Source organism: Castanea sativa, chromosome 7 (genome assembly GCF_040712315.1).
Source record: "Castanea sativa cultivar Marrone di Chiusa Pesio chromosome 7, ASM4071231v1".
Taxonomy (NCBI): Eukaryota; Viridiplantae; Streptophyta; class Magnoliopsida; order Fagales; family Fagaceae; genus Castanea; species Castanea sativa.
In genome coordinates this window covers 17767430-17839518 of record NC_134019.1, presented here as the reverse complement: position 1 = coordinate 17839518, position 72089 = coordinate 17767430, and the positions used below count along the sequence as shown (strand labels likewise).

Here is a 72089-nt window from a genome sequence, read left to right as displayed (position 1 = left end):
GAGTGAAGAAGAAAAAAAAAAAAAAAACCTGTCATGACTTGCAGAAGAAAGGAGCAAAAAAAGAAAGAAAGAAAAAAGAAGCAGGAACTCCAAAGAAACAAACAAACAAACAAACAAACAAAAAACTGAAGAGTTAGTGAAGAAGGAAAAAAAAAAAAAAAAAGAAGAAGAAGAACAACAAGGAAAGAAAGAAGAACCTAAAGCGTTGAGTGAAGAATGAAAAAAAAAAAAAAAAAAAAAAAGATGATGAAAGGATGAAAGTGGGGGTGGGTGGGGATGTAGGTGAGAAAGGGGGGTACGTGGGAAGCTTAAGAATTTTTTTTTTTTTTTTTTTTTTTTGTGTTACATATAGTTGCGTTTTTTTAAAAACACAACTATAGGTCCCCTTAAAAATATCAAAATTTATTACAAGTCCCACCTTTAAAAAAAAAATTTCGGCTGGAGCTGCGTTTTCAAACGCAGCTCCAAGTCCCACTTTTAAAATAAATTTATTCAGTTGGAGCTGCATTTGAAAACGCAGCCCCAAGTCCCACTTTTGAGCTGTGTTTGGAAATGTAGCCAGAGGGGGGCCTATAGCCGCATTTTTCAAAAACCCAACTATAGATTAATTCTATAGCTGCGTTTCCTAGAAACGCGGCTATAGACGCTTTTTGTGTAAATGCGGCAAAAACAAACGCGGCCATAGCCCGCTTTTTTGTAGTGCCTGTGAGATGATAGATTTTTTTCGAATTGCTTTGGCAACGATGGTAGATGTAGTAAATTAATTTCTTATGAAAAATAGAGTAATGGCAACTGTTACAATAACGAGTTATGACTTGCATGTGCGACTGCATGTTAGAGGTTGCAAGTTGCAACAAATCATTTATAAGTTTGAGTGACATTTAAAATACAGAAATACAAAACTTTTGTACGACATTTTGTGTATTATTCTATATTCTATCAATCACAACTTGTCATGTATTGATTTCACTTTTCTTATAATTTAACTGAAATTTAAAATAGAAAAAAAAATCATATACATAATAAGTTGTGATTGGTAGAATATAAAATGGTAGACAAAAAATAATACAAAGGATTTGTATTCAAAATGCAACACTATTTATGTGAAAAAAAAGGAAAGGACGATCACACTTTCTTGATCTCAACCTCTCCTTATGAAAATAAATAAATTTTCATTTATTTTTGTTAAAATTTATTCTTGAACTATGATATTTAATTCTCTACTTGTAACACAAATGTTTTTTTTAGAATGCAACACAAATTATTTTTTTGCACCGAGGTTAACGCTACATGAAAGTGTAACTAAATATGTAGTAGTACTAAATAGAACAATAATTTAACCAAATCAGACAAATATCAAGAATTTATTGAAGATTTTATACAAATATTTGAAAGTGTAAAAAATACAGTTAAAATCCTTGAGATATAGGCTAATTACAATAAGGTTCAAAACTAACTAAATAGGTCCCTAAACCGAACTTGGTCCTTAAATTGTTACTCATTTTCTCCTCTTTCTCACAACGATTAGAGACCAAGTTGATTAATTTTTTAAGAGTCTTAAACTTAGTTAGTATTAGCCCAAACATTAAGAGTGTTAGCTATATTTTCCCCTATTTAAAAATATTTTATACATCAAATGAGACTTGAAGCGATAGTGCATTAAATCTAGAAAGTCTTCTTTGCTTGGTCTAAACATTTCTAGCTAAAATAACTTCAGCAATCAATTTGTCCACATTTTGGTACGAAGAACCACCAGGTTTGGTAGCATCCTCTGCCTTTCTCTTCCACTTCATTATATTATTCTTCATTTCTCTACCTTTTACACCATCCATTAACTTTCTAACAAGCTTCTCCACTTCATCTCTTTGAACATTATTATCTATCTCCATCCCAATTCCTAACTCAACACAACAATGTCGACAGTTTGTCTGTTGCTCAGCAAAGAAGGGCCAAGAGACAATTGGAACTCCATAACACACACTCTCGAGTGTTGAATTCCACCCACTATGCATTAAAAAACCCCCAATTGATGGATGCTTTAGGATTTCTTCTTGAGGACACCAACTTGCTAACATGCCTCTATCTTTAGTTTTGGTAACAAATTCAAAAGGAACAATAGCTGAATCACCTCCAACAAGATCCGGCCTTATAATCCACAAGAAGGGCTTTTCACTGTTGCTAACCCCCAAGCAAACTCAATGAGTTGCTGAGGTGTCATGATAGTTATACTACCATAATTTTCATACACTACATAGTTTGGCTCTTTTGAATTTAGCCATTCCACACACCCTAGTTCTTCTTTCCATAGATTTGAACCTATTGATTTCAAGTTATCGTCCTTGATTTGATCATCAAGCAACACAAGTGGTCCAATGGTGTATATACAAGGAAGCATGGAGGATAAAGCATCCAACACGTCCTGTTCAAAGGAGTCAAATGTGTTCAAAATGACAGCTGAAGCTCTTAATGTTCTCTCGGATTCACAGATAAGGAAGTTAAGCATGATGTCATTCTCATCCGTGGTTCTAATAAAACTTGGAAGATCCTTAAGACGAATATTTTTCATCCCAGTAATCCAATCTATTTCAGTTTCCAAGTATCCATTTATTAGATAGCTGGCATCTGTAAATCACATGGGATTGACCATTGTTAATATCATACTCCAATTAAAATACTAAGAAATAGCATGCAAATTTTCAAATTTAAAAAGGAAAAAAGAAATCCCTTTATAATTTGATAGATGTAGGATGTAACTGACATAGAGAAAATGTTATTGTTGATCTCCCATCCCATGTACATCTTTTTTTCTTTTTTCTTTTTTTTATGTTTGATTTTAAATTAAACTTAGCATGTACAATAATTGAATGAGATATTAATAATGTAGACGAGAGAGAGATGTGTACACATTGAACACCAATGTCAATATAAGTATATATTATGATACAAATTTAGGAGGTCATCCCTATTTAAATCTTTCAAATTCCTTTTATTTTTATTCATATATAAGATACGTGTTATTTAAAAAAATTCAATAATCATCCAAATCCATGTAAACACATAAAATAAAGCTTAAAAGATACATGTTAGACCTATTAAAGCTTAAAAGAATCTTAAAAATTAAAATGGTAGTGGATATTTCCCACAAAATTATACCTTGAGGGGTATCAAACCTCGTTCAACTAGATGGCGATAATGTATATAGCTCAAGAAGCCACAAGCGCTAGGTGTCCAGAAAAAACACATGGAATTCTGAACTTGTCAGCAGCATCAAGAGTGAAGGACATACAACCATCTGCAACAATACAGGTAACAGGGGGCACATTCGAAGACGAAGTGTCGTTGAGTTTGGTAATGAGGTTGCAAAGTGGGACTAGGCAAGTCTTTGGGAGGGATTCAGCAAGAGAGGGAATGTCTTGGCTGACATCTGCGTCTGAGGGTGGGAGTCCATCGGAAATGGTTTCAAAGTGAAAGCCAGGGAAGCCATCAAGGGAGTTGGGACCTCTAGACCTGAGTAAGCGTTTGTGGTTGTACTCTGTGTTAACAAAAGTCACGTGAAACCCTTTATGGTGGAGGAGTTTTGCTAGCTTGAACATTGGGTTTATGTGACCTTGAAGTGGGATTGGGACGCAAACTACGTGAGGTTTAACACCTGCGCTAATTGAACCCATCTCTCTTTCTTTCTATCTGAAATACACACTGAGGATGGGACAGTTTGTTGTGAAATTTGGGTCAGTCCAGGCCTTTATATAGGACAAACTGCTGAACATAAAAAGTTGGCGTCGGCAAAAATACGATCACTGCCGGAGGGAAAGCTCAGGGAAATTTTTTTATAAACTGTGCACAGGTTGTCTTTACAAAAATGGGAATCTGCTGTTGTTACGTCGTGAGATACGTTTTCGATTGAAATTTGTGATAATATTTTATATAAAGATATCAAGCGAAGATTGAGATTTGACTTGGAGCTGTCAAAATTTCACACGCACACGTCTTATGCTATCTTTGACAGATGGCCAACCATGAAGTTCGCTCATGACGGCGATGGAGAATTGAAAAGTGTGAATGCGACTGAGCCTGCGAAGGTACTTTGAAGCTGCGTATCATCAGGAAGAAGAAAAGAGGCATTCACCTACGTCAAAACTGTGACAAAGTTGACGAAGACAATATTATGGTCTTAGATTTTTGTCAAACGAAAAATATATTGCCTAATTATGCAGGGGTGGGTGATGTAGGTATATCATTTGAGGGAGAAAGTATTTCCTACCGCTGGTCTCATGATACCCATATGCTTCCCATACGCCTATTCAAATAATTCCTTGTATTTTGGGGTCAGTGTTCTGTTGTTATTATTTGAAGTTTGAACCCGTTTTGTGTTGTGGGGTGCCAGAGCCCTGTGAAACTGAGGTGGGCACGTGTTTGTGTAAACTATGATTATTTGGATGTAAGATTGTATCATTTGTATGTGACTACGGAAGCTATTGTGTGAGTGTTTAATTGCGAACGATTTTCATGATAATGTTGTGTATACAGAGAATGAAATGCAAATACTGTATTTTCATCATGATAATGTTGTATTGGTTGGATTTGATGTTGAGAAATTTCTGTTTGTTTGAGTCCCTAGAAATTGTTTAAGAGAATGAAAAAAAAATGAAAGATTTTATTTTTTTTGGTTTTAGTTCCTATTTTAAATATTTTAAAAAAATGATTTTATTTTAATTATTTAAAAATTATAAGCTATTTTATCTGACAAGGAATAGTTAAGTCCAAGTATAACTTTTCAATTGGATCAATTAACAAACCATAAGCTTACATGGTATTTACTAGACACATTAGTAGAAAATTAATGGAAGGGCTAACAATCAAAACAGTACTTTATTTTGTGAAATTCAAATTCTGAAATATTAAGATATAAAATCTAAAAATCTCTAAACTTTAGGATGTGTTATAAATTTTAACCTAACTTTTATGTATATAACTTTTTTTTTCCTATTATTTAGCTCGGGAGAATAATATTCTTTCACATCCATTTATATTCATTATTTCACACACATTCACAATTACACAAGAATGTTCACATTTTAATGCATAAAAATAAATGTAAAAAAAGAGATATGAAATGCTAGATCAGTATGAATCAAACCCTTTGGGTAATGTTGTTAGACAACAAAGCAAAAAAAGAGGAAGTACACACATGACTAAGTGCTTATTTCGTACTTAAAAATGAAATTGAACTTGAGGGACACAAAAACTTTCAAGGAAAAAAGTAATAAGACACCTAACAATGAAAATCAACCATCTCCGTTGATCTCGCCAGACAAATGATAATTGAAAAAATTACAAAATAAAACAATGGTTACAAACTTACTAAGCTGAACTATTTTGTTTGTTTTTGATAGATAAATCTGAACTATTTGGGTTAAAGATAGAGTTATGACAACTATCAGAATAACATGTTAATTATCGACATCACATGCACACATTATTAGAAAATTTTGACATTAAAATGTACTACTGCAATAGTATTTTAACTATTTTCAAAAAAAAAAAAAAAAGGAAAGTTGCGATCACATTCTCTTGTCTCAACTTCTTTAACAGTTCACATATATTTTTTCTGACTTTTATCGAAAGTTTCCGCATGAAGTTCAAAATGTATGTTCTAGGCTTCTAGCATTTGGACAGAGAATCATGACTGGGTTTTCACGTTTTTTGTTAGTACAAGAATTGCCTGCCTGCAAGTGTGAATAAAAATCATGATGTTAGTTTCACACTAATTGCGCTAAAAGAAAATTTTCAGAGACAATCAATCACACCCAATTTCATAGCTCGTTCATTTGTAAGATAGTGAGTAGTCAATATTTTACATTTTGTATGATCCATCATTTACGTTAGAAATTGGGTATGAGAATTGTTGTCCGTAAGCAGACTACCTTTAAAATTGTAGGGAAAAAAAAAAAAAAAAAAGAAGAAGAAGAAGAGGAAGAAGAAGGCAATAATGGTTGCCTCGATGTTGATTTGATGAGGTGGAATGAACATTGTATTGGCTGCAAAATGGCACCAAGGTGATAGCCATCAAATTATTCAATATTCAGTAGATTTGGTGTATTCTAATTTGTAATTTTGGTAAAATTATACAAATAAATTTTATTCATAACATAACTAAGACATCAAGAGTCCTGCTATAATCCATATATAGGTCAATTTTCAAAATATGAATAAAATACAAGATGAAAGATTCACAGGGACAATCTATCGAATTCAGTGGCCGATTTGGCATCACTCTCAACTGTAATCCTATCCAAACTCCATTTTTTTGCCATGTTCAAGGTCCAATAGATTGCTTCTAATTCCATTTGGATAGGGATCTTGGTGTAAGCCTTCTTTGAATAGCAAACACCAATGTCCCTGTCTAATCTCTAGCAACGTCGGCAAGCGCTGAAAAATTGCTACCAACAACAACCTCACATTTGATTATACCTTTTTGTGGCTTAGACCACCGAGCTACATCTTGGAATTCAAAATTGAGGTAATGAACTTGTCTAGGGCTAGCATGTTCTTAGGCAAGTTTGGATATTCCCTTCGATCATCAACTGTAATTGATCTCGATTGTGTTTTCAAACATGTCTTGCTTTCTTAGCTTCCAAATTTGGTCTAAAATCTAAGTTCCTGATAGGGTGAGGTCTTTCTTTTGCACAAATGATAAGTTTAATTATGGTAGAAGGGATATTGGAGCTATGAATAACTTAGCAACGTCTTGAAACTGAATCGGATCAGTCCTCACATTCCAGCAATATCCAAACCAAATCACTCAGCAATGATAAGTTTAATTGTTTATGTTAGGGACATATTTTATGTAATTGATTAATCCTTTGACAAAATGCACTTTACTTGTAATTGGGTAGATCCAAGATGGATTTAAGACTTCAAGAAACATGTTGTTCAAGTCAAGTGTTAAAGCCATGAAGATTTGACCAAGAAACAAGTGAAGAATAGCTGTTTATTAAAACTCAACAGATACCTCAACAGAAACAGTATCTATCGAGATATAAGAACAAAACTCGACAGAAGCTGAATCTGTCGAGATTTGCGAAATCAAAATTTTCAGATCTGATTTTCGGCCCATGCTGAAATATTTGTATAGGGTTTTTTTTCTCACAACCCTAAACATATATAAAGCTTTTTTTAAAGGCCGTCAAAAAAGAGAATGGATGCAAAAAGTAATCTAGTTCATTATTCTCTCTGAATAAGCTACTGTGCCTTTACGCCATAGGGTTTCATAACCAAGGAGCTTCCTAATCTTCATTGTTTATGAACTGAAAAATTTTGCAGCCAACATCTTCAAGTGGGATCCATGCATCATTATTCTCTCTGGTGTTAGTCACGTACTTGGATCCATGCATCATTGGTTAGTCACGTACTGGGATTTGTGCGTTGAACTGGAAGATTTTCACTACAATACAAGTCCAATTGGGTATTGGGATAAGGGTTCAATTGTAGGTTGGTATTTCGGAATAGGTCAAAGGATTTGGTAAGATTCCTTATACTTGTAACTGCTTGTAATTGATAATAGTGGATTTTTGGGAGTGGTGACCTAAAATTCACTCGGTGGGGTTTTGTCTCAATGGTTTTCCCTTTTCGTAAAAAAATCATCCTGTCAAATTTATTTTTCACTACATCTAGATATTTTGGTGATTTGTTTGTGCTAATATGTTATTGCCTGTAATTGAACCTAATTAATTAACTTGGGTAATTAATACATTTGTAAGGGGTCAATTCATTTTAACCCAACAAGTGGTATCAGAGCAGGCACACTCTGATTAGGTTTTAATTTTTGCTGTGTAATCCATTGACCACTGTTTGCCATGGATAGAGAACAGTCTCTTATTATACCTCCTTTATTTGATGGCACTAATTATGCATACTGGAAAGTAAGCATGAGAGCTTTCTTGCAGTTTTTAGATGAGAAGGTCTAGCAAGCTATGGAAATTGGCCAGGTGAAGCCAAAGAAGCACCGGCTGATTGGGATGAGGCCAAGATCAAAGCGGCAAACTTCAACAGTAGAGCATTGAAAGCCCTGTCCAATGAGAAGTTCAAGAAAATTTCCTTAATTGAAATTGTAAAGGAAGCATGGACCATCCTCCAGACAACCTATGAAGGGACTAAGGCTGTCCAGGATTCAAAACTCCAAAGGCTCATGACTAGCTTTGAGGAGATAAAGATGGAGGAGGATGAGAAGTTTGATGAGTTCTATGCCAAGCTGAAGGACAAAGTGAACTCAACATTCAATCTTGGTGATCGTATTCCCAAGCCCAAGATTCTGAAAAATGTGCTCAGATCTCTCCCTGAGAGATTTTATGCCAAGATAACAACGATTGAAGAATTAGAGGACATTGACACCATTCCTTTTATGGAACTTACTAGCAACTTGCAAACCTATTAATTGGGTTTGAACTAGACTTGGGAAAGGAACCAAAAGTAAGAATATGACATTGAAGGCCAAAAGTAATGAGACTTATGAGTCTTTAGAAATGAAGATTCCAAGATGAAGTCCTACATCACTTGGAAATTCAAGAAGTTCATGAAGAATGCCAATGTGAAAGGTTTTGACAAAGACCGTAAGTAATCTAGTTCTTCTCAATTCAGAAGTCAAGACAAAAGGAAAAAGGATACTAAGGATGGCGGTCTATATACTATTCCCTATGGACTGAAGTGCTTCGGATGTCAAGGTTTTGGACACATGAAACAAGAATGTCCAATATATCTCAAGTCGATTGAAAAAAGCAAAGCTCTTGCTGCTACCTTGAGTGATACTAAGCCTGAAACTAAGTCAGATGACATTGATGAAGAGGGAATCTTAAGTGCTTTCACAGCCATAATGGATCCTATTGAAAGGGTCGTAGAAGCAGTGGATGAAGAAGAGGACTTGGTGGAATCCAAGTTCGAGAAGATGGATGAACAGGATGACATCTATACAACCTATGAAAAGTTATACAAGGTATCTAAAAAGCATGAGAAGTTGTATAGGTTGTCTACTAAGAAGCTTAGTGAAGTGGAACTGGAACGAGAGGAGCTATCCATAAAGGTTAATGAAGCAAATCAAACCATTGGAGCACTGAGGTTCGAGAACAACTTCTTGGCTAAAAGAACCAAGAAGCTTGAAGCAAAATTGTTCCAAGTTCAAGCTCAGTTGGAGAGGACTTCCAATGCAAAGCTGGATGAAATGCTGAACCTCCAGAAAGCAACTTCCAACAGAACCTGTTTAAGGTATTTTCTTCTCCTAATATTGGCTCCTCTAGTAAGATTGTTTTTGTTTCACCTACTATTGATAATGATGCTGAAAATAATGAAGCTAAAACTAAAATAGCTTGTGAAAACTTAGACAAGGGAAAATCTATTCTAGGAGCACCCTCTAAGGTTGAAAAGAAAGAGACTAGGAACCGTAGGACTAAGAAAGACAATAATAAAAAGTCTCAACAAAAGAAGCCACATTCTATCATCACTGCAGAGCTTTAGGGCTCACTCGTCCAAATTGCTATCAGCGGTTAGCCACTCAACAGAGCAATAGTGTGTTATCATCTAGTGGCCATGGTCAGATTCCACCATCTTTGGGTCCCCTTGGAGATCTTTTCAAGGATCTCATGTTCCTTTCGAACTTGAACAATTTCAATTCTTTCCCCTCACCCCCAAAACAAAGGTTCAACTCTAGGAAAGGATCTTCCTCCAAAACCAAAGTTTGGAAAGAAAAAGGCTCAAAGTAATTCAGTCACTTTTTCTCTCTCTCCCTTTATGTTCTTGCATAACTTGTTTGTTTTGCTTTCTAGTTGTTTTTGAGTCAGTCTAGTCTTTATGCTTTGTGAGTGTTTGTTTAACATGTTGTTTGTTTGTTTGTTTGTTTTTAGTTTTGTTTTTAGTTTTGTTTTATATAAAAATAAAAATAAAATTGAAAATTCATAAAAAATACAAAAACAGTGTGTGTTTATGTATATTGGTACTTGTGTACCCTAGATGGCAATTGAAACAAAGTTTCTAAACTTTGTATCTCTTGTAGCTTAGATGAGCATTTTTATGCACAACTAAGCAAGTGTGCTTTGTAGCTCGTGTTTGTGATGAGTACGATCAAGTGATCTTTCACTCTTTATACTCTAATCATTCTTTTTGACGGGAAGGACTAGAAAATCTTAAAAGAAAGGCATAAATAAAGATCTCACCACTAAAGACCACCAATCATGTATAACATCTGTACGCTCTAGAATAGCAAAATTGTGATGTTTTGGCTTACATAATTGAGTATTTCTTTTTTCTTTATTTATGCCCATGCATGGTATGTTCAAAACGAAAAAGAAAAAACATATGCAAAGAACATGAAAAGCAAAATGATCAAAATTCTTTTAAAAATGGTTGTAAGTATGTTTCTAGGAGATGTGGGAGTTAGATGATATACCTCAAAGGTGATAGTCCCCATCAAACGGTTATGATTGTGTGTGAAGTGTATTAGATCACCTCATATCTTGAATCTTCATAATATGAGAAACTTGTACACTCTTACTATGTTTTCACACACAACATGCATACTCTTTGCTACTTTTGATACATGTGCAAGTACAATGTGATTTCGTCATCACAAGGAATATATGTATTAATATATGCTCACTAAACTGTCTTAACTTGTTTTTGAAATATAAAATTGGTTAGACTTGTTTAGTGTGCGTGTGTGTTTTTGGATCTATGGATGCTATGCTTTTATGTTGAAAGATGTTTTGAGAGCTAAATATGTGGCTTGGATGTTTGTTTGAGTAGCTTGCTTATTGCATTCATCTCTATGTGTTTTTCCCTTCTTGAAAAACCTTCCTTCTTCAAGCTCAACAGCTTCTCGACACATCTTCAACAGATTCCTTTCTATAAAGCTTTCTTCTTCAGGTCTTAACAGATTCTTGATAGATTCTCTATCCATCGAGATTTCTGGGTTTCTTCTCGATAAAATCTCGACAGCTTCTTTGATCCATCGAGCCAAATTTCTTTGCTCTCTATCAGTTCGATAGAGGTGATTTTTGCCATCGACAGATCCTCGATAGCGCCTCGACAGATTCATTTCTGTCGAGATTTAGTGCGCGACAGATTCTCGACAAATCCTTGATCCATCGAGCTATGTTTTTCTATATATAGATGGGGTGTGATTCGGTTTTCATTTTCTCACTTCTCTCTCGACCCAAAACTCTTTCTCACTCTCAAATCTACTCACCCACATGTTCTTCGGCCTAGATTAAGCTCCAAACACTTGGTAAATGTTCTCATCTTCTCTCTTTTCATGCGTTCATGCATTTAGACCTAGGTTTTGGGGTTTTTCAAAAAAAAAAATTAGGGTTTTTGAGTTTCTCATGAAATTTTTGGGTTGGGCTTTGTGAAAATGTTTTTATATGTTCATGCATTGCATCTTCTATACATTATAACAATGTTTCACGCATTTTAGAATTGTGTTCTTGATTAAACTTGTGACTGTTGTTAAGTTTGGATTGGGTTTTTCCCATGATGTTCTTAATTTTTGCATGTCACATGTTTATGCATTCTTAATGCATACGTTCTTTCTTTTCATTCCTATTCTTAGCACGTGTTGTGTTCTATCTTTTCTTTCTCTCTCTCTCTCTCTCTCTCTCTCTCTCTCGGATAGAACCTTTCTATGGCACCCAAACAGAGAAAATCCACTCTAGCTCAAAACCCTCTTCGTGGTTCCGGGTCATCTTCTTCTGATCCTTCTGTTCCCTCTCATATTCGGCTCCGTGATAAGAAAGTCAAGACGGACTTCTTTGAAAACTTCCAGAACCATGGCGTTCATCCGAAACACCAAGTCATTCTGTCGGATTTCTTTGACACTACGCTACCCAATGTCATTCGGACTCAGGGATAGGAATCTCTCTGTGAGAAACCCATGTGTTGTCCCATCTTGTTTATTCAGGAGTTTTACTCCAACATGCATGGCATCGATACCATTGTGCCACAGTTTTTTTCTACATTCAAAGGTACATATATCGTAGTTACTTTGGATCTTATATCTGAGGTACTACACGTCCTTAGGGTAGCACATCCTAACTATCCTATCTGTGCGCGTCTCTAGATTGTGTTTAGAGAGGACCTCATCCCTCACTTTTGTGAGACTCCTTCTATATGGACTAGTAAACTAAACACCCAATGCTCGGGCTTTGCTAAAGGCCAGAGATTCCTTAACATGGTGATGACTTTCACTCTCACACTATTGTCTCACTATAACTCCATCATTGAGCCTCATGCTCGTTTTCTTCTTTCCTTGATGGAGGATCTTTCTATTGACTTTCCCTCTTATTTCATCACATCTATCATAGATGTCTATCAAGATACCGCTACTCATGATAAGCTCATCTTTCCTTCGACGATTACACGGATCCTTCAGCACTTCTCCATTCCCATTCCTCTCTCTCCTTTCTTCACCATCATGGGTGCCATCAGTGCTGGTTCTATCCGATGGAGTGAGGCCCAACTTCGACCGAAGCAACCACGAGTGAAGATGATCGATCCTGTAGCTTCTGCTGTTCCACCCTCTTCCTCGGCTCCTACTACCTATGCAGCTAGTGGTACGACCCTCGAGGTCATCATAGCACAACTTTAGCAGATGGAGGCTGACTTTGGTGGTCGTCTTGACTATCTCACTAATGAGATGTGTCAAATGAACACCCGAGTAGGCCGCATTGCCCGCTGGCTGGCTCGCATGGCTGGTCTTGCTCCTTCTCCCCCTCCTTCTCCAAAGTTCTCACCCGATGATAATGATGAAGATGGTGCTAGCTCTTCCGATGATGACAAGGTGACAACCTCTCAATGACTTACCCTTTGTCATTCGTGACAAAAAACGGGAGTAGTTTTAAGTTTGAGAGTAGTCTGGTTTTTAAGGGGAGAGTTAGTATAGGACATTTTTTGATAAGGGAGTGTATATAGTTTTGAGGGATGTAGTGAGGTTTAGATGTAATTTTCTTTCTTTTTAGTTACATTAGCCTCTTGTACACCGGTCTTGCTCCTTCTCCCCCTCCTTCTCCAGAGGTCTCACCCGATGATAATGATGAAGATGGTGCTAGCTCTTCCGATGATGACAAGATGACAACCTCTTAATGACTTACCCTTTGTCATTCGTGACAAAAAACGGGAGTAGTTTTAAGTTTGAGAGTAGTCTGGTTTTTAGGGGGAGAGTTAGTATAGGACATTTTTTGATAAAGGAGTGTATATAGTTTTGAGGGATGTAGTGAGGTTTAGATGTACTTTTCTTTCTTTTTAGTTACATTAGCCTCTTGTACACCGGTCTTGTGACTATTATTTTTTTATGACATACATTGTACTTTATTTTTCTTATATATGATGATGATGTATGTTCATTTTCTTCACCTACCTCCATATGTGTTATTTCCTTTTTATCTTTATTCACATGTTTTTTTATGTACGCAGTCCTTATGTATGTTTCACACATGATGCCTTGATGAGTTTTGTTTAAGTGTTTCAGAAAGACAAGTTGTGAAAGTCTATCATGCCGTGTACTCTTTTCTTGCAAAGTTCTTCACGAGTTTGTAGTAAGGATAGATTTACTTTTTCATACAACAAGTGGTTATGAGTTTAGTGATTTAAGACTTCTCTTATGATTATTTGTTTTGTTTTAGTTTTGTCAAGGATTGCCAAAGGGGGAGATTGTTCGAGACATATTTTATGTAATTGGTTAATCCTTTGATAAAATGCACTTTACTTGTAATTTGGTAGATCTAGGATGGGATTAAGATTTCAAGAAACATGTTGTTCAAGTCAAGTGTTAAAATCATTAAGATCTTACTAAGAAACAAGTGAAGAAGAGTTGTTCATTAAAGCTCGACATATACCTCGACAAAAACAGTATCTATCAAGATTAAAGAACGAAACTCGACAGAAGCTGAATCTGTTGAGATCTACAAAATCAAAATTTTCAGATCAGATTTTCTGCCCATGCTGAAATATTTGTATAAGGTTTCTTTTCTCACAACCCTAGACATATATAAGGCTTATTTTAAAGGCCGTCAAAAAAGAGAACGGATGCAGAAAGTGATCTAGTTCATTATTCTCTTTGAAGAAACTACCGCATCTTTGCACCATATGGTTTTGTAACCAAGGAACTTCCTGATCTTTATCATTGATGAACTGAAGAACTTTGCATCCAACATCTTCTTCAAGTTGCTGGTGTTAGTCACGTACTTGGATCCTTGCATCATTGGTTAGCCACGTACTGAGATTCGTGCATTGAACTAGAAGATTGCCACTACAATACAAGTCCAATTGGGTATTGGGGTAAGGGTTCAACTGTAATTTGATATTTCAGGACAGGCTAAAGGGTTTGATAAGATTCCTTATACTTGTAACCGCTTGTGATAGATAATAGTGGATTCTTGGGAGTGGTGACCTAAAATTCACCCGATGGGGTTTTGCCTTGGTGATTTTTCCCATTCGTAAACAAATCATCTTGTCAAATTTATTTTCCGCTGCATTTAGATATTTTGGTGATTTGTTTGTGCTGCCACGCAATTGCATGTAATTGAACTTAATTAATTAACTTAGGTAATTAATTAATTTGTAAGGGGTCAATTCATTTTAACCCAACAGTTTAGTCAAATCATACTGTGACTAAAACTCCCAAGTAGGTAATACATTTTGTAGCCTTCACCAAATCTTAATAAGCTGGATTTACTGAAATCCATATAACCTCTTGCTTATCTTTTAGTCCATCAAGGTATTTTAAGAATTGCCTTAACTAAGTGTGCTCGTCAAACCATTGCTTGACTTTGGACAGATTCAAGTCCATGAAGATGATTTTGGTGATAGGAACTCAGCCAATTATTACCCACATTGTATTTACCCTTTAAGAAATTAGCATATAAGTATATTACAATGGATTTCAAATATGGATCTTATATATAAGGCCTAAATTTAGATGGGAGTGTAATATACTGCATAATACATAATAGTTTTTATTGCGATAACCGTAATAAGAGAACGATGATGGCAACAGTAAATAATAATTTATCTACTATGTCTTAGTCTTATCATAATTTAATTCACATATTTAAATTATTATATTTGACCTCTGTGAGTCTCTTTTTTGAGATAGTTCTCAGACCCAGTGCTGATGTGGGATCTATCCCTTTTTAGACAATTCCCAGGCCCAATGATGATGTGGGATTAGTCAATTTTTTAGACAATTCCCAGGCCCAGTGCTGATGTGAGATCTGTCCTTTTTTGAGACAGTTCCCTGGCCTAATGCTGATGTGGGATCTTGGGTCACTGAAAAAGGGTTGAAGTAGATGTTGGGTGAACTGGGTCTGGTTCTCCATGGCTTATTTAGGTGGTTATATGAACCAATCTGTGCGCAAGTCACATAGATCTTCACAAGGTAAAAATTGTAGTTTCTCCTAAACAATAAGATATCATTGTAAGTATTTGAATGTTGTAAAATGACCTTTTATTCTTATGAAATGAGTAAAACAATGATTCATAATATTCACCATAAAAGGGAGATTAAAAATAGAATATTTAAGGCTTATATTTTATTGTGTGAATTACTTTCTGCGATAGAGGTCATTCTCTTGGTTCCTCAAGAAAGAGGTCGTAATAGTTCCTCCTTGATGGTTCCTTGGGAAAGATATCGCAGTGCTTCCTCCACCGAACTCTAGTGCGGTACTGTTCTAATATTCTATGGTAGTTCACTAGCGAGGAGGGGGGGCGATGTCTTGGTTCCCTGGGCGTGATCTCGTGGTTCCTAAAATATGAGTTCTTGGTTCCCAGGTCGTGATCTCGTGGTTCCCAGAGTGTAAAGTAGTGGTTCCTAGGTCATGATCTCGTGGTTCCCAGAGCGTGAGCTCATGGTTCCTTGAACCATGGGGCCTTTATTCTGAGGAACCTGAAATACTAGTTCCCTGGGCCATAAGATCTGTCTCCATGCTTACTATGTAATGAATTTTGTCCTGTCCCTTTACCTTTGTAGGTTGTGCATAAGAACAACTATACAATCCAAATATTCTCAAATAATTTTTAGTTCATCAAGTTAGGATTTACATTCTAGAACATATACATATTAATAGATCAATTTCATAAAAATGGGCCAACCACGAGGTCCTTGGCCCCAATTCTCACAAACTTAGTGCTTTTACACAAGCCGTGTGAGATTTGGAACTCAAATCCAAGTAGCCTTGCTTGGACATCTCCTTCCAACATAGTCAGGTGAGGAGGATTTTGTGGGAGAGGGTGAGATCTGATGTGTGCATGGTTTTGTATGAGTTTCTTCGGAGGCTAAGTGATATTTTTGAAGATCTTAAAGGATATGGGATAAACTCCTCATCCTTGGCTCTTTTGTTTTGTTATTTTTTTTCTCCTTACCAGAACTCTCTAAACTCTCCTCTTTTCTTATGCTTTAGTGTTCCTTTTATAGTAGATATGGTATGGTTCCTCCAGATGAGGATGTCCTTGGTTTGCTGGGTAAACCATGTCCTCTAATAGGAATGTAAAGGAGTTCATTGGGTAGAGGGTTTGCTTAGTTTGGCAATTATAATTCAAAGAGAGTATTTGGCTTTAGCTACAAATGGAAGATGCCTTCTTGGAAAGTCAAAGGAGTGGATGGGATATTCAATGCAAAGAATGATAGCTTGACTGATAAGGACAATTAAGAGGAAGTTGTAAGGAGATGTCATGTGCACAAAGGAATTGAGTTAGGCCATTAGTTCATGCATTCCAAGAAAATACATTAACCAAGGGAAAAAACTACAAGTTCCTCCTTTCACCAAAAATCACTCCCCTACCGACCAAACCACTTCTCTCTTACTACAAATTTGAGATCCCATGGGCTTGGACCATGGGTTGCAAAGATGATGCCTAGTTTGTTGGGTACTTAATGGGTTTTTTCTAGGAATCTGAATATATATGTTAGCTTTATCATGTGTCAGCCAAGGTCCTCTTCTCAAGGTTTTAAAAGGACATTTCAAAGGTCCTAGTGACACTGACTCTTCTTGGTTTGGTCTTTTCCCAGAAATGGGATAGATTCCTCCTTTCAATAGGTGAGCTTGGAAAGCCTCTAACCATCCTTCTCTTACTGCATGTTCTCTGCCCTAACCGAGGTCCCTCAGTTCCTTCACCAGATTTTGACCCCAAGGCCACCACTTGTCCCTTTCACTTCTCTCTGCCTCCCAGAAACTTGATTTTAAGAGGACATCCAAGGACTCAAACCTTCTTTTCCCTTTTTCAAGAATACATGTGAGTAACTTGTTCCCAGACTACCTTCTGCCTCTTCACATCCTTCTCAATCCTTTCTAAGTAGTCTACGTCCTTCTCAAGATTTTCAAACTTTCTCTCAAAAGCTTCCTAGAGGATGAAGGATGGTTCTCCTCTATTTTACTTTCCCTTTTAGGCCTTTGGGCCTTAATGGCCCTTCTTAACTTCATGAGTTGGTCATTCTTTTGTTAAGGCCCATGGTCCTTCCTCGCTTTTCATGGAATAGACTTCCTTGTCACATTTTGGTCCTCAACATTTAGCCCCTCGAGCTTGTGGGTTACCTATAGCCCACGTGGTAGAAAAAGAAATAGTTCTTAGATACTTTCCTGGTTTGTAGAACCAATGTGTAGACCAAATAATTATTGAGGTAAACTCCAAAGGAATTGTTTTACTTCCTCTATGAAAGGAATTAACGTATTGCCAAAAATTAGAATTCACCTTCATGTTAGTATTAAGCTCTAGATTGGTATTTGATTTTCTCATAAAGCAAATCAACCTTGTCAAACCGACAATTAAGGATTAAAGAAGTATGCATATATGGCCAAATTATGTTGGTATTGCATTTTATGGTAAGAGTATATTTCTAGTACTAGTATTTGCTAGCGATTCTAAGATATACTTTTCTTTTTTGAAAGTAGCATACAAAAATCTTGTTGAATGCATATTCAATCTTAATATAAGATAGCATTGTTTTGTCAACAAGATTTTTTTTTTTACAAGATAGTAGTTTGAGTCAAGGAAGCCCCCATGATCCTTGTCAAAGTATTCTATGCATTGTAGTATATGTTTGTTATGGCTAGGAAGAATAATACCAAGATGTTTGCCACATGAGAATTTTAGTCCGTGGACAATGACTTACCAATGAGACTATGATATCACAAATCATTGAGTCATATAAACATGCTAATTTAGAGTCCAAGAATGTCATATAATCAGGGCTAGCTATTCTTCTCAAAATGTATTAAGAGATTAGAAACTTCCCTGAGGACATGACTTAGGAGGCTTAAGAACATCCCCATGCCTTGCTTTAGCTAAGAGCCTTGCTTTAGCTAAGAACCTTGCTTTTCTAGTGGATGCTCTTGACCTTTGCCTTATTTCCAAATTGTGACAGATTATATAGTATTTCAAATTGTAGCAGATTATACATTTATGGACTACAACTAATTACATGGCATGCCACTGATTATAGTGTTGTTGAATTTCTACATACCATATAGTTCATGAGATAAAGAAAATAATAGTGTATGAACTTATCAAATAAAAGTTTCCACTAGACTCCTAAAGTTTCATCAAGTAAAAGACATATCTAAGGACAACTTTTATTCTTATTTTAGCCCCCAGCGTATGTACTAGGGTTATGAGTCAAAGCCAATTTCCAAATAAGTCATAGCAATAAAGATTACTTCATGTATATGAAACCATGTGAGGATTTCTGATAGGCCAAGAATGTATTGACCCCTTATGATGAATTAACCAATTAATTAGCCAAGTGAATTAATTAGGTTCAATTACATGCAATGAGAGTGGTAGCACAAAAAAATCACCAACTGAAACATAATGCAGCAGAAAATAAAGTTGACATAGTGATTTGTTTACGAATGGGGAAAACCTCCAAGACAAAAAACTCCACGAGGTGATTTTAAGGTCACCACTCCCTAGAATCCACTATTATCAAAACAAGCAGTTACAAGTAAAGGAATCCCAGTACCTTATACCAACTTACAGTTGAACTCTTACTCCAATACCCAATTAGACTTATTTTGTAATGACAATCTATCCTTGTATTGCACAGCTCCTTGTATGTCACTAACCAATAGATGCGCGGATCACAATACGCGACTTTATCACCAAATTGAGAAGGATGTTGGCTGCAAAGTTCTTTAGTTCATCACACGATGAAGATCACAAAGTTACTTGGTCACAAAACCCTACGGCGTACAAACACAGCAGCTTCTTTAAGATGAACTAGGGCAAACTAAGTTTCCAGTCACTTTTCTTCACACTTGTGCAGTTGTGCTCTTATACCCTTGTGCAACTTTAAACAACCATTAAAATAATCATTATATATGTTTAGGTTTGTGAGAAAATAAAACCCAAACATACATTCACGGATTGGATGAAAATCAAAATTGAAAATCTGTTTTTCATAAACCTCGACAGATACCCTATCTATCGAGCAGCTGTCAAGCCTCGAGCTGAAACAGTTTTTTAAACCTCGATAGATACTAGCTATCGAGTTAGCTGTCTAGCTTTAATGAACAATACTTCTTCTCTTAATTCTTGGACAGACTTGCATGGCTTTAACACTTGAACTTGAAACCTTATTTCTTGAAGCATTAAACACATCCTAAATCTACCCAATTATAAGTAAAGTATGTTTTGTTAAAGGATTAGTCAATTACATAAAATTTTGTACATTTTATACACGCACTTTTGGGTTTTTATATCCATTCAAGGTTATTATTTTTTTCACCCATTATTGGGCCTTTATATTCGATTTGTACCCACTATTGGGTCATACCTTCAATTTGCACCCATTATCGAGTCATAGTTACAACTTGCACCTATTCTTAGGCCATACTTACAATTTGCACCCTTATTGGGTCATAGTTATAGCTTGCACCTATTAGGTTTGTACCCATTACTAGGTCATACCTACAATTTTCACCCATTGTTGGGTCAAAGTTATAGCTTGCACCTATTATTAGGTCATACTTACAGTTTGTACCCATTATTGGGTCATACTTACAATTTGCACCCATTGTTGGGTCATAGTTATAGCTTGCACCTATTATTAGGCCATACTTATGGCTTGTACCCATTACTGGGCTTGCACCTATTATTAGGCCATGCTTACGGTTTGTACCCATTACTGGATCATACCTACAATTTGCACCCATTGTTGGGTCATAGTTACAACTTGCACCTATTATTAGGCCATGCTTATAGTTTGTACCCATTACTGGGTCATACCTACAATTTGCACCCATTGTTGGGTCATAGTTACAACTTGCGCCTATTATTAGGCCATGCTTACAATTTGCACCCATTATTGGGCTATACTTATGGTTAGTACTCATTACTGGGTCATACCTACAATCTACACCCATTGTTGGGTCATAGTTACAACTTGCACCTATTATTAGGCCATGCTTATAGTTTGTACCCATTACTGGGTCATACCTACAATTTGCACCCATTGTTGGGCCATAGTTACAACTTGCGCCTATTATTAGGCCATGCTTACAATTTGCACCCATTATTGGGCTATACTTATGGTTAGTACTCATTACTAGGTCATACCTACAATCTACACCCATCGTTGGGCCATACTTACAGTTTACTCCCATTACTAGGTCATTGGTTCATGGTCCATTCAGGCCCATTGAATTATTCAATCTTCAAAAGGTTTCCTTTAGACCCCATTTTCTAGTGGGGTCACTCAACTGGCTTCTTTTCTTTTCTTTAAAAGGTTAAGGATTTGTATTTTTCTCTGAGGAACTTCTAAAAAAAATCAAGTCTTCTCTTGGTTGTGAACAAATTCTTCATAGAAATATTTTTCTCTTTTTTTTATTTTTTATTGGGACATCCAAGGTTGCTCTTAATGGTGAACCAGTGCCTAGGAGGAGTTCCACCAAGATAATTCTGTCATGGTGCTTTTTCAAGTGGGGTCTTTTTTACAAGGACCTTGGAAGTGGAAAGCTTCCTCTAGGCATGCATATTAGAGGCTTACTTCATGAACTTCATTCTTCCCATTGCATTCATGATTCTTTCGTACTTTTACAAAGTGTATGGCTGGCTTTGCAAGTGGTGAACCCTATTGTTAAGCTGTAATAAATGATGGATGCACTTGTATAGTTGTTGAGCTTTCATAAATAATATAGATATTGACACTGATTTGCAATATAGTGTTGCTATTGATTTTCTTTAAAATATATTCAAGTTCCATCGCACAATAGGCTTTAACCCCCAAAAAGAGAGACAGTTGTTGAATGAATTTGATGTCATGCTTAATCCACCTTCTCTTAATATGGGTGCTATTTGTGGAACTTCTATCCACTTCCTGATGCCCCAATTTTTTTTCGGGTAACTACTCCACTTTGCTAGAACTGTGGAACTACTCCACCTTTTCTAATTTTGCAATGAGCTGTTACCAATAAACTACTCTATTTTAATGGGATACATCAACTATTCCACCTTTGCTGAAACCAAGGAACTATTCCACTTTGCTAGAATCAGGAAACTTCTCCCTTTTAATGGTGTCAAGGAACTACTCCACTTTTGCTGGAATTGTAGAGCTACTCCACCTTTGCTAGAACCAAGAAACTATTCCACTTTGCTAGAATCAAGGAACTACTCCATTTTGATGGAATCAAGGAACTACTCTCTTTTTGCTAGAACCAAGGAACTGTTCCACTTTGCTGAAATTAGGTAACTACTCCATTTTAATGGAATCGTATAACTACTCAATTTTTGCTGGAATTGTGGAACTACTCCACCTTGTCTAGAACTAGGGAACCACTCCATTTTCACTAGTATCGTGGAACTTCCTCCACTTTTGTTAGAACTAAGGAATTATTCCATTTTGATGAAACCAAAGAACTACTCTAATTTTGTTGGAGCAAAGGAACTACTTCATTTTTGCTAGAATCATGGTTAGAACTAGGGAACTACTCAGCTTTGTTGGAATCAAAGAACTACTCAACTTTGCTAGAATCAAGGAACTACTCCATTTTTATTGGAACCATGGAACTACTCCACCTTTGTTGGAATCAAGGAACTATTCCATTTTGCTGCAATCAAGGAACTACTCCATTTTTGTTGGAACCGTGGAACTACTCCACCTTTGCTAGTATCAAGGAACTATCCCATTTTACTAACCAGCATCATATGGTGTTATTACCAAATTGCTAAAAAAAGATTTAACCTTAGAACGTGAGGCAATTGCTTTGCTATGTAAATCTTACAATCTTCATTTAATTAATTTTCTTTGATTTGCTTCTTCTTTTTTTATATAAAAGTAATGAAACAATACTATTAATGTTTAAATGTTATAGCATGACCTTTTCACTTTTTTTTTATAAAAAAAAAAAAAAAGTAGGGCAAAGATTCACTAAATTCACAATATAAAATGGAGGAAATAAAAATGTGTAGAACATATCTTGTGTTGGGAAGTTGCCCAAAATTTGATATAGAGTCCTCCGGTTGAACGTTTTTTAGAGGAACCCGTACTTTTTGGATCCTGATATTGAATGCACTAAGAGGAACTTTTTTTCCTCTTCCTGTTTCTAAGATTTGGAGCCATGCTTGCAAAGGGACTACTTTTTCCCTCTCTTTTTCCCAGTTCCTAGAGGAGTCGCCATCAAATGTGAGTCCATTTTTTTAGACAGTTCCCAGGCCTAGTGCTAATGTGGGATCTATCCTTTTTTTAGACAGTTCCTAGACCCAATGCTGATCTAGGATCTTAGGTCACTGAAAAGGGACTGGAATAGATGTTGGGTGAACTGAGTACAGTTCTCTACGGCCTATTGGGGTCGTTATATGAACCGGTCTATGAGCAAGTCACATAGATCTCTACAAGGTAAAAATTGCACTTTCTCCCGAACAATAAAATATCATTGTAAATATTTAAATGTTGTAAAATGACCTTTTATTCTTATGAAATGAGAAACAATAATTCATAATAATCACCATAAAAGGGAGATTAAAAATATAATATTTAAGGCTTATCTTTTATTGTGTGAATTACTTTCTGCGACAGAGGTCCTTCACTTGGTTCCTCAAGATCAAGGTCGCAATAGTTCCTCCATGATGGTTCCTTGGGAAAGATGTTGTACTGATTCCTTCACTGAACTTTAATGCGGTACTGTTCTAATATTTTGTGGTAGTTCCTTAGGGGGGGGATGTCATGGTTCCCCGAGCATAATATCGTGGTTCCCTAGGAGTGATCTCGTGTTTTCCAGAACATGAGTTCGTGGTTCCCAGGTTGTGATCTCGTGGTTCCTAGAGCGTGAAGTCGTGGTTCCTAGAGCGTGAAGTCGTGGTTAGGGAACCTGAAATACTAGTTCCCTAGGCCACAAGATCTTTCTCCATGCTTACTATGCAATGAATTTTTTTCCTTTCCCTTTACCTCTGCCCTGAAATACTAGTTCCCTAGGCCACAAGATCTTTCTCCATGCTTACTATGCAATGAATTTTTTTCCTTTCCCTTTACCTCTGCAATTTCTGCATAAGAACAACTATACAATCCAAATATTCACAAATGATTTTTAGTTCACCAGGTTAGGATATACATTGTAGAACATATACATATATATGAATGAACTTCCTAAAAATGGGTCAGCCAGAAGGTCTTTAGCCCCATTCTCATAAACTTAGTGCTTTTGCACAAGACTTGTGGGATTTGGAACTCCAATCCAAGTAGCTTTGCTTGGATATATCCTTCCAAGATAGTCAGGTGAGGAGGATTTTGTGGGAGAGAGTTAGATCTAATATGTGCATAACTTTGTATGAATTTCTTTAGAGACTAAATGATATTTTTGAAGACCTTGAAGGATATGAGATGAAGTCCTCATCCTTGGTTCTTTTGTTTTGTTCTTTTTTTTCTCCCTCCTAGAACTCTCTAAACTCTCCTTTTTGTTATGCTTTAGTGTTCATTTTATAGTTGACATGGTTTGGTTCCTCTAGACAAGAATGTCCTTGGTCTATTGGGTAAACCATGTCCTCTGATAGGAATCAGAAGGAGTTCATTGGGTAGAGGATTAGCTTAGTTTGGCAATTATAATTCAAAGAGAGTATTTGGGTTTAACTACAAATGGAAGATGCATTCCTGGAAAGTCAAAGGAGTGGGTGGGATATTCAATGCAGTGGATGATAGCTTGATTGATAAGGACAATTGAGTGGAAGTTGTGAGGAGATGCCATGCACACAGAGGAACTGAGTTAGGCCATTGGTTCATGGATTCCAAGCAAATACATTAACCAAGGGAAAAGCTATAAGTTTCTCCTTTCACCAGAAATCACTCCCTTATCAACCAAACCACTTCTTCCTTACTACCAATTAGAGATCTTGTGAGCTTGGACCAATGGTTACAAAGATGATGCTTGGTTTACTAGGTACTTAATGGCTTTTTGCTAGGAATCTGAATATATATGTTAGTTTTCCCATATGTCAGCCAAGGTCCTCTTCTCAAGGTTTTAAAATGACATTTCAAAGGGCCTAGAACCTTGACGTTCACTCTTCTTAGTTTGGTCTTTTCCCAAAAATGGGATAGATTCCTCCTTGCAATAAGTGAGCTTAGAAAGCCTCTGACCATCCTTCCCCTTACTTCATGTCCTCTGCCTTGATTGAGGTCCCATGGTTCCTTCGCTAGGTTCTGGCCCCAAGGCCACCACTTATTCCTTTCACTTCTCTCTACCTCCTAGAAAACTTGATTTTGAGAGGACATCCAATAGCTCTTTTCTTATTTTCCTTCTTTCAAGGATACATGTAAGTGACTTGTTCCCAGACTACCTTCCACCTCTTCCACGTCATTCTTAGCATTCTCTACGTTGTCTACGTCCATCTTAGGATTTTCAGGTTTTCTTTTCTTAACTTCACGAGTCAAGCCTTCTTTTGTTAAGGCCCATGGTCCTTCCTTGCTTTTCATGGAATATAGTTCCTTGTCTCATTTTGGTCCTCAACAACCTCTTAAGATTTATACTAAAATTAAATTATTAAGATTCCTTCTAAAATTGGGTTTGGAATTTCATTTAAACATAAAAGGGTTTAAATTTAAACATAAATTTTTTGAAAGCTTTATACTAAATTGTAATATGATCAAACCACATGGGAATATTGCAACTTCTCTTAATAATAATAATAATTTTTTTTCTTTGTTTTTTTAATTTGCTGAGTAGTAATAATAATAATAATAACAACAATAAGTGGTATTATTATTATTATTATTATTATTATTATTATTATTATTATTATTATTATTATTATTATATACACAAAATTGGAGCATGCCATTCATGACTCATGATTCACTTTTTAATGCAAAGCTTGCCATGTTTGAGGATGTAAAGTTATGGCTTTTACATTACATTTATGTTGGCTATATTCCATGACAAAAAGTGTTGTAATTTCATTAATTTATTTCCTTGTATTTTGTGGGATTTAATTGTAATGGGTTTAGTCTTAAGTGGTGAAGATTTGATCAAGACAGTTAAAAGTCACATGAGGAGAACATGCCGAAAGCTAAAGAGTTAGTGTATCTCGTGAGTAATCTCACGACTTGGCCAACCCGCGAGATGACCTGCGAGATGCACTGATAACTGGGATTTTAAGTGTAACTCTTATACCCTTCACCCATACTATATATACCCTCATTACTCACAAAATTGTAAAGAGGCTAATCAGATAGAAAACCCTAGAGAAGATTCTACAACACCCCACCTTGTTAGACAGAGCTACTCATCCTCAAGTGAAAATTCATTTGTAGTCTCTTCTCCTTCCCCTCTCCCATTGACATACCTTAAAAGGAGATTTGTACCCAAATACAACTCACACCCAAATTGAGTGTAGAGAATGTTTTAGAGCTTGGGAAGCATTGGGTATTTGCCGAAATAAGCTGGTAAAGCTTGACAATGTAATCGGATGGTATTGCGGGATCTAGGAAGCTAGTGAAGACAAGACTCCGAGAAGTCCATTAGTAGCTGGAGCTTGGAGGACTCAAGTGCTTTGGGTAGATCGGGTTTGGAGGGTCTTTTGGGTATCCTTATACTCCAACTTATTCACTTGTGGATCATTTCAACTTGAAGGGCTGCAAAGAGGTTTTTATGCCAAGTTCTTCGGTTTTCCTCTTCGATAACACATCGCTGTTTTATCTTGGATTTGCTATTCTTTTACCCACTGCCCTTTCCATTTTAGCATTGCACTTATTTGTTTATCCATGCAATTGTTGAATGCTTCGATTAATCAATTTGTTAATCACGTATATTCTGCATCAAGTGTGTTTAGATTAAAATTAATCAAGCCTCAATTTAAATTAGAGGTCTAAACAAGCTCTAGTCATTTAGATTATCAAGCTTTCAAAGGACAAATTGGAACCTTTGAGGTTTTCACTTCACATAAATTTTGTGAACTTGTAATTGGGCCTCAAATTAACTATTTTCTTATTGGCTCCCTAACAAACTTTGTTAAAGTGACCTTGGATTCCATCTCTTTTCACTAAAAGGTCTGCACTAGGCCACTGGCGTTTCTCATAGTAATTCGGAATGAGATTTGGTGCAATTGCACCATACAATTACACCTTCTCTCACAAAATTTTTTACCACACACACTTTTAACTATTTTTTACTTTATTTTATTCAATAGTTTAGATTGAAAATTGCTTTTTCCAACTCTTAATCTCTTTCAATCTAAACTATTCAATGCTATAGCATCAGGTGCAATACAGAGGGTATTGCACCTAATCTCAATCCTAATATTTCATGAGTTTTTCTCAGTTTTTCCGGTTTGTTCAGCAGATGGCTGAGCTATGTAGTTTATGGAATAGTTGATGTCAGGCCCTTGTACGACCATAACTAAGTTAATTGACCGCCTAAAAGTCCATCGCATTAGGTTGTGCAAAAATATTTGTCTATTTTACTATAAGAACCTACTTTTTTTACATACTCAATTTTTAAAAAACTTCAAACTAGATGATCTATTATAGACTAAATTTCATTAAAATATCATTTTTTTTCTTTATTTTTTTAATTATTTCTCTTTATATATACACAAGAACTATTCTCTTACTTCATCATCAAGATACGTAAAGAAATAATAAAAAAAACTAAATACAAAATGAATAGTGTTAGTGTAAATTTACACAATTAAAATGAGAGATAACCTTAGATGTCTCTATTGAAAATATCTAAAGGTGTCATTTGAGCTACAAAGCTCTTGATATGTTGGCAAAATTCTTAATAAAAAAGTTTAAGAGAGTCTTATTTACACATTCCCACATAAAACACTAAAACATCAATGTTACTTTAGGTCTCTTAACATAAGGTCTTTGAAAATTTGAATTTGGAGCAAATGTTTTCTTGTGAAAACATCTAAATTCCATGCCTTGTCACCCACTTTTTGATGGGAAATCCATGGAACCTCAAATAACCTTATCAAAGTCAAAATCCGTAAGCTCTTTCAGCTTCCTCACTAAGCTATCAAAGTTAGTGTAAGAAGACCCACCTGATTTGTTGCTTCTTGGGCTCTCTTCTTCCACTCCATGACCTTCTCTCTAATCACCATCCCTTTTTCTCCCTCCATCAATTCTCTCACAAGTCCCTCAACTTTTTCTCTCTTCACATCCGTATCAATCTTCATCCCAATCCTCCACTTGTTGCATGAGTAAAAGCAATTGGTTTGTTGGTTAGAAATGCACATTTGCTCTTGTTTTTAATAGAGGTGGGTTATGGGAGACAAACAGAGCTTACCTCAAGTGGGTAAAGTGATACTTTTCAAATCACAGGTAGGCAAAGTGATTTTGAGTCAAACCACAAGTAGATTTACTGTAATTACCCATTAAATTATTAAATTAGACGTCATAAGAGATTTAGAATAAAATAAAATTATTAATATTATTTATAAAATTGGTTTTAGGATTTCATTTTAATTTACAATTTAAGGGGTTAAACATAAAAAATTTGAAAGTTTTATGCTAAATTGTAATATAATCAGGTTACATGGGAATATTGCAACTTCTCTTAATTATAATGGTAAAAATAGTAAAGTTGATAATAATAATAATAATAATAATAATAATAATAATAATAATAATAAGTGGAATTATATACACAAAAGTGGTGCATGTCATGCATGACTCATGAGTCACTTTTTAATGAGAAGCTTGCCATGTTTGCCATCCATGTTAATCGAGGTCTCTTACATAAAATCTATGACAAATTGAGTGTACCAAATGTTTTCTAATTCAACACCTACGTACTTACCATGTTACATGCATTGTCACCAACTTTTGGATAAAAAATCTATGAAATCACGCTCACTATATACTTTTATTGGCATTAATATTGGAGTTGACTGCCCTTAAAAACTAGGAACTATTGTCTGATTTTATGAGAATGCAACCCATGTGTTATGGCAATAAAAAGGCCTCCCAGACAACATTGTAAAGTCGCATAGAAGAGAATTTTTAATTTTTTAGATATATGAGGTGGCAATTTTATTTATTTTTCTTAATTCAAAAGTTACAGACCTACCATAGAGAATGAGGGATAATGTTAGACCTTTTTTACTATAAATACTAAAAAATGCCAATTAAGTTACAAGGCTCTTCGTATTTTGGCAAAATTCTTAATAAAAAGTATAAGAGAGTCTTATACATACACAAACGTAAAACACTAAAACATCAATCTTACTTTAGGTCTCTTAACAAAAGTTCTATGAAAATTTGAATTTGGACCAAATGTTTTCTTGTGAAACACCTAATTATCATGCATTGTCACCCACTTTTTGATGGGAAATCCATGGAACCTCAAATAACCTTATCAAAGTCAAAATCCGTAAGCTCTTTTAGTTTCCTCACTAAACTAACAACGTTAGTGTAAGAAGACCCACCTGATTTTGTTGCTGCTTGGGCTCTTTTCTTCCACTCCATGGCCTTCTCTCTAATCTCCATCCCTTTTTCTCCCTCCATCAATTCTCTCACAAGCCCCTCAACTTTTTCTCTCTTCACATCCGTATCAATCTCCATCCCAATCCCCCACTTGTTGCATGCGTAAAAGCAATTGGTTTGTTGGTCAGCAAAGAAAGGCCAACAAATCAGTGGCACTCCCCCACAAACGCTTTCCAACGTAGAATTCCATCCACAATGAGTTAAAAATCCTCCAATTGAATGATGACTAAGAACTCTTTCTTGTGGACACCAGTCTGAAAGGAATCCTCTTTCTTTAGTCTCCTCCATGAATTCCTTCGATATGATCTGATCTCCACCATCCACAAGATTTGAGCGTATGACCCATAAGAATGAATACATGCTATTAGCAAGTCCCCAAGCAAATTCACTCAATTGGTCAGAAGTCATTATTATTAGGCTTCCAAAATTCACGTAAACAACAGAATTGGGCTCCCTTTTATCTAACCAACTCAAGCAGTCATTATCTTCCTTCCACAAGTTTGATTCAACAGTCTCCAGCTTTGTTTCTGGAAGTTGTTGATTAAGCATAGACAGTGGACCAATAGTGTAAAGATTGGGATACTTAATTTTGATGGCTTCTAAAACCTCTTCTTCCAAATCATCAAACGTGTTCAGGATAATAGCCCTAGCTTTCACAGCATTTTTCACTGATTCTAAGTTGTAATTGAACATTATGTCATTCTCATCGGTGGACCGAAGAAATGTTGGAAGATCTTTCAATCGAATCCCTCTCATTTCTGGTATCCAATCAATGGCAGTATCAAGATATCCGTTACTCAAGCAGCCCCCATCTACGTACAAGATTGAGACAAATAAGTGAATAACAAAATGTGTAAAATAAATATAATATATATATATATATATATATATATATATATATATATATATATATTGATTTTATTTAACCTTTTCTTTATATACTACCTAAGAAATATGTCTTTCTTTTTTCTTTTTCTTTTTTTAATGTGAAAGCTTAGAGTTCTTCAAGTACTTGACTATTTTTTAAATGTGTAAACTTCTCATTTCAACTGCATCAGTAACTATTATAGGAAGACGTCCTAGCTCCGACCTGAAAAATTAAATTTATTTCCCAAACCTGACCCAATTCTCTTTACCCACGACATCTTGAATAGTATGCGGAGGTTTCAGGTAAGGGTTTTGGCCATCCCCTAGGCAGACCCAACCGAAAGTTTATGATATAGAATGCTTTTCCCACCGACATGTCGGTGGTAAAAACTAGTATTGTCTTACAGTACACATGCAAACCCACTGCAACTATGTGTATAGGACAATACTAGTTTTTGACTTTTCCTTTTCCTAATGGGTTTCACTTTAAACACATTTTAAGAGTTATTTTGAAAATTCTAAACCACCACGAACTCACCAGATTATAAAAATGGCAGGTCGGTTAAAAATTTGGATAGTTTCAAATCGGTAAAGTGGGTGAGTTAGTTTTAGTTATATATTGTATACTAAAATTCTAAATTTATTTTTATCATTTACAAATAAATTTAAAAATTATTTCCTCTAAATCATATAAACCATTGAAGAACTTTCAACAAAAATATAAATCATAAAAAAAAAAAAAAAAAAAAAACAGGAATGGTCCACTTTCTCATAAATCAAAGTACAGTATAAGTATTTTCTAATTTTTTTTGGTTAATCGAAAATTTTATTAAGAGAGAAAACAAACTACACAGGTAAACAAGCCTCACCCCAAATAACAGAAACAAAAGAAGGGGCCTGTTATCAAAAAAAAAAAATTGAATCATTAGACCAACCCGTATATATCTTAGCATGTGCTTTTCTTTCTTTCTTTTTTTTAGTTAATACTGAATCATATATGCTTAACACTGATTGGGAAGCAACAAATAAAGAGGACAACAAAAAAAAATTAGCCTCTATCAATCATACCATTGTGGCATAGTTAGAGATATACCTTTCAATGGAAAATAGCCTCTTTCTTTAAGGTCTTCATAGTGAAGATAACCCAACATACCACAACCACTAGGAGTGAAGAGCATCACCTCCGGAATGCCAAATTCTTGGGCAGCCTTTAAGGTAAAGCCCATAACCCCATCAGAAACTATGCAAGAAACTGGAGGCACATCTGATGAAGCATTATTGAGTTTTTCGATAAGGTCATGGAGTGAACACAACCCATCAACAGGCATGGTTGTGCATAAAACTGGGAGGTCAAGTATTCCTCGCTGGTTTGTTGAAGGCAAGCCATCTGAGATTGTTTCAAACCTGAAATCATCTAAGCCTTTGACAGAGTCTTGACCTCTAGACTTCACTAAGCGATTGTAGTTGAACTCTGTGTGGACAAAGGTGATATGAAAGCCTTTGGAATGAAGAAGTTTGGCAAGTTTTAGCATAGGGTTTATGTGGCCTTGAGCTGGAAGAGGAATACAAATGGCGTGGGGTTTCTTCATTGTTGACTCCGTTAGAAGCAAAAATGGACAGTGCAAAGTGGACCTTCTTCAAGTTCAGAATTAACCAAACGCGTGCTGGATTGGGTTTGTCAATCATTCGTCGACATGTGCAGTGGAATCACAAATAATTGCTGGCCTTTGTTGGATATATATATATATATATATATATATATATATATATATATATATATATATATATATATATTTCTCAGATTAAAAGAAAAAAAAAATTTAACTTGTGACATTCACTTTTAATAATAACTCTTTATTATTAAATCAAAATAATAGTGTCAGTTTCTTTAAGGCATTCTCTCTCCTCTTCCCATATGTATGTTAAAATACTTAATATTCTAAAAAAAAAAATACTATAATAGCAAACCGTTTTTTGTGTAAGCGAAAATTAATCTTTAAATCTCTTATTCAACCATCAAAAATTTTACTAGTTGAGTTAAGTAGAATCAACCTTTTCTAGATCCTAAATCTTGGTTACAAGCGAATTTACTTTATGTCCAGGTTTTAATACACCTAGAGCTAATCTTTGTACTTTCATATTCAATTTCTCTTTTTTTATTTTATGAGTTTATTAAACTGGAACAATTAAAATTAATTATCGAACTATAATAGTATAAGCATTAAGATTTATGTATAATCAAAATTTTAGTTTGGAGCGATTAATTTGTTTCTTTGTTTTTTGTTAATTTGTATGGAACGAAATAGAAAAGGTAATATATTACAGTTTCTTATTAAGATTTATATGTGAAAAAAACAATCATTTTTCATCACCAAGTCGATCCAACTAGTAAAGAATCACCAAGTCGACCAAAGGTGGCTGCACTTGTTGTTCAGGGGTTTAAAAAAATTATATATAAAAAAATATTTTTCTATTAGTTTATTTTATGCTTAAAAATATTTTTGCAGACATTGACTAAAATCTTGTACACTCTTATCATAGATTAGTATAACCTAAAACTAAACAACAATTGGACACTTAATGTATTATTTATGTTAGTGATTAAAGAAAAAAAAACAGTAAAATTAGTAATTATTCAAATATTTGATTGGTTAAGTCTATACTTAGTGTAATACTTATGTATGGATGGATATGGATGTGTTGGTTAATAAATGATATAGTGTCAGTGAGTTGCATTTCTTCATTTAGTTAAAAATAACTTTATAGCAATAATGACAACCACATAAAAATAATAAATTTTATACAAACTTAAAAAAATAAAATGGTCACACCTAGCCATATTGACAATGGATAATAAAAACTAATAATGAACCATCATGTAACAATTTTAAAATGAGAGGTGCTACGTCCACAACATTTTTACAACATTTTTACAACAAATCATAGGTGGTTAGTTGTTATTGGTTCAAATTTGAACCTAACACTAAGATTACTTTTTTGCCCCAACAATAACAACCAGTAACATCCTGCCACTTAGGATTTGTTGTAAAAATATTGTAAAAATGTTGTGGACATATCATTTCTCTTTTAAAATATAAGATATCATAGAAGGAAATTGTAAAATTTCATATATATATATATATATATATATATATATATTTTGTTGATAAATCGATATATTCAAATTCTTTTTTATTAATTTTTTTAATTTAAATTTCCTAATAATTCCCCTAAAAAAAGTTTTGGAGTTGCCATTGAAGTCAACCCAACTATTAAAAATAGCTTAAAGGTAAGAGTGATAAGATTAATATCTCATTTTAATCCGACCTCTTATTAACCTATAGTCATTTTTAACCCATATTCGAGTAGGTCAAAATTGAATACTCGAACTTGATCCGTTTGTCATATTTTAACTGAATTTTTACACATATAGACCAGTTGTAGTGATCTTGTCATATATATATGCCACTAGAAAATTGTATGTGAAATACTAAAATGACACAATTTTACCTTGAATTTATGTTAAAACTAGTCAATAACCTTCGCGGTGCTCGAAAAGCTCAACAAAACATCATATTCTCTACTTAATTTTTAAAAGTAATATAAAATTGTTAATTATAGTAATTATTATTATTATGATTGTATTATTGTATATAAAATTATGTATTCTACTATTTAAAATATGTCGTAGTAAGAGATTCTATTATAAATCTTTATAAAATTTAATTTTAATCAAAAAATATATTAAAATAATGATATAAAAAAAGGACAAAGTTTAGTTACAAAATTGGTTGTAACCTAAGATTATAACCTTACTCAATATCTTTTTATTGAATGTGAATTTTGATAAATCCACTATTGGATTATATTTTCTTCTTATATCCTCCATGTTTGCAAAATTTCTAGAAATTAAAGATCAATAACTATGAGGTCATCAATAAATTATTTAAATTTCAAGTTTTTGTAATTTAAAATTATGTATAAAATATAATCTTGTAAATCATATATTAAATAATATCTTATTATTATAAAATTTTATATATGTATTAAAAGTATAAAAAAAACATATAATTCAATGTTTAAATTTTTAAAAATATAGTAATATTAATAATATTGAGTAAGATTATAACGGTAAGCTATAGTCAATTTGTCAAGTAAACTTTGTCAAATATATATATATATATATATATATATATAGACTTTCGAAGCGGAAAAAGCGTGAAGTTTTCAGATTATCTGTGAAAAGTACGATAAAAAAAATTGTTTAAAAAATAGTTTTAGGAATAGAATTTTCAAATGCAAGCCTGATGGAAAACATATCCGACTTTGCGATCCGTCTGAGCCAATAGGAATAATTTTTCATGCGAGTCATGTGACTATTGAACAGGAAGATAAACCAATGAGAGTTTTGTCGGTTTGTGCAGTTAGGATTCAAGGGAGGATGATTTCTAATTAGATTTTTTTTTTTTTTTTTTTTTTTTTTTTTTGGAGAATCAGACTACTACTTTTGTTATGTTCAACTTCCCATTAAAACATGATTATGTGCGGGATTATGTTAGAAAGCTAAATAATGGGCAACTTACCATCACCACGTGTTTAAGATATAGCAAAATAATGAGGGAAGAAAAGACAAATGATAATACAACTATTACAGGCTTACAGCTGCAACAACAAGTTTCAGTTATATGCTACAAGTTTTGGCCATATTATAGATATGAACCGAGCTAGACTTTAGACTTAGAGGAGCAAAATTTACACTAAAAATTTTCTTTACTTGTAACTAAATGAGATTATCTTTTTATAAAAATTAATGTTTATAGTTCCTTATGTTATTTATTTAATTAATTTTCAGATGTTTCATCAATTTCAAATCTTATAGCTCTACAAATTGAGAATTAAAAGGAATATGTAAACAAAAAGAAGATAGGAGTGAAAAATTCTTAGGCTACTAAAAAAAAAATTACAAAATCATGCATTAATGCATGTGATTAGGCCCACTTCAACACATAATAAACAAATGTAAATTTCTTTTTGTGAACAATGACACATCAATTTATCAAATTTATCTACTAAAATTTGTAGCTCACTCTAAATATATATTGAAGACAAAACTTAGATATAGTATTTTTCACCAATCTAACCATACACACCACTCAGGGATATTAATACTAATTTATTGTCAATATCAATTTTGTACTTTAACTAGTTAACCCCTTATAATGTTTTCAAGACATCTAGAATTCAATTCTTCATTTTCGTTGTAACTATCAATTTTTTATAAAAGAAATACTAGTAATTTATTTAAATAACTATTCAATTTAAATACTAACACTATTTTATTCACAAAACCTCTAATACGTTTTCCAAAAAAAGAAGGAAAAAAAAAAAACCTCCAACGTTTCAACTTTCAAGTTAAACCAATTTAACAAGTTAAATATTAGAAGTATTTCCTTAAAATTTAATAGCCACACACGTAGCCCACTAACTTAGCAAGTCAAAAAGTTGTATTTCCTTAAAAATTAATAGCCACACACATAGTCCTCTTCGTTACCCACTCAATAACTTCTAGCACACACAAAAATGAGCTAAGAGTGAGTGAGAGTAGTCTAAGTATGAATCATTCGTCTCTCTCAAAGAAACACTATTCTAAGCAAAGTAAAGTGTGTGATTTTACATATATTACAGTGTCTGGTAAATTTTTTTGAGTTACTTTCTCATTCCTTAAGAACAATACAAAATGAGATGCTAAAAGGGTTTTCTTTTTGTATCTCACAGTTCAAGAATGTGTTACTTGTTTTGGGGATTTTGCTATTGTTTGCCCATGGAGAGGCAATCAAACAAAGTGATGGGCTTATTTTTTTGGTTGGGTTCTAAGGGTCAATTTGTTAACTTCTGGGGAGAGGGGGAGCCAAGAGTAATTATCTTGGACCTAAATGTTAAAAATTCAGAATATATATACTATTATGATTTATTTGGGGGAGAGGGGGTCGAGGGGTTAATTACCTCTCTAGTCCATGAACAGCTCCATCCTTAATTAAAGAAGATAGTTACAGAACTAGAATTTAAGTTCAAGGGGCAAAATTTAAAAGAAAATATTTAAAATCTAGCTTAATTTACTCAATTGCCCTTCATATTTAATAATATTTTGAACCCACGACTATTGAAGATCAATTTGTTTCGCTGGAAGCTTTGCCAAATCCACCTTGATACAAGTTTGTTTAGAAATTTGATTTTGAACTCTTTATTACGCTTAGGTTTCTCCATAATCTCAATTAACTACAAGTTTATACTTCATGAAAATAATGAATAAAAATAATTAATTCATATTTATTGCAATCAAAGTAAGAGATTATTCTAAAAATATAAATTTATACATCTAATTTAATTTTTTAAAATAAATTAATCTAAAAGTGTTAAAGAACATAGCCATGAAAGAGGGGAAAATGAAAAAATATATTTTTTCACAATCTTCACACACATCCATAATAGATGGGGATGTCCATCTTGTAACACATGAAAGTAGATGTGAAAAAAGATATGTGAAATAGTGGATGTATAAAAGTTAAAAATTTTGTTATTTAAATAAACATATATATATATGTGTGTGTGTGTGTGTTTTCCTCCTCACCTTAATAATTCAAACTCTAGATCTCTCATTCAATAATAAAAAACATATATACTGAAATAATAGGAATCCACTAACATGTCATACTCTACTCAATGCAGCCATGTCAAGTTCTCTTGTTAATAATCTTTTCTATAACTTTAAATTTTAGTTTTTTGTATTTTCAAAATTCATTAAAATCGCTTGGAGAGGACTAAAATGATTTTACTGACTAAAACTTCTTCTTCTTATTATTATTTTCAAGAAGGCTAAAACTTGTTATCATAATTATTTGATTGCCAAAAGTTTTTATATGTTTTTCACTATCATTTTAACCCCCCAACCCCCACCCCGGCCCCGTGAACCAAAAAAAAAAAAGGAAAAAAAAATGTCAGTAATAAAAAATGGAGAGGCAAGAATTAAAAAATCGAAGAATCGTCAGACCAGGTTTAAAGGCTGCAAATAACTGAATATGTCACAATTGCGGTCTTTTGTTTAATAATTGATTTATAAAGTAATAAATACCAAATAAGAACAGCTATCCGACCTTAGCTCAGTTGGTAGAGCGGAGGACTGTAGTGGGCTTACTCAGCAATCCTTAGGTCACTGGTTCGAATCCGGTAGGTCGGATTACTCTTTTATTTTTCCCCCCTTCTGTTAATTATTAAAACTTAAAAGATGCCGTGATCTATCATCTTTGATATAAAAAAATAAAATAAAAGATGCCCAGCCCACTTACATTATTATCTCCTTTTTTTTTTTTTTTTTTTATTACTCACTTAATTATATTATTATCGGGATTCAAAAAAAAATTACATTATTATTATTAACATTATTTTAGATTCGGACAAAACTTAGGTACTGTTTCTTAAGTTTCATTCTTAAGATTCAATCATATGGCTTCTTAATTAGAAAATACACTTCTATCTCATGAAAATATCTACATGTTAAAATCTTAATAGGGGAACCTAAAGAACAACACCTAAGTACTATTCCTAAGTCTTACTCTTCAGATTCATGCACACTTTCTTTCTTCTTCCTCTTAGCATAAGGTAAAAATACTATTATACAAACATGATGCCCCAAATGAATACAATCCCACTATCAAATCTAAAACCTTACAATTAATAAGTATTAATTTTTTCTTAATTTTTTTATATAATCTAATATTTTAGGTTATATAAAAAATTAAGAAAAAATATAACCTTATATTTTAAAAATTATATCCCATATTGAAACAATGATAAAAATAATTAATATGTTCCCATCAAGAAGTACAAGTATACATACATACATACATACATATATACATACATACATATGTATATATATATATATATATATATATATATATATATATATATATATATATATATATATATATATATATTTGTGATGTAGCTACAGCGATATTACACCACTCAATATTTTTTAATTGGATGAAAATATTAACAAATCCACCGTTAGATTACATTATCTTCGTATATTCTTCATGCTTGCAAAATTTCAAGGTGATCAAAAATTAATAGCCATGTCATCGATCAATTGTTAAAATTTAAATTTTTGTAGTTTAAAATAATGCATAAAAGATGAGTTTATGGATCAAATGGTAAATAGTTTCTGATTGATATGAAAATTGGCATGCATGTTAAGAACATATAGAACATGTAATTTAATGATTGGATCTTCAAAATATTAATTCAATAACAAGTTATTGAGTGGTGTAACATTACTTAGAGTTACACCAGGTGTAACTTGAACCCAACTATATATATATATATATATATAGGACTATTAACAATGGATATATTTCTAAAAAAAGAAAGATAATGAATATGGAAATGTGAAATATAAGTATAGGAAGGAAATTATTTTTCATGTTAAGTTTATTTTTGGTAGTCTAAGTTAAAAAAAAAAAAAAAAAAGTGACAATGAATATGAGAATATGTTCTTTAATAAAATGAAATATTGTCTTTTGTCAAATTTTCCATAGACAATTTTGGTAGTACAAGTTAAAAAAGAAAAAAAAAAAACTCAAAATCAATATGAAAATATGTAGCATAAAATGTAACTATATATCCCATTTAAATGCAGAAAGGTCTTCTCAAAACCTCCCTAGTTTGCAAAAATGGGAGAGGGTGGATATATAACTATAGGATATTATATCAAGATTTGCACATACAACATCCATTCACAATAATTATATCCTTTTTAGATAGTCAATTGTCCATATTAAAATGGTCCACTCAATAATGCTACTTTTCTTGGTACCTTAGCCTTCCAAATAGTATTCCAAGGAAAATCCACCCACTAATGGCCATTGAGGTGGCTCAGAAAGACCAAATTTTAAATTTACCATTCTTGGTTAATTTGCCACTCAGTCTATCCTCCCCTACTATAAAGGAAGGTTAGAATATGAGAGTCTCATCTAACTTGAGCTACAAATGCTTCAAAGAACTAAAAATTGTGACATTCCAATTTTTTCATCCTCAGGAAATTATGAGTAAATTGATCATTCATTATCCGTTGCTATACTAAATAAGTAAGAAAATTTGAAATCTTTCCTTCAATATAAATTCACCAGATCAATGGCCATGCCAAAAGTGCAAATTTCTACAATCTCCTATTTTAAAATGGATAAAATAGGAGAAGGAATCCCATACCCCTTTTACACTCTTCGGATTGAGATCAAGTGCAATACTTATGAATGATTGAGATTGATAGTTAAAAAAAGAAACTTTGAATCTCAACCATTGATTAAAAAAGATTAAGAAAAAATTTAAGAGAAGTAAAAGGTGAAAGTTAAAAAAAGTGAAAAGTGAAATTTTTTTGTGAGAGTAGATAGGGTGAATTGCACCAGATTTTAATCCACACGTCTCCATTACCACACAACAAATGATTCTATGATTGCTTATGTCGTCCAAGATCCCCAAGCCTCCTCTTTTTAAGAGAAGTAAAAGGTGAAAGTTAAGGTGATTACTTATGAGTTGCGAGTTACAAATTACAATTGACCTCCCTCCCCCTTTTTTATTTTTGGTTTTTTGGTTTGTTCACACCTTATCCTCCAACCTCTAGAAGGCCATAAAAGGTTTTAGAAAATGCATTTCTAATTTTCTTTTGTGATTTAGAATTGTTTAGATTTTGTAAATGTTTTAATTTGTATATGCGAGGTTCCAAAGCAGTTTAAAGAACTCACTTCGTTTATTTTGATGTAAAATATTTGCAGGAAAATATTTTTTTATTTTACAATGCTTGTTTTGCAATAAAATATTTAGTCAAAAGGAAAATATTTTCGGTCAACCAAATCAACCTAAACAAATTTGTGTAAAATATATTACAATTCAAATTTTGGTAAAACATTTTATATTTGCTCACTAGCCTTCATCCCAATAACTCTCACCCTCCCTCCCTCCCTCTCACGCTACCTCTTTCTCTCAGTTCTCTCATAGTCACAACCCAATGTTCCTTCTCTCACCCATTAATCTATCTCTCCCAAAACCTACTAGTGGCGCCACCCATTGACCGGCATCACCCACCGACCAGCGGCACCCGTTGACCAGCATAACCTCCCGACCGGCACCACCTATAGACCGACTCCACACGTCCTCCCTCCTCTCGTCTCTCTCATGAAATCGGATCTGACTTCTAAGTGGTGGATTAGGTTTTTGGTGGCTGTTCCAATTTTGCTAGTGGCTGTTCCAATTTTGTCACTACTAGATTTGCTAGGTTGTTGGATGTTTTTTGTTGGGTTGTTGGATTTTCAGATTAGATTCTCTATTCATGGGTTTTCTTTTCAGGTTTTTTATCTAGTTTTATGGGTGGTTTTGCCTTTTTGATATAGATTTTTGAATTGTCAGTGGTTTTTTTTTTGGGTGGTTGGTCATGATTCAGTGGTTGGTGCTTGTTATTTTGGTAGTTGGGGGCAGTTTTTTGAATCTCTGGTGGTGGTTCTGATGGCTATTTCTTGAGTGATTGGTAGTGATTTGGTTATTGGTGGTGATTCTGGTGGCTGTTGGGTGCCTGGGTAGGTGGATGACGGTGGTCGATAAGATGGGATTACAGGATATGTATTTGCAATGATTGGTGGTGGCTGATGGGGTTGATTTATATTTGCAATGTTTAGGTCACAATTCTTACCAAACACTTGCAAATATTTTACATATAAAATATTTTATATTTGAAAATATTTTATGTCGAAACATACGGAGCTTAAGACACTAACCAATTTAGCATAATTTACACAATCCTATATTACCTATTTGAAATCTTCTTCTTTTTAATTTTTATTTAACTCGGTTTAAACATAAAAATTCAAATGAAAACATAGATATAAACTTCCATTAAGCTGTGAATTTCTTCTTAAAAAAAATCTGTGAACTTCATGGAGTGAATACTATATTTTCAAAATATTATTACCAATAAATAAATGATAATCCTCATTATATTCTTAGAAAATTTACAAAAAAAATAGTAGTTATCTAAAGATTATTACATACAAATTTACAACTAAAATAAAAATCCGCGCCAAGCAGAGTCAACAACTATTTTTTTACAAAAAATTATTGATAACCAACTAAAAAAATACCCCCCCGTCAAGCTCAATAAACTAACAACAAAAAGTTTAACATTTGATTCTCTTTTGAATCAAAAGATAATCAAATATTCTCAAAAAAAAAAAAAGACAATCAAATTATTAATTTCGAAAATTTAAAAATTTATTTACTTTGATCAAAATTTTAATTAATCAAGGATAATTCAGTTAGTTCAAATTTCTGGTTAAAGTCTTTTTTAGCGAAGTCTGTTCCTTTTGCCTCTTCATTAATAAGCTCGACTTTCTTGTGCAATACAATCAAAACCCAGTTTTGATTTGAACTCACATAGACAGACCGCGAGTCATAGGACGAGACCAGCAAGGATCCCATAGCTGCAAAGATTCTGTGAAAGAGACAGAGACAGAGAAATGGGAAAAGTAACTGTGGCAGTGATTGTGAGTTTGTGGCTCATTTCTGTCTCCATTCTTGTTAACCGCACAGTTCCAGAGCCTTACATGGTAAGTCCCAAACTCCAAACCCCAAAAGAATATGAATGATTTTGAAAAATATTTCTGATTTTTTTTTTTTTTCTTTTTGGGTTGATTGCATAGGATGAAATATTCCACATAACTCAGGCGCAACAGTACTGCATTGGCAATTTCAGAAACTGGGATCCCATGATTACCACCCCTCCTGGCCTGTACGTCCTCTTAAACCTTTTGCATTTCTTTTCTAATCTGTTTTTTCTTTTTTCTTTTTTTTGATGAATTTGAACTTCCACTATTTTATATTTGAATTGGGGGTACACTTGAATGGACAATTTAACAAAGAAAGATTGAATAAAATGAGAGATTAAAGTTGGTCATATTTAACTTTCACTTTGTAATTGGTATAGACCTAGACATCCTGGGTTCAATTCTTAGTATGAGTTCTCCTGGATTATCTAATACATGGTTCTGGCAGGTGGGGTCGTGTGTTTCTGTGGTTTACTCCCTGGGTGGTCCAAATGGCACTGCATTGGTGAGGTTCCACGTCCAAAAAAAAAAAAAAATTGGTGTTTCAATGTGAACTATCTACCTTCCTTTTGGAAACTTTTTTATTAGAATTCGAATCTCACTAAGACTTGGATATGACAAAAACTTGCACTACTTCACTAGAACTATTAGAGGGGAGAAGAGAGCATTTTGGTGTACCTTGCGGTGCTTTTGGAATTAGGATCATTAGCTATTTATTTTCTTGCTTTTCCAATGGATTTTCAGTTGAATGTGGCTTCTGCTTTGGTTGAACTTGTATTCTGGGCTAAGGACAGAAAAACAATGAAAAGATTGGATGGAAGTGGGGCTGTAGGTATTATGAATTATAATAGTTGTTTGTTACCATGACTATTTATTGATAAAAATATAAGCTGCTTGAAAATTGGAAGTTGACCTTTGCTATTCCAAGAATGATTTGTCTTGATATATCATTTTATGCATATGATGGGATATCAACTATTTTAAGCTCAATGGGCTTGAAATGCTGATTTTACCATGTTGGCTTAATCCTATATGGAGCAAATATGTTGATAAAGGAATTGAAACATGCAATTTAAAACTTCTGCAGGTACTATCTTTCACTTGTCCATGTTTATAGTACCAGAAGCATCATCATTTTCTGAAGTCTGCACCACTGCCTTTCTTCGAACTGTAAATGGTGTTTTGGCAGTATTATGCAGTATAATTGTGTATGAGATAATTACCTTCTTGAGACCTACTCTTAGTGAAAGAAAAGCAACAATTTTTGCAGTGGTCCTAGCTTTATATCCCCTTCACTGGTTCTTCACTTTTCTCTATTATACAGATGTTGCATCGCTGACTGCAGTGCTTGCTATGTATCTTGCATGCTTGAAGAAGAGTTACTGGTGCAGGGCAGTGGTAAGGCACTCAACTTAAGTCTTTTTCATGAACCATTAAATTTGTTTGAAAATCAATAGATTTACATCCTCAAACAAAGAAATAAATAATTACATTCTAGTGGTAAAAACTAATTTCATTTTGTTATATGTAGCTTGGTGCCTTGGCTGTTGTCATTCGGCAGACGATTATAGTTTGGATGCTTTTTGTTGCATGCACTGGGGTTATAAATATTACTCTGGTCCGTCCAAGAGATAATGTAGAAGAAAATAATATTGACACAGCAATCAGGAAAACTAATAGATCAACTTCCAATGATAATGTTACGTCAAACTCAAATTTGAGAAGGAGAAAGTTCAGTAATGCCTTGGGTACTGATAAACAATCTATGCCTAGTGCAAGCTTCTTTTCAACAAATCACTCATCAAGTTTGTTAATTTTATTTATTTATTCATTTTGAGGATCAACTTGTTAGTTTGTAATGGATGTAATCGTGTTATGTTATGATGAAAGTTAATTTACTAGATTAACTCTCTTTTTTCTATAAACAATGGAAGATAAGCCTGCCAATATTGTAGCTTGCCAAATTGGTTCTTTCTGCCTCACCATCTATACTTTTTGTTCTTGATCCTTATGATTCAGTTACTGGCGCTGTGTTGTAGGTTTGCTTGATGAAGTTGAGGTCATCCTTTTAGCATTATGGCATAGGAAGTGGGAGCTTTTGGTTTTCTTTAGTCCTTTTCTCATGGTATTTGTGGCTTTTTTAGCTTTGTCCATTGGAATGGAAGTGTAGTTCTAGGTATTGTTCATGTTTCTTACTCCTTTTAACTTTGAGGCATATGAAGGGCCTTTGTTGCTTGTCTCTCACTGTATGTCCTGATATGGCAGGTGCAAAAGAAGCTCACACAGTTTCACCACATTTTGACAGATCATGTATTTTGGTCTGGTTTCTGCTCTTGCTGTGGCTCCTCTACACTGCAGTATAGGCCAAATTATGGACATGTTCCAGTCATTTTGGAAGAGAAGGCCCACCAGTTTCTTTCAAATGCTCATTGCTGTTATTGCTGGCTTCTTCTCTGTACATTTTTACAGGTCAGAGAACCAGTTAGCATCCTAAGCAAATTGCCATAGGGACTTCTTCATTTGTCTGCTACACCTAGTTGAACTTGATGCTTTTAGAGTAATATCAAAATAAACTTAATTGAAGAAAATGCTATTCATGGTTTTGATCTGTGAATTTATGTGTGTGAATTGGGTTTTGTTACTACTTGTGGTTTGTCTACTAAAGTAATCTTACATGAAAGGTTTTTTTTTCTAGCGCTTTTTGCAATCTCACATCCTTCTATGACCCTTTTTGTTCTGTAAAACTTTTTCTACATGTTTATCTAATCCAAGGGGGGAAAGAAAGTAATATTTATACTCTGAAGTTTTTGCAATCTACTAATAAATTGCAATTAATGACGTACTTTTTGTTTATATTACTGTTTCATCACATGGTTATTTGACTGTTCAGCATAGCCCATCCCTATCTTATAGCTGACAATCGGCATTATCCATTCTCTCTGTGGAGGAAGGTCATCAATGTTCATTGGTCAATGAAGTACCTTCTAGTCCCGCTTTATGTTTATTCATGGTTTTTCATCCTCAGCACATTGGTCTAGTACAAGCTCTTATCACTTATTGTCACAGTACTTTTTTTCCCCAACATTAACAGAAAATGGAGCAAATGAAAACATGGTTAATGAATCCTGCTTTGGCATCTATCATTGGCAGGAAAAGTTCAGAGGAAGATATGGATCTTAGCATTTTTCTTGGCTTCTGCTGCGGATCTGGTACCTGCTCTATTGATTGAGTTCAGATACTACACGATACCACTATTTCATGAACTCCATTCCCATATTAGTGATTATCAAAGCTGGCTTCTCATGGGACTTATATATCTAGCCCTCAATGTCTTCACAATGACAACTTTTTTGTTCCGGCCTTTCCATTGGGACCATGAGGCTGGGATCCGGAGGTTTATATGGTAGGGAAGTATCTAAGAAATGCCTAAGGGAACCATCATATTTTAAGACAAATCATTTTTGGGTGGTAAGTGTTTTTCGTATGGGGATTAGTTGGAAATAGGGTTTTGCATGTTTTGGAGGTAGAGAAAGGAGGGTGGAATTCTTGAGTGGTACCAGTAGTTTAGTTTCACCTATGCTACAGGTCGTGATTGCTATTTGTCAAGTGAAACCTATGGTACTAGTCATTTGTAAACATGGCAAGATTTTTATGAAAATCAAGATATGAATCATAAAAGCCTCACAACTTTTTTATTTTGAAACTTTTTCTTCTTATTTGCAGCTGATATTTATTAGAATCCTGGTCATTACATAAAACGTTCTTTGAAAAGCATACACAAGTGTTCTGGAGTGCAAGACCAACCAGACTTCCACGCTATCACTTTGTCCCCTTTTCTTTTTGAAGTTGTTGTATTAAATTTAATTGTTCTTGAAAAAAAATAAAATTATGTGTTTTTCATTGGTTAATACACCTATGTATTTAAATTTAATTAGGAACCTAATATATTGCACCTATGTCATTTCGTAAGTGTAATTTTCACTAGAGCTTATGTGTATAAAAGTATTAATAAAGATCAATTTATGAATGCCAATAATTTTCAGATATTGATAAAATTAAAATTTTAATAACAATTGAGACTGGGAGGCACCTAATTGCTTCTTGAAAATAGCTGGAACCTCTCTAATATCCAAATTTCTCTACCTATGTATATTTTGGGTTTGAACTTCTCTAATAATCCTATGGATTGATCATGTGTCCAAATGATTGATAGCAGCTTTTCTTCCACAAATATAACTTTATAGTGTTATGCAAATAACTTTTTGTAATATTTTGTAAATATGAAATTTCAGTGATACTAACTTTTTTTTTTTAATCAACAAAGATACTAATTTCAAGAAAACAACTTTCTTGAAAATATTTTGAAACTAAAATAAAACATATTGGTTAGAGAAGTGCTTTTTTCCAATATATTGAATGAGACACGAGATCGACATGTGATCAATGATGGACACGTGTTGTGTTCGTAACACATCTAGTACTCAAAATGCATTGGACAAAGACCCCTGTTTAATAAGAGATGGTAAAACTAAATGTACTTTTGAACCACATGTTTAACAAATAATACTCATTTTCATTGAGGAAATTGCTAGAACACCAAAAATGTATATTTTCATAACCTATTACTTATTCATAATGTAGTGGAGTCTAGATGAGGTGAATGCTTGTGAGATGGTATGAAAAAGTTAGTACACTGCTCTTTCATTAAGGGCGGAAAATAAAGAGGGTTAACCCCATCAAAAACATTTAAGAAAGTAAATTAATATGTTGAGTGAAAACTAAGTACAAATACTAATAAAAATGTGAATGCATAATCTCGAAACTATTTAGTTTTAAAAAAAAATGAAGAAATCATTCCTTTGGAAATATTTGACATTGTCATCTATTTGATAAATTGCATGTATAAGAATGTTGAACAGAGAGTATTGCATACTCTTCTTTTTTAGGCTAGGTGTTTTTTTTTTTTTTTTTTTTTGAATAATCTTAAACATCCAAGACAACCAAGAGAAGCATGATATGTTGAAGAGTTTATCAATGAGAAGGGCGCTTCAAAGAAGCCACCACATTTAAAAATAAACAAAATTTCAGTTTGGGCTATAAAGTAAGGCCCCAAACTATAAATTAAAGGATGGGCTCTATTATATTTGGTTTATTTACTGTCCATTTATTGGGATGATTTGAGAGAAAAAAAAATTAATTGGGATGTTTTTGTGGGATTTCGATTTTGTTTTTTTTGTTTTGTTTTTTTTTTTAAATTTAAATTTTTGATAGGGTGTGAGATTTCGATTTGATTTCGATTAAGGTTTGGTTCCGTTCTATTTTTTCTAACCTTTTTATCAAAACAATTGAATGGGCTCTATTATATTCGGCTTATTTACTGTCCATTAATTGAGGTGATTTTGTCTGATTTCGATTCAATTTTGATCAAAGGTTTGACTTTTATTTCATTTTGGGTTTGGCTTTTATTGGTTTGGCTTACCTTCTATTTCATTTTGAATTTGACTTATTTTCAGTACTTTTTTAACTGAAACTTCTTTTTGTTATAGGGTGTGTTTGTTTGGAGGTAAAATAGGGTAGATAGAAAACTTTGGAGAAAAAATGAGAAAGAAAACTTTGGAGTGTGTTTGGTTGGGTGAGGAAGAAGAAAAATAAATTGTGAGGCCTAAGTGTTTTTTCTCCAAACTCACCAAAATGTTTTCTCCTCAAAATGAAAAGAAATTAAGTGGAAATGAATTTTTTTTATTGACAAAAATGCCAATGTGCACATGAGCTTATTCACGTTGCGTTTATTTATTTTTTCTAGTCATTAATGTTGCCCTTTAGGGGGGGGGGGGGGGGGGGAACGCTGCCTCTTCTTTTTAAATTTTTTTTTTCTATTCTATTTTTTTCTTCTTTTGATTTTCTAAGCCTAGGCACTTCTTCTTCTTCTTCTTCTTCTTTTTTATTTTATTTTTTAACTATATGTGATTTTTTTTTGGACATGATTTTTATTTTTTTAATAAATTTGGATGATTGTTCTTCTTTTGCGGTTATTTGTCACTTTTTTGTTTTAATTGGACATCATTCTTTAATAAGGGTATATGAATAAATTTATTCGAACTCATTTTTTCCTTCTTTTCACTTTTTCACTCCCCACTAAACAAAAAGGAAAGAAAATAAATTTTTTTTTATCCTCCCACCTTTCCATCATTCCACAATTTTTTGTCCTCACTTTTCCATCCTTGCAACCAAACAGACTTTTAATGAGAAACTGTCATATCACCTATTAACTAAATAAAATGTGAAGATTAAAACCCACTATCACTTGCTATTATGCATGTAAAATAAAAGGAGAACTCCAGTTAAAAAAGTAGCCAAACCCTTCTATTTTTTCTAACTTTTTATTAAGAAAACAGACTCATCTCTATTATATTTGGCTTATTTACTGTCCATTAATTGGGATGATTTTGTGGGATTTTGATTAAGGTTTGATTCTCTTAAGAAGACCCAAAGTTATCTCAAGAATTTTATATATATATATATATATATATATATATATATTGGAGCAGACAAAATGCCATTTCAGTTAAAATTGCTTAATAAGTCTACCAATATAACCCACATTAGATAAGCAATCTATTAGCAAAATTGGATTTTAGCTACAGTCTTAATTATCCAATCATAGATAACATCTGCTTTGGTAGCCATGTTTAAAATCTGTTTACTTGATTTAAAAACAAAATAGTGATAGACCTATGGTAAGACAAATTTTGTTCTTGTTTTTGGTCATTCCAAACTAGCTTAGGTCCGGTGCTCTTGTACACTGCACTTATTGGAATTTGAACATATGTCAAGTAATTGTCAGTTTTTCATTTGATAAAAATATATTATTTTATTTATTATTTAATATTTGAGCTTAAAAATTATTACAATAAAAGAAATAACGTTAAAATTTGGAATCTTTTTCTATTTAGAGGCTTTAAGCGACTACCTAATTTGCCTATACTATAGAGCCGACCGTGATTACAGCTTGATTTGCATAACAATGTATTGATGGGTGCAGAGCTTAATCAAAGTGGATTTAAACCTTTTTCTTTTTTTGTAAATAATATTGTCCATATTTATTTATGTCGCATTAATTTACATATCCTTTTTTCTATGCTTTTAAAATCTAGATCTTCACTCAAAACATATCTAGATCTTGAATTTGGAATATTTATTGTTGACTTATATATTTACCAGAATACATGTTAAACGTTAAAAATTGTTTTCATGATATATTTCAATATGGTGATCCAATTAAGGCTCATGACTTGTTATTTTGATTGTTGTGATTTCAAGATTTATTTGATAAAAAAGCAATTGGAAAGCAAGTAGTCAAAATTACAATTTTATGCCTAAAATGTGATATAATAATTTTGATAAAATAAGGTTAATTGTAAGTTACAAAATGATGTATCTACACTATCTATTTTTTATTATCTCTTAAAATGTTGTCCAACGCCAAATAAACAAACATTTGCCCAAATTTTGGGGCATATATATCCCATTATGTCACACATGAATCAATAATCTATCTATATATATATATTGAAAACTCAAATAATGTAAAACACTATAACTTGTTTAGACCTCTAATTTTAAAAACATGGCTTAATTGCTTTTATTTTAAATTATCTAAGTGCGGAGCAAGAGTAAATGATATGTAATAACCAAAACAACTTTCTAAGTCATAACTACAAATAAGCAACAATAAATATAAAACTGAAAGAGTAAGAGAAGAGATATGCAAACACAAGATAATACCGAGACGTGTTATTGAAGAGAAAACCAAAGTACCCAGTGAAAAGCCTCTCCGCGACATTCCAAGCTGAAATCGATCTGCTAGTGAATAAAACTGGAGTACACAAATATCAAAAAGACCCTCCAAGCCTAATCTACCCAATATACTTAAACCCTCCAAGTTCCAGTTACCAATGGGCTTCACCGAGCCATATCTTCATTAGTTATCTGGATCTTGCAATCAGCTCCAAATTGCATCCGTCAATCAATGGCTTTTTCCAATACTTCCCACATGCACCAAAACTTCACTCAGAATTCAAATTTGGTAAAGTAAGTGTTTGGGCTAAGAACCTCTAAAGGATTTGTAATTAGAGAGGTAGGAGTAGAGAAAAATTAAGAGAAATTGTGTAGATGATTGTGGGTTTACAATCTCTAACTCTCAAGTGTATTGCTAGGATTTTCTTTCTAAAAAGCTCCTTACAAATTCGTGGGTAATGTGGGCTTCTATAGTGTTGGTAAAGAAATGAGAAAAAAACATTTCAAAAAGGTTGAGGCAATGAGTTTCACGGGTCACTTGCAACTTAGCCTGAGTGGCAAAGTGACTTGTGAAATCCAGCTTGGCATGAGACTGTTCATATTTCAACATGTACTTCTCACGTGGCCTTTCGCAGGTTGTCCACTCGCAAGCCAGTCGCGAACTTCACTTTCTTCACAAGTCTTCACCAAACTTTCACACTCAACCTTTACATTAAATCTCACAAAAAATACAGGGGAAATGATTGAACAAAATACAATCAAATTTAACACGGAATTAAAGCCAACAAAAATATAGTTGTAAATCACAACTTTACATATATATAGGGTTGGATTCAAGTTATATTTGCTGTAACTCTAAGTAATGTTATATCTGGTGTAATTCTAAGTAATGTTACACTACTCTTGAACTTTTTATTGAATTTATATTTTGAAAATCTATCCATTGTATTACATGTTCTATATGTTTTTAACTTACATGCCAAATTTCATGTCAATTAGATATAATTTACCATTTGATCCATAAAATAATCTTTTATGCTTTATTTCAAACTACAAAAATTTGAATTTAAAAAATTGATTGATAACATAGTTATTGATTTTTGATCACCTTGAAAGTTTGCAAATATGAAAAATATATGAAGATAATGTAATCTAACAGTGGATTTGTCAAAATTTGCATCCAATTAAAAACTATTGGTTAGTGTAACATTACTTACAGTTATACCAGGTGTAACTTGAGCTTATATATATAAGCTGAAACGTAGCATTTATTATTATTACGCCTCTATTGAGTCACATCAGCGGCTATATCATTTATTTATTTTCTACATTTTCTTTTTTCTTTTTAAACTTTTCTTCTACTTATTCTCAAAAAAAAAAAAAAAAAAAAAAAAAAAAACTCTTCTTCTTATTGTTAGTTCACACCTACTGTTATACTTCTTTTAACATTTCCCCTTCTATTTGCTTCTTTATTTCTCCACTACCCTTTACTTTTCTGTTACACTTCCTTCACATTTTTCTTTTTCTTATATTTTGACTTTTCTTTCCATTTTTTTTTTGGTATAAATTTGATATAATTTCTACCATTCAATCCATATTTTTCTCACACAAAACTGTGAGTGCTCTCTCTCTCTCTCGGTGTATTTTTGTTCATTTTTATAACTCTTTTTTTTATGGGATTCTTTTTTATAACTCTAATTAAGGTTGATGGGTTTTTTTTTAGTATTGATATTGTTGTTTTTTAATTTTCCATCACAAAGTCTTCTCTCTCCCTTTATAGCTTAGATTGAATTTTGGCTTAGGTTAATACTTAGTAATTTTTTTAGAAATAGGAATTTGAGTTTATATCAAAACACAATCTACATGGTTATGAATTTGAATGTGCCTACCTATTGTTTGAGTAATAAATAATTATAAAGTATATATATATTTTCCTTTGGTTTCATTTTAATTTTGGTTAAGATAATATAGTAATTTTGCAATAATTTTTTATTATAATGATAATCTTCTTAATCCTTAAGAATTGAGACATTTGAATAATTAATTTGAAACTTATAAAGTTTAGTTGTATATTAGGCAAATATAATACACTGCAACAGAAGTTAGAAGAATATGATTCACCTTAAAAATATTAATCCAACAAAAAAAAAAATAATAGAATGATATATTTGTAGAGAAAACAAATAAAAAAATATTTGTAGAAATATTTTTTTGAAAATAAAAAATACTTGAAATAATTGTTACTTTTTATATATTACATGCCTCATTACATAATATTTATTTATTCTCACACATCGCGTGGGTCTGCTGCTTGTAATTAATAATAGTAATAATCTTGATGCAGTACATCATTAGTATAAAAGGGTAGAAGTAAAATACATCTCCTTAAACTCAATTAACTTCAAACACATAGTTATATTGAATTTAATTATTTTTAGAAAAAGATACTTCTATTTGTGCTCTCTTGATTAATACAATCATGTATTTGTATTTAATTGGAAAACCTAGCATATTACAGCTAAGGAACTGTACCTAAATTTCGCTCAGTATGAAAACTCTTATTATAAATTTAGAAGGACTAAATTTTTTGGATTATGTAAATTCTTTCACATTTCACAATTTTAGAGATTTAGAGCCCCTTTGGGATTGGGGTAGGAAGGGAAGCTTTATGATTAAATAAAAAAAAATTTCTTGATAATTCTTTAGTATTTAGAGCATTTAGCAGATTAACTAAAATAATGAAGTTCTTTGAAGTTGTTACACCTAATTGGTGACCGACTTGATAATGAGCTTTTAGATGTGAGAAATAACAAGAAAAAATGACATTATAAATGTGCTCTGCATTTTCGTAATCAAACCTAATCGATAAAATTGATATCAATTTTTCACCAAATTATTATTCTTTGTTATATTAGTATTAGGTTATATATTAGTTTTTACTTTTAGTTGATTTTATTGATATTTTCATTTTGAAAAATAAGGGGCTGTTTGGGTAAAAAAAAATGATCATTTATCACTCAAATATCACTACTCATCACTTTATAACCCATTTCCTATCACTCAATAATCCTCAAATATCTCCAAAACCAGGTTTGGCACCTAACTCAGTTCTGTTTTTGAACTTCAAAAACTTAAAAATGTGGGACCCATTTTTAGAACTTAAAAAACTTAAAAGTCAAAAGTTGTGGCTGGACCCATTCCAAAACATAAAAAAAATCAGTTCAGTTTGTCAAAAGTTGCGGTTGGACTTGAGAAGTGCTCTGACCGTGGGTCCCTCATTGTGTGTGTATTTACAAAAATGTTATCATAATTCAGTTTTCATAACTCAAAAACACAAAAAACTTGTTGTTTTTAGTTTTGCTAACTCATTACTCAAAAATTAGAAAATTGAGTGATGGAAACAAAACTTGAAAACAAATCCGAACAGCCTTTCTCTGCGTGAGTCTCACCAAAATCCAAACAGCCCATAAGTATCGATATCATTTCCCTTAAGAGTTGGAATAATAATAAAAAAAGAGTTTTAATTCAAAGTTTCAAAATTTTTAGCTTTAACTTAAAGCAATTTTTCAGTTTTACACATAAAATATCTTGCAAAATTACAAGGAAAATTTCGCTAAAAATATTCAAACCTCTTTTTATTTCTTTAGAGCTTCTTATTGCATAGCCAGGAAACCACAACTCGCACATTATAGATCATGATAAATTATCATCTATTCAAAAAGTTTAAGTTTTTAGAAAATGAAGAATTTTTAATTATTTAATCATAATTTTAATACTCCTCCATGCACTCAAATTCTCTCTTAAAAAATTGGGCCAATAAGTGTTATTTTATTTTATTTTTAATGGGAAATAAAGTGGCAACAATGTTCAAACTCGAGATACATGCTTTGATATCATAATAAATTACTTGGTATTTCATAAATTTAAAATCGTGAAATAATTTTTAATTTATTAATTCTTGCCTAATGGTATGTTATTGAGCCTTGGTTTAGATTTTATTAATACTTCAAAGATTTCACTCGATTCTTATTATGAGCGATTCCACTTGCACAATAACTCCACAAATCAATGTCCATTAGATTCAAACCAGTATATAACCAATGTTTTGGAGAAATTTATTTATGCTGATTATCTCTCTCACAATCTAAAGAAAATTTAGTCATGCCTGATTAGCCTACACTTTTTTTTTTTTTTTTTTTTTTGAGAAGGAACCTGATGGATTTTATTAATGTAATTCAACTACATCCGATTGTAAAATCAAAACAAAATGTGATGGAACATCTTCCATCCATACTTGAAAATTTGGTATGCATAATGCATTTTTAGCCCGACTATGAGCAACCCTATTACCGTTTCTCTTAATGTGAGAATACAGCAGTCTTACAACATTGTTAGCAAACACTTTCATATCTTCAAACATTAAACCCGTTGGTGATAAGCTACGCTCCTCTGACTTCAAAGCTTGAATCGGTCCAAGAGAATCACCTTCAAAGGGTAGCACTTCGAAATCCCAACTCAAACGCAAAAGACAATGCCTTAAGGGCCTCCAGCGCCTCAATCTTTTCAGCCTTGTATGCTTGAGGGATTTTTTGTGAGCAAGAAGCCAATCTTAGCATGTGATTAAACTCAACTTCCGGGAATTGCTTTACTTTTTCCTTTGCTTCATCTGGTAAGTGTCCATACTCTGCCAAGGCTAATTCTTCGTGCCTTAGATCATCAATAGTGATCTTTGAGTCACCTTCAAGGACAATAGATGAACGACCGAGATCAAAAGCAAACTGTGGTACTTTTCTTTGCTGCTATCACTTCAACTGTGGTGATCAAGAAGGGCAGTTGGAAGCTCTCTGCCATGGAGGCCATTACACTGCCTTCCCCATTGTTGACAATAACTCCAACATCCACAAGGTTGTCTTCTCTAAACACTGCCCGTCAAAATTTACTTTGATTTTCGACCAAGGAGGAGGTTTCTAGAAAAGTCGAGGTGGAGGTTGGCTGGGCTGATCAGGTTTCCAAATTCTGTGATTGTTTGTCGTGCCTGTGATCTCAACTGATGATGGAAGGGAGTGGTTAAAGTCATAATCGTTGATGGAAGGGTCGGCTAGAGTTTTTTCACTTGATGAGGGAGTACGTTGAATATTTTGAGAGTTATGCAATTTGCATTGAAGCGAAATTCTCCAGCGTTAACTTCCGTGATTCTAGGAGCCTCTCTTCCCTTATCCGTTGTAGCCGTTTCTGAACTATCATTGTTTAATTTCTAAACCAAGATGGATTCTGAGGGAAATACCGAGTAATTATGGTGTAATAATTTCTCTTTTAAACTCGCAATCAAATTATCGTCCACTTGTAAGCCATCTGTAACGCACTCCTCTTGCACATTAACTTCAGCATTCAACTCCATAGAAACAAAATTAATGCTCTCCCCTGATCCTTCGGTATCCCTGTCCTGTTCTACTGTAGACGGCATTCTTACGGCTGAGGCCGCTCTCACCGCTGCATGGGCAGCCAACTCGGTTTTTTTCTCCCTGGCCTTGCCGCTACGCTCCTCATAATAACCCGGAACATAAACCACATCCTTGCGGGAAGATTTATACGGTGGAGCTCGTAAAAAAGAATCAAACTCTTGCTGGTCCGTTGTCAAAGCACCTTTGCTCTGAATCCACATGTTTGCTACTGCCTCCATCTGAAGAAAGCGTGAGGTTAAGAATTTCGCTGCAATAACGAACTCTCCTTTCCTACGATCCTCAGGAAGGATGAAGTCAATTTGTTCTTTGTCCGACAGAGACATGTTGTTCCAACTCATGGTCAATTGCTCCATGGCTATACTATCAAGTTTTCCAAGCAGTAACGTGAAGGAGAGTAAAAGGAAAAAACTATTTCCCACGATTAACCCCACAACAAAAGTACCACTAGCTTTAAGAGTATACCTGATACTCCTAAAGAAAACAGAAAAAATCCAGACAAACTCTCCTTCGAGGAAGGGACTAAACTTCTACAGTCTTAGTCACTGAGAGACTTTCATCAGTATGCTCTGTTTCTTGGTCCAGAAACATAGTGTTTTTTTGCCATAGCCAACTTAGACATGATTTCAATTATTTTCTTTTGTGGGTTGACTCAAACAAACTATAGAAATATACTAGAAAGGAAAAACAAAGGAACGGGGAAGTAGGTACTTTGTTTAATTCCGATTAGCCTACACTTTAAAATGATTAGTCAATTTGTAATTAGAGTTCCTCTGTAAGTTGTTTGTAAAGTTCACCTAATTATAAATATCTTACGTAAGATTTAACATGTTTTCACAATACACACTTATCCAATTCAACTTAGGTTTCGCAATTTTTCTTTTAAACTAGAGATAAACCTCTTACTTTCTGTGGTGTGTTACTCTAGCCTCGACTAAAATTGAAAATGTCAACTGTCAAGGACGTAATAATTTGTAGAAGTCATTAAATCGAAAGACACATAGGAACTTGATTACTTCTCTTTCCACCATCCTTTTGACCTTGATGGCAGCCAGCAAGCAGGTACACGTGCCACCAGCCACCATGGTTCGTGAAGTTTAGTAGGAATTTGATTATGTGGAAGGTGGCTGTGGCCAAGATAGATCTAACACTTCATAATTTCATGTACGCCGATATTATGTGAGTTTTTATATATAAAAAAATGATGAAGTTCTTGTTCATCATTCTCTATTTCTCCACGTTTTTCACCTACATGGTTTAAGAATAATGAAAACATCTTTGATGTCATATTGCAATAAGTATTAGGGCGACTATAAAATGTTGAAGTTTAGGGTATATGTTACAAATACCTCTATATAGTTTAGGGTTAATGGTTGTAATTAAAATTTTAGAAACCTGTTACTTCTAGGAATCTAGAAGCATTTGAAAGTGAGGAATATGGACGGAAAAAGACCAACAAATCTTCATTCTTTAGCAAGCGAGGATGTAATATTATATAATTATAGTCCTTCATTTCTTAAATCTATACTTTACACACATTATATATGTATGTAGCATATATATCTGTACAGTATCTCGGTTCCGAGTGTAGCTCATTTTGTAAATAAGCAGAGAGCATATCACTATATTAGTATTGATATACACAGCTTTCTTTCTCATTTCTAACTCTTATAGCTGTTCTTTCATTCTTCCTTCTTCTGCATTATAGCTTTTGCTTTGCTTGTTTTCAGTTAGTGACCCATTTTGCTTTCGCGAAGGGAGGTACACAAAATCATAATATAAGTGTATATATGGTAAAGTAATGAAAAGCATTTTGTAGGGATAAAATTAAGCTACAAAATTAGTTGTAGTTTAAGGCTACAAACTCACTCAATAAAATAAATATTATTACATATTTTGAAAATTTAACCGTTTAATTGTATGTTCTTTACGCTCTTAATACACATGTCAAATTTTATATCAATTGGATATTATTTACTATATGATCTATAAACTTATATTTGATACATTATTTTAAATTACAAAATCTTGTAATTTAAAAAATTTATTGATCCTTTAATTTTCTTAAAATTTTGTACGTATGAAAGATATAAAAAGAAAATGTAATCCAATGAACCCTCAATTAAAAAATATTGAGTAAGGTTATAGCTTAACCGCTTAAAGTTATAACCAATTTTATAATTAAACTTTGTCATTTTGTAGTCAGGTGGACTAATAATGCGTAGATATTACATCCTAGTTTGAGTCCATGCTTTATCCAAATTAACGGACTGAAAGTAAACCAGCTCCTATTAGGCACTCCCTTCTTCAAATATATCAATTAATTTTGAACATATGTGTGAGATATCCTTCAGCTCGTAGTGGAGTTGACCAGTTTGATTGATTTCTTGCGTTTTGTGGAAACTTTGTCCCATTTATTCATTTACAGGACAGTTTGGCGAATTTGCAGAAACAGGGGTAGAACAGAGGATTGCAAGATATTTGTCTTTCTTTGTCTTCTGGGGACAACTGAAGGGAAAAATCAGAATGAAGTCTTAAACTATGACAAGTTAGTGCAGCTGAAAAAGAACCAAAACTCTTCACAGCTATTTGGTAGAACTTTTTTCAGAAAATTTCGTTAATAGTGAGTAGTGGAGAGTAAATTACTATTGTATTTAGGGGACACTGCAAATTCGGCAATATAGGAATGAACACCCTTAATTTATTGTACCAAATCTTGAAGATTCGAGTAATCCATCCAAATCAGTTTTATTCAATATAGTGCCATTTAAGTATTGTGTGCAATTTAGTTGAAACTGATAGTAAGAACACAACCAAATAGAATTAAAACTTCTTTTTTTTTGTGTGGAGATAACAGTATGCAATTTAGCCGAATCATGCCAACCATTTTCTTCTAAACTAATCACATGGCTCTCCCAATCCATTCAATAAAGCTATATTTATATCATAGGTCAGTAGAAAGAATAAAAAAATTGAAAAAATGTCAATTTGCTTTGTTCCTCAATTAGACTCTAAAAAGAATCTTTCAACCCTGCCATGATCACAGATCCTTGAATAGCTTCCGGACCTGTTGAAGTGTAACAAAGAGCACCACGGTGAATGGCCCTTGCCTTGAGATAGTAGGGATAAAACCCTTATACAAAGCCATAACCCCCTCTGTCCTCACAGTCTTCTTGGCACAATCCAATGCACCAGAGTAAGGTGCCACACCTCCTGCCTCCAACTTCATATTCATCACTCTCGTCTTGATCACATCGATTGGATTCGAAGCCACCGAGGCCACAAACCGGGCAGCAAAGCTCGCTGTCACGTGGGTCCCGATTCCTTCACTCATCACACCCTTTTCCAATATCATCTCCTTCGCCTGATCATAAGTTACGAGCTGAGAAGCCGTCACAATCATCGCACGGTTTACAGTTAGAGCTGAACCACGCCACAGGCTAGCAATCCCTTCTTGCTTAGACATTTGACTAGTTGCATCAACCACACTCTTGTAGTTCCGGCGCTGCTCAATAGGGAGACGTCCATCAGCTTGCATGCGGACCATTGCCACGTTAGCCGGGTTCCCAACCGTTGCGCCGACACTGCCGGCAATAAGGCCAGCTACTATCTTTTTCATGATTGGTAATTTAGCAGTGTCTGAATCAGAATGATCAGACCATTTATGTTTTAGGATGTTGTAAAGGCCCATACGGGTGGTGGAGTAGAGTGTTTGGCGGAGGATGGTGGCAGAGACACTGGAGAAAAGGGCAGTAACGCCTTCGGATTTGACGATTTGGATCCCGATGGAAATAAGTCCAACATGAGGTGGTGATGCGATGTGGAGAGATATGTATCTGTTAGAAATACTGAATTCAATAGTATTATATTTCTCCCTGAAATAATATACATGAGTGCCTTTATATAGGAGACACATGAGTGCTGTACAAGCAAATATGAGTGCAGTACAAGTAGTACAATGTGTGCTATACAAGTAAGTAACCTAATTGGGCTAAGCCCACAATACATACGTTAACAGCCCCCCTCAACCTCAAGGTGGATGGGAGACCAGCTTGAGGTTGTCAACTAAATCACGAAGGTGTCCCTTAGGATGAGACTTGGTGAAGATGTCTGCAAGTTGATCTTTGGAGGAGACGGAGAAGAGCTTGAGAGCACCATGAACAAGAAGATAACGGATGAAATGACAATCAATCTCGATATGTTTAGTCCGTTCATGGAAGACATCATTGTGAGCAATGTGAATGGCACTCTGATTATCACAGTAAAGAGGAGTAGCAGATGATGTAGACACACCTAAGTCCTTAAGAAGCCATCTTAACCAAAGGAGCTCAGATGTGGTATCAGCAAGAGCACGATATTCTGCTTCAGTACTAGAGAGGGCCACAAAGGTTTGTTTCTTACTTCGCCAAGAAATCAAGGAAGGGCCAAGGAGAAAACAATAGCCAGTGGTGGACTTACAATCAGTGGGATCTCCTGCCCAATTAGCATCAGAGAATGCACGGAGTACAAGAGGAGACTGAGCTGAGTAGAAAAGGCCATGGAAGAGAGTGCCCTTCAAGTATCGAAGAATGCGCAGAACAGCAGCATAGTGAGTCAACCGTGGAGCAGACAAATACTGGCTGAGCTGATGAACAGCATAGGAAATGTCTGGACAAGTGATTGTGAGATAGACTAGGCTGCCAACCAATCATCTGTAAAAAGAAGGATTAGACAATGGTTTCCCCCCCGAGGGAGTCAGATGCGCATTAAGCTCAATTGGGGTGTCAACAGTCTTGCTGTCAGTGAGGCCAGCACGAGACAAAAGGTCAGAGGCATACTTGGCTTGAGTAATATAAAGACCATTTGAGGAACGAGTGATTTCAAGACCCAAGAAATAGCTAAGGTGTCCAAGATCTTTCATCTCAAACTGCTGACTGAGAAAATCCTTGAGTTCTTGTATGCCACTAAGGTCATCACCAGTTATGATCATATCATCCACATAGAGGAGAAGTAAAATGGTGCCTTTATCAGTACGACGAAGAAATAAGGCAGCATCATAAGGACTGGTAGTGTAACCCAAGCGAAAGATGGTAGAGCTAAATTTTGCAAACCAGGCTCGAGGAGCTTGTTTAAGACCATACAGTGCACGTCGAAGGCGACAAACCTTGTTTGATTCAATGGAGAGACCTAGAGGAGGTTGCATGTAAACTTCTTCACTCAAATCCCTATTAAGGAATGCATTTTTAACATCCATCTGAAAAAGATCCCATTTTCTAGCAGTAGCAGCAGCCAAGAGGGCACAAACAGATGAAATGCGAGCAACTGGAGCAAAGGTCTCTTCATAATCAATCCCATACTCCTGTGTAAAGCCTTTTGCAACAAGATGAGCCTTATAGCGCTCAATGAACCCATCTAAGCGAGTCTTAATCTTGTAGATCCACTTATAATCAACCACAAACTGTCTAATAGGGAGAGTAACCAGGTCCCACGTATGGTTTTTGGTTAATGCATCAAGTTCCTCTTTCATTGCAATCTGCCATAAAGGGTCAGTGGAGGCCTCACGATAGGTTTGAGGCTTGTGGAGTGTAGTAAGTGCAGTGTAACAATGATAATCAAGTAAATGTGTAGGAATGGATCTTACCCGGGTTGAGTGACGAGGGGGAATGTCTAGTGGAGGTGAAAGGTCTAGTGGAGGATCTTCAGGCGGAGCAGGAGCGGTGGACCCAGGCGCAAGGTGGGGTAACTCGTCATCAATCTGTTCATCTTTGATCTGTCCAGAATAGGCATCAAAAGGATCTGGAGGTTAAATAGAGAAGTCCAAAGGAGGATCAAGAGGATTAGGAGAAGGAGCATGAGACTCCTCTGGAAAGACATCAAGTACAGATGAGGTAGTGAGGGAAGAACGAAAATTAGAGAGTTCAACAAACAAACGGTGTTCCCAAAAGACAACATTACGAGAAACATGAAGACGATGAGAGACAGAATCATAACATCGATACCCCTTTTGTGTTTCGCCATAACCAAGGAAACTACAAAGTCTAGATCGAGGCTCAAGTTTGTTGTGCTTATGAGGCTGAAGAAGAACAAAACAAGTAGATCCAAAGGAGCGAAGGTGATGATAGTCAGGGGGTGACCCAAAGAGGCGTTCATACGGAGTTTGATTATGGATGACAGTGCTTGGAATGTGGTTAATAGTATGAACAACATGAAGAGCAGCTTCACCCCAGAATGGGGGAGGAACCTTGGCAGAAAGAAGAAGAGTACGAACAGTGTCAAGAATATGACGAAGTTTTTGTTCAGCTCGACCATTTTGCTGAGAGGTACCTGGACAGGTTAGATGATGTACAGTGCCATAGGAGTGTAACAGAGCTTGAAAAGCATACTGAGTATATTCAAGAGCATTATCAGAACGAAAAATTTTGATTCTTTTGGAGAATTGGGTTTCAACTATTTTTGCAAAGTTACTGTATATTGGCAAAATTTTAGAACGAGATTTCATAGGAAATATCCAACTGTAACGAGAATAATCATCGATAAAAACAAAAAAATAACGAGATCCACCAATACTAGCAACAGGAGAAGGTCCCTAAACATCCGAATGAATTAACTCAAAAATACTATTAGAAATAGAATCACTATTATTAAAAGGTAAAGCTGGCTGTTTTCCTAACTGGCATGAAGTACAATAAAAATTGTCTTTGGACACAGAACCTAACAGACCCTTAGAAGCTAACTGTTGTACCCGAGAAGAGGGTACATGACCAAGACGAGAGTGCAAGAGTGAGAGAGAGGGTAAAGAAGACACCGCAGCGACAGCAGCAACAGACACCGGAGCAATAGGTGGAAGATGAAGATTGTCCACGGGAAACATATGCCCAACTCTAGGGCCGGTCCCAAGCTCTTGCCCCGTCCTCGGATCCTGCACAATACACCCAAAATAGTAAAAAATAAGGCGATAACCTAGTTCAGCAAATTGTCCCACAGAACACAAATTATAGGATAGGTCAGGAACATGGTAGACCCCAGGAATAGAAAGGTTGGAGGTCGAAACAAAACCTAGACTATTCCCATGCATGGTGGAACCATTAACTATGTGAATATTTAGGGGATGTGGAGTAGGGTCAAGTTTGGAGAATAAGGACGAGTGAGGTGTCATGTGATTGCAATAGGCAGAATAAAAAAGCCAAGTTTGAGACTTACCAGGTAAAACTGAGAGAGTAGTGGAAAGAGATGCATTACTAGCCATACGAACAGCCTGAGCTATGATCTCCTGTAGTTCAGTGGATGAGAGGTTGATAGTGGATCCAAAAGACTGGGACTCAGCTGAAATGGGAGGCATTGGCGGAGTAGACTCAGTATTTGTAACTGCAGCAGTGGATTTGTTGCGACGGTAACAAGTCTCAAAGTGTGGCTAGGACGTTTGCAATAGTTGCAGAACTTTTTGATGGTCTGTCTGCGACAATTGCTAGAGCCAGAAGGATCACCTGAGTGCTGAGGTTGCTCTATGGGTGGAGCAGAAGGAGTAAGGGCCAGAACATTAAGCTTATTTTGGGCTTGAAGAGTTGCAAGGCGAGCTTCTTCTCTTACTAACTCGTTCATAGCAGTATCAAGAGAGGGAGGAGGACTACGATTAAGAAGCTGACCTCGAATGGGCTCATAGTCCTTGTGGAGTGACATCAGGAACTCATAGAGATGAAATTCATCTCTAATAGCAGCATATTGTTGAGCATCTGTTGAGCATGCCCAAGTTGGATCAGAAAGGTCAAGTTGGTCCCAAATGAAGCGAAGCTGATCATAGTAGTCATTGATGGACTGCCCCGGTTCTTTCCTAAGTTGATGTAATTCAACCACTAACTGATATTTCATGGATCCGTGAGTAGTAGAGTATCTTTTGGCCAACATATCCCATGCTGATTTCGCATCATCAAAGCTGCCCAGCAAATTGGAGATGGAGGGAATGGAAGTGTTTTGAATCCATGTGAGGATTATGTGATTGTGACTATCCCATTCAATCATGCGACCAAGGAATGCAGTATCTTCTTCACTTGCTCCCTTCACAGGAATAGTGATTGCACCAGTACAATAATGCTAGAGCATACGACCCTTAAGAAAACTGCGCATAGCTTGAGACCAAGATAAGTAATTCCTAGTCCCCTCCAATACAGTATTGATGGGGCGAGGAAGAAAAACATCCTTTTTATCCATTTAGAGACACAATATGCAAAAACAGACTGAAGAAAACTAAAAAAAAAAGTCAACGCGAAAAACTGAGTAAGGAGAACCTGGGTTGCAAAAGTCAACTAAAAAAAAGTCAACGGTCTACGGCTGGTCAACGGTCAATGGTCGGTCAACGGTCAACGATGACATGGCGGATGACGTCAACAGCGCGATTGAAGATGACGTCAGCAATGACGTGGCAGTGATGACGTCACCTAGGGCTGACGTCAGCAAGAGCAGGTCTGGCGCGTGGCAGCGCGTGGAGGCGCGTGGCGGCACGTGATGAAGTGATTCGGCGCATGGCGATGCGTGGGCGTGTGATCTTCAGTCCAGAAGCTTTGGGCGGTGCGTGAGGGTGCGTGGAGGCTCCGATGACTGTGAGGTTTTCACGAACAGGTAGATCGGAGCAAGACGATCTTCGTGGTACCTTCGAAAAATTTATCGGAACAATATTCACGGCGGTGCCAGAAAAGGCAGTGGTCTTTACAGTGTTCGAACTCCTCAACGACGGCTGCTATAGGTCCGGAACCTGAGGACAATGTCTGGAAGACTCGAAGGTTCAATGGCGAAAGGCTGTGGCAGTTGTTGTGACAGTGGAAGCAATATTAAGAATAGAGTTACACCAATAACGACAAGATGCTAAGAAAAGGTCAAAGCAGTGGCTCATATACCATGTTAGAAATACTGAATTCAATAGTATAATATTTCTCCCTGAAATAATATACATGAGTGCCTTTATATAGGAGGCACATGAGTGCTGTACAAGCAAATATGAGTGCAGTACAAGTAGTACAATGTGTGCTATACAAGTAAGTAACCTAATTGGGCTAAGCCCACAATACATACGTTAACAGTATCCATTTGGGGTGTTTAGAGCAGCAACTGTGGGACGATAGGCCTGTACTAGGGCAGGATTGGATTCGCCTTGAAGTTGCATTCGGACCTAGATAAGATCAAGAGGGTGAGTGGAAGCTCCAGCAATTATTGAAGCAATGCCTCCTTCAACTAAGCCTTTCAAACCCATTTGCAATTAATGTTTGTTTTTTGAATTCTGTTATGGCACGATGTCTGAATGAGAGTAGAGATCAGAGCAGTGAGGAATGAGAGTTTGAAGTGGTGAGTTGAGAGAGACCAAAAGGGAATGCATATTTATAGCAAGTTAACAAGTTACATGGTCTTCTCTGTGTTTCAGTGTTTCTTCGCCTTCGTTTGCGTGTTGTAGGACTCTGGCTAGTCTTGGCTGTTCGGTTTTGACTTAGACACTCAATTATTTTCAAATGAAGTAGGCCTATTGTTGTCTATTCTGAAGTTATGTTGTTGAGTAATACACTCGTGGGCACCAAATTGGAAAGACTGGTTCTGATTGACCATATAGAGTGAGTCCCACCCAAGACTAACTCTTTGTGAGCCTGAAGCATTGCACTCTTCTGCTGCGTCAAAATTGGACTGAGGCCATGGCATGAAGCCACACTGTAAAGTTTTTAGACCCCTTAAAACACTAGTTGTTTAACCTAATTATTTAGCTAAATGATTACTTATGTAAATTATTTAAATCTAGACTAACACAAGCAAATCATATCAATTAAACAATGCGGAAAATAAAGAATACAACGATATGATAACCCAAGAAAATCAAATCGGTAAAAAACCTGGGGAGGATTTAACCTAACTATCTTCAAGGTAAAACAGAATCCACTATGAAAGAATTGAAGTTTTACAATAGTGACTTAGACCACTAACATCCTATTACTACCTCGAGTAGAAAACTTACTACCACGATCACATGACAGCTCCGAGTCCTCGGACTACTTCTTTCTCAGATCCACAGCATCCACAAGTACACCCACTTATGTTTCTCTTTAAGCTCTTGAAACAACAACTGAAGCGATCACCAAGCTCTCGACATCAATCTTGATCTTGATAACCCTAAGTGTATATGAAGTTTAACACCTCTAGATCTCACAAAAGATTCATACACACAACATATCAACAACCTCTAAAACGTGGTTTTCTTTTTATATGAGACATAAAACATAAAACCTTACATTTCAAACGGGCTTGGGCTGAGTTGAAAAATTCTACAGAAAAACGAGCTGCACGAACTTCGATCGATCGAGTCTAATTTTTGATCGATCGAGTTTTGTAAAAATTGAATAGTAATTTTCTGCAATTACTCGATTCCAACTCTACACAAACACATACTTTGAGCAGTCTAAATCTAGACAAAATGTTTTGATCATGGTTTGCTAACATATACATATTGAAGTTTTAATATATTAGTTCATAATTTCTTAGAACCTAACGAACTTCCCCTTTGGAAATCCGTGACAAAACACATACCAACACAAAAATGCTCAAAGTTACAAAACAACCCATTACAAGATGCTCAAAAACAATTCAACCTAACTACTATCTATCAGTTGCCAGTGTAGACAGTAGCACGACTGAATCAACCTATATATTCCTATAACACTCAACAAATACATAAAAGCATGTGTGGAAAATAGAAGTAAAAAACAAAATAAATTCTTGATTTCACAAAAAAGTAAAATAAAAGACATATATCATGAATAGCCTCATAATATAAATCAATAATCAATGTAGTACATGTGAAACAAGAAACAATAAAAGAGATAAACAACATAATGTCTCCCCCTATCAATAACAACATGAGCCAATAACAAAAATACTTCAAGAATCTCCTAAATACAATCTAAAGCTCCAAAGCTCAAAACCATCAAAACGAAATCTCCCCCTATCTCCATCAATATGTACTCCCCCTTTTTTTGACGAATTGTTAAAGGACAATCAAGGCTCATCATCATCTAAAGGAGGTGGTGGAGTAGATCGCTGAATACTCGCCAAATCTGCACGTAAAGCCTGAACGGTCACGACAGTATCTAACACACTCTGAATGGATGAATCATCAGAAGCAGTTGGTGGAGGATCAATTGCGGCGATGGGATTAACAAACTTCTCAACAAATGGATCACCAGATGGAGGAAGCCGAGATGCATCACCTATAAAAGACTCTACACGAAGGCATTTAGAGCTGGCTTTCATTTGAGCCGCTCTTGGCCTAAGAAAGGTGGCACCTATGGGGGTGATGATATAAACAGGCTCGGAAGCAGGAAAATCCTCTAAACCCAAATCTAACAAAATCCGATGAATGAAAACTAGAAATAAAAGATCATGCGACCTAGAGCTACTCCTATGAACCTCAACCAAAGAACGAATGAAAAGAGATAGAAAACACATGGGAGCATCAGTCACAAGGGCATACAAAAATGCACAACGTTCAAGAGGAATGGTGTACAAGTGAGAGATAGGTCAGATAGAGTGACAATAAATCTGGAAAAACAAGTAATCAATATCAGTTATGATCGTCTGTGAGTTAAATTGATTTACTCATATCTCAAATTGTCATAACATAAAGACACTTATGCAATCTTGCGATGTTTTCACACACAACATGCAATATTCTTTGCTACTTATGATACATGTGCAAGTACAATGTGATTTGGCCATCACAAGGTTTACATGCGCTAATGTATGCTCACTAAACTGTCTAAACTTGTTTTTGAAATATAAAATTGGTTAGACTTGTTTAGTGTGTGTGTGTGTGTGTGTGTGTTTTGAATTTAAATGCATGACATTTTTCTTGTTGAGAGATGTTTTTGAGAGGTTAAATGTTGTTTGGATCTTTGGTTGAGTTGCGTGCTTGATTGCATTCATGTCTATGTTTTTCTCTTCTTGAAAAACTGTTTTTAAGCAATCTCGACAGCTCCTCGACACCTCTTAACAGCTAGGCTATCTATCGAGCTCTTCAGCTTTTTCTTATTGCAATCTCGATAGCTTCTCGATAGCTCTTCGATCCATTGAGAAAGTTTCTGTCTCCTCGATAGCTGCTCGATAGCTCCTTAATCCATTGAGCTTGTTTTTGCTATGGACACCTCTAGATACCTACTTAATAGCTGCATCTGTCAATCCTTTTAAAGCTCGACACATCTTGATCTGTCGAGAATTACTAAGCTTCTATATATAGGGTCAGCGCGATTCGGATCTCATTTCTCTAGATCTCTCTCAATTCCTACTACCTCTTCACCTCCCAAAACCTCTCTTTCTCACTCCAAACTTCATCCTCAAGGATTTTTTTGGCCTAGATCAAGTTTTTCTTCACTTGGTAAGGGTCCTAATCCTTCTTTTTCATGCATTTCATGCATTTGACCTAACTTTTTGGGATTTTTTGAAAATTTTAGGGTTTTTCAAAATTGATGAAGTTATTGTGAATCTTTTGGGATGGGTTTTGTATTTTTGATCTTAAAACATCATGCATTGCATCACATGTGTATTATAACGATGTTTCATGCATTTTAGATGTGTCTACATTGTGAAATTGATTATGTGCTGGTAGGTTTGGATTAGGCTTAGCCCATGATGTATTTCCTATTGCATATCACATACTCATGCATTTTCATGCATACGTACCTTCAAGTTTCTATATTTGTTATATTGTATCTTGTTGGTGCTTTTCTGATTGTCTTTCTCTCCCTCTCTCTCTCTTGTTTACATTAGTTGCATTATGGCACCTAAGCGTAAATCCACTCATTCCTGAAACTCTCTTCATTTTGAGGCATCTATCTATTCTGATCCTACCCCGTCTCATATTCGTTTCCGTGATGATAAAGCCCGCAAGGAATTTCGGAGAACTTTTCTAGACGAGGCATTCATTCGGAACGCCAAGTCATTTTGTCAGACTTCTCTGACACTGACCTACCCATTGTCATTCACAGTAGGGATTGGGAGTCACTGTGTGATGTCCCGGTCACTTGTCCATCTGTGCTGATCCAAGAGTTCTACTCCAACATGCATTGATTTGATTATCTAGTACCTCTCTTTGTCACTTGTGTTCAAGTTACACGAATCGTGGTCACTACAGATATTGTATCTGAAGTGCTCCATGTCCTTAGGGTAGCGCATCCTGACTACCCTGGTTGTGATCATCTAAAGACGAGCTTATTTCCACTTTTTGTGAGCAACCTTCAGATTGGGGTGATCGTCAATTTACTTCTTTTACTTACCCTTGTTGACCAGATATGTGAATAGCACAACTCAGGGTTCATATGTATGTGTGATAAGCAGCATATTCACAACGAAGTAGCAAGCGCTTTTTCAAAAGATGAGCTTTACAACCCCCTAGGCATAAAGGAAGGGAAGGATAAAGAGAAGGCCCTAGTTGTGATGGTAGGAGCTTTACTGAGGTTTTTGTTCAATTAAGCTTAAATTGATGAAATCAACTTGTGAAATTGATGGATTAAGTCATTATATGATGTTTTCTGACTAGTATAATGGTTAATTAATCAATTTGGTTTGGTTTTGAAAAGCGAGTTTTTCAAACTTTGGAGTTTTTGGGTTAAAACTCTTTTATTCAAGTCAATTGTGGGTAAATTTTGAAAAATTGAACAAATTTTTGTGCATTAGAGCATGCATCATGTTAGGACATATGTGATTGGATGTTAGGAACATATGTCAACATTTTATGTATTGGCTAATCCTTTGACAGAACGCACTTTACTTGTAATTGGGTAGATCTAGGATGTGTTTAATGCTTTGAGAAACAAGGTTTCAAGTTCAAGTGTTAAAACCATGCAAGTCTGTCTAAGAAACAAGTGAAGAAGTGTTGTTCATTAAAGCTTGATAGCTAGTATCTATCGAGGTTTAAAAGAGCTGTTTCAACTCGAGGCTCGACAGCTGCTTGACAGCTAGGGTATCTGTCGAGGTTTATGAAATTCATATTTTCAGTTCTGATTTTCATCCAATCCGTGATTATGTGTTTGGGCTTTCTTTTCTCATAACCCTAAACATATATAAAGACTATTCTAAGGGCCGTATCAGGTTGCACAGCCAAGAGCACAATTGCATAAGAGTATAATTCCTCATATGTGACCAGAAACCTACCTTGCCCTAGTTCTTGAAGAAGCTGCTGTGTTTGTATACCGTAGGGTTTTGTGACCAAGCAACTTCGTGATTTTCATGTGTTGAAGAATAGAAGAACTTTGCGGCCAACATCTTTCTCAAGTTGGTGATCAAGTCACATACTGGGATCCGCGCATCTTTTGGTTAGTCACGTACTGGGAGCCGTGCATTAAAAAGGAGAGATTGTCATTACAAAACAAGTCCAATTGGGTATTGGGGTAAGGGTTCAACTGTAGGTTGGTATAAGGTATTGAGATTCCTTTACTTGTAACCGCTTGTTTTGATAATAGTGGATTCTTGGGAGTAGTGACCTTAAAATCACCTAGTGGGGGTTTTTGTCATGTAGGTTTTTCCCATTCGTAAACAAATCACTGTGTCATTTATTTTCCACTGCATATTTAGTTATTTGGTAATTTGTTTGTGCTACCATGCTCATTGCATGTAATTGAATCTAATTATTTCACTTGGCTAATTAATTGGTTAATTTATCACAAGGGGTCAATACATTCTTGGCCTATCACATCATATGTTCATTCATTACATGTACATATAGTTTGTTATTTGTTGATATACATTGTGCTCTAACCCTTTCTAATGCAGTCTACCCTTAGTTTTTGTGTTTTCTTTTTGTTGTGTTTTTCCTTCCTATTCTTAGAATCATGGTAAGGAAAACTAGACCTAAGAAAAACACTACCCCCTCCTTCTCTTTTGACTTTGAAAGGTCTAAATTTTAGTTTAATTCTAATCAAGAAACCTATGAGAAGTTGAACATTTGTAGGTCTGTTTAGGCTAAGAGGAAAGTTATCCTAGATGAGGTTAATCTTGAGATTCGTAGGAGCTTTGAGAGTCAAGGTTGGTTGCCTCTTCTGGATGTTTAGAATCCTTCTCCAGCTGCTTTGATTAGAGAGTTTTATTCAAACCTCTCTATTCACTCCGATGATTCCAACATTCACTATGTGAAGACTTGGATAAGGGGTGAAGAGTTTATCATTACCTGTGAGACAGTGGCTTTAGCTCTAAATGTACCTTTGATACAGCAGCCTGTATATCCTAATACAGAGTTTCCTCCTCTTGGTGACATTATGTCTCTTCTTACTGGTACTACCATTAGTTGGGGTACTAATCCTAGGATTACCACACATGAGCTTACTAAGCTTAATTATTTATTCTTTAGGATTTCTTGTCATAGCATCTGACCTATTTCTCACATACATACCATTCCCATTGAGAGATGTGCATTTTTGTATGCTCTCATCACTGATGCTCTTATCAGTTTTCTTACTCTTTTCATTTGTTCTCTTGTTGAGGTTCATAGGAGTAGTGCAGAATTTCATGATTTTTTTTCCTGGTTTTTATCCATAGGATTCTGTTAGATTTAGGATTAGAGAACTTCCCCTCTTCTGAGCTTGTTCATATCATTGCTCCTATAGTTAAAAGCTAGCTCTAAATGCCCTAGAGTCGAGTCGTCTATAGGTGATGCCTCTAAAGACCCTCATTCTGGTGATCCTCCAGCTAAGGAGTTTGTTGATCCCACTGTTGTCGTGGATCCTCCACCGTCTACATCATCGTCTTCTTCTATGTGTACTATGTTGGAGACGTGTCTCAGCGTTCAAGCTGCACATGGTCAGCTTTTGTTGGATTTGTTCAACGAGGTTGCGGCCTTACGAGCAAATTTAGCTAATGCTAGAGGTGATTCTTCACAGGCTTCACCCTCAGATCAGTCTTGATTGCCCTTTGGCAATACGTCACAAAAAGGGGGAGTAGATAGATAGGGGGAGATGTGATATTTTTTATGAGATGAGATATTTTTGATGTAGGGGCATATGATGTGATTGTATATGTTAGGGAGAGACATTGTTTTTTATGCTCTTGTATTATTTATGTTTTTGTTCTTGTTTTACAAACTATGATACATTGGTTATGATTTATATTATGAGGTTATTCATGGTATTTGTATTCTTTTTTATGTTTTGTGAAAACAAGAAATTGATTTTGGTTTACTTGTATTTTTCACACATGTGTTTATGGTTTGATGAGTGTTTCAAGAACTTATAGGTTAATTTATTCGAAGCTGTTGTCTACTTTTGCAACTGATAGACAGAAGTTAGGTTGAATTGTATTTTGGGCAATAATGTGTAATTGGGCTGTTTTTACTTTGAGCATTTTATTTCGTGATATGTGTTTTGTCACAGATTGCCAAAGGGGGAGATTGTTAGGTTCTAAGACTTTAGGAATTAATGTATCAGAACTTCAATTTGTACATATTGGCAAACCATGTTCAAAACATTTAGTCTAGGTTTAGACTTGCTCAAAGTTTGGTTTAATGTAAGTTTGGAATCAAGTAATTGCAGGAAATCACTGTTCTATTTTTGCAAGGCTTGATCGATCAAAGAATAGACTCGATCGATTGAAACTCACAGAACAAGAATTTTTCGCAGAATTTCTAAACCAGCCCAAGCCCATATAAGGTGTAGGGTTAAGTGTTTTACTCCAAGTATAAAAGGAAAAACTCTAACTACGTTTTGGAAGTCTTTGTTGAGTTGTGTGTTGAATCTTTTGCGAGATCTGAGAGGTGTTTACCTTCATACACACACATTGAGCTATCAAGATCAAGATTTGCATCAAGAACTTGATGGTTGCTTCAGTTGCTGCATAAAGAACTTTCAAGAAGATCTGAAACTTTTGAAAGGTGTCTCAAAGTCACAAGTAGGAGAACTTGTGGTTGTAATAGATCATGGAAAGAAGTAGTTCGTGGACTCGGAGTTGTCATGTGGTTTTGGTAGTAAGTTTTCTACACGAGGTAGCAATAGGATGTTAGTGGTCTAAGTCTTATTGTACAAACTTCAATTCTTTCATAGTGGATCTGTTTTTACCTTGAAGATAGTTATGTTAAATCCTCCCCAGGTTTTTACCAGTTAGGTTTTCATGAGTCATCAGGTCTTTGTGTTCTTTACTTTCCACATTATATCTGTTTTACACATATTTTTTTAACCTAGACTTAATTAATAAACTTGTTAATTAATTTGGCTTAATATTAGGTTAAACAGGGGTCTAAAACTTAACAGAAATCACGAAAAAAAGAAGAGAGTAAAAAAATTATTAATTATCAAACTAAAAACAATATTGGCTTGGCGTTGATGGTAAGGTGGATGTGAAGACACACGGAGGAGGAGCGGCTAAGTGAAAGTGAGA

General features: G+C 34.7%; 1 protein-coding gene, 1 non-coding gene and 3 pseudogenes across 2 annotated transcripts; 2 read left to right on the top strand and 3 right to left on the bottom strand.

The window, feature by feature from the left end:
* Positions 1-1421: 1421 nt before the first annotated feature.
* On the bottom strand, positions 1422-4598 carry LOC142643499 (7-deoxyloganetin glucosyltransferase-like; annotated as a pseudogene).
* Positions 4599-28618: 24020 nt separating this feature from the next.
* On the bottom strand, positions 28619-31525 carry LOC142642733 (7-deoxyloganetin glucosyltransferase-like). The gene is made up of 2 exons (XM_075817151.1): positions 30912-31525; positions 28619-29763 (listed from the first exon to the last, which is right to left on the bottom strand). Exons 1-2 carry the CDS (start codon positions 31405-31407, stop codon positions 28811-28813), a joined length of 1449 nt encoding a protein of 482 aa, XP_075673266.1. The 5' UTR covers positions 31408-31525; the 3' UTR covers positions 28619-28810.
* A 5439-nt stretch (positions 31526-36964) lies between these two features.
* On the top strand, positions 36965-37052 carry TRNAY-GUA (transfer RNA tyrosine (anticodon GUA)). Its single transcript is given in 2 exon segments — positions 36965-37001; positions 37017-37052. It is a non-coding gene; the product is annotated as a tRNA-Tyr (tRNA).
* A 3989-nt stretch (positions 37053-41041) lies between these two features.
* Positions 41042-45172, top strand: LOC142642384 (dol-P-Glc:Glc(2)Man(9)GlcNAc(2)-PP-Dol alpha-1,2-glucosyltransferase-like; annotated as a pseudogene).
* A 12593-nt stretch (positions 45173-57765) lies between these two features.
* Positions 57766-63945, bottom strand: LOC142642172 (mitochondrial uncoupling protein 5-like; annotated as a pseudogene).
* Between the last annotated feature and the right edge of the window lie 8144 nt (positions 63946-72089).

Excerpts from the sequence above, each read along its gene's own strand:
- LOC142642733 (XM_075817151.1), bottom strand. The coding sequence starts at position 31,407 with ATGAAGAAACCCCACGCCATTTGTATTCCTCTTCCAGCTCAAGGCCAC. Across the intron at positions 29,764-30,911 it reads AGGCTATTTTCCATTGAAAG|ATGGGGGCTGCTTGAGTAAC; the intron begins GTATATCTCTAA and ends TCTTGTACGTAG.